Source organism: Nicotiana tabacum, chromosome 6 (genome assembly GCF_000715075.1).
Source record: "Nicotiana tabacum cultivar K326 chromosome 6, ASM71507v2, whole genome shotgun sequence".
NCBI lineage: Eukaryota > Viridiplantae > Streptophyta > Magnoliopsida > Solanales > Solanaceae > Nicotiana > Nicotiana tabacum.
The window spans coordinates 91545196-91617284 of record NC_134085.1 but is presented as its reverse complement, the minus strand read 5'-3'; the positions used below and the strand labels follow the sequence as shown (position 1 = coordinate 91617284).

The 72089-nt window shown below is 38.5% G+C and overlaps 1 protein-coding gene and 1 long non-coding RNA gene across 2 annotated transcripts; both read left to right on the top strand.

The window, feature by feature from the left end:
- Nucleotides 1-10506: 10506 nt before the first annotated feature.
- LOC107770870 (uncharacterized) lies at nucleotides 10507-14089 on the top strand. The gene is made up of 4 exons (XR_001644697.2): nucleotides 10507-10633; nucleotides 10769-10825; nucleotides 11449-11550; nucleotides 13646-14089. It is a non-coding gene; the product is annotated as an uncharacterized LOC107770870 (long non-coding RNA).
- A 30779-nt stretch (nucleotides 14090-44868) lies between these two features.
- LOC142181931 (uncharacterized) lies at nucleotides 44869-47314 on the top strand. The gene is made up of 6 exons (XM_075255622.1): nucleotides 44869-45585; nucleotides 45690-45731; nucleotides 45853-46083; nucleotides 46359-46450; nucleotides 46520-46862; nucleotides 46907-47314. The coding sequence occupies exons 1-6, from the start codon at nucleotides 44869-44871 to the stop codon at nucleotides 47312-47314; spliced, it is 1833 nt and encodes a 610-aa protein (XP_075111723.1).
- The last annotated feature ends 24775 nt before the right edge of the window (nucleotides 47315-72089 follow it).

Below are 72089 nucleotides of genomic sequence, written 5' to 3'. Positions count from 1 at the left end.
TGCTCTAAGTTGGCAATCCTTTTGGTCACGACATCTTTTTCTTTCTTCAACTCACAAATGGTTTCCTTCAGATCTACTACACACACTACGAGATCATCTCTGGTTTGTTCAGCTTCCCCTTCTAATATCAAGGCATCCTTATCCTCCACAATGTTATGATAGGCATCAATCAATACATTAGCTAAAGACATAAGTTTCTTAGGAGAGTAGGATTTCAGATTTCTCTAAACATCCCTGAAATTTACCTCACTATTGTCATCGTCTTCATCATCATCTGATTAGGCCATCAAGGCAAAAGTTGAATCATATTCATTTTACTCGCTTTCAACTGTCATCATGGAACTATCACCATCATCAGTTTCATCTTCAGACTCACTAGAGGAGTCCCCCGATGCTGCAAGAGCCTGTTTCACCATATTGTCAGTAGATCTCTTTCTTTTGAAGTCCTTGTCAGGAACCGGGTTCCTCTTAGCTGCTTTCTCAAGGTTGTATTGGAGAATTCTTGCTTCAAGAGAGGACAGTCTTTGATGAAGTGTCCAGGCTTTCCACACTTATGACAGAGATCATAGTTTTTTGATTTGCTAGAGCTGCCCCTTTTTAGCATTTCTCCATTTCTTCTGACCATCTTCTGAAATCTTTTGGTTAAGTAAGCCATGTCACTGTCTTTCTCACTTGAGTCATTGTTATCAGCTTTGAGTACCAGGTTCTTTTCTTTCTTTGGTTCTTTTCTTTTATTGTCTATCTTCCTCTTCATCTTATAGGTCTTCAGATTTCCAACCAGCTCGTCTATGGTTAGCTCATGTAGGTCCTTTGCTTCAGTAATCGCATTCACCTTGCTTTCCCAAGAACTAGGCAGAATACTGAGGATTTTCCTCACTAGCTTGTTCTTAGGAATGGTTTCACCAAGTGAATGTAACTCATTTATCATGGAAGTGAATCTTGTGTGCATATCTTGAATAGATTCATCGTCCTTCATCTTGAAGCGTTCATACTCGGTAGTGAACATATCGATCTTAGATTGTTTTACTTGGGTGGTTCCCTCATGAGCTATTTGCAAAGCTTCTCATATCTCCTTAGCAGTGTCACAATCAGAGATTTTATTGTATTCATCAGGTCTTATTCCACATACCAAAATCTTCTTGGCACGAAAATTCTTCTCCACAGCTTTTCTGTCTGCATCGGTGTATTCTTTTTTGGTTTTTGGCATTGAGAATGGAAGTTCTTCAAGTACATTTGTTGCCGTAAGGGCCGTCACATATGACATCCCATAACTCAGAATCCTCACCCATGATAAAATCATGCATTTTTGTCTTCCACCACACATAGTATTGCCCATTGAACCTGGTGGTTTGTATGTGGATTTACCTTCTTCAAAATTTGATGGAGTAGCCATAAGGATCCTTCCTAGGTAACGCCTGATAGGAGGAACCCGCTCTTATACCAATTGTTAGTTTATATGAGTCCACCAAATAGTAGAGTACCTGGTCCTCTATGAGTTTTTACTGAGAATGCTAATGAAACAGTAAGTAAATAAGACACGGGATTTTTACGTGGAAAAATCCCAACTCAAGGGGACAAAAATCACGATCTACACTTGTAGGCTTTTAACTTCACTAACTTGTAAACACCTATTACAAGCCACTTTGTAATGACTCCATTACAAAGATTTCAACTCAACTAACTTGTGATACTCTTACCACAAGCCACTTTGTCACTCTCTAGTTACAAAGACTTTAACTTATGACTAACTCTAGTCACAACACAAACTCAGAGAGTTTATGATTTTTACAAGAGGACTCCTAATCAACGCTTCTAGCTAAGCAATTTAGGAGTTACAATAAGAACAATCACAAAGTTACAACTCAACTAAGTACAACAAAATACTAGATTTAGGAACTGGTCTGTAGTAGCGGTTAACTTTGTTCTTCAAGCTCTTGAGAATTAAGTTCACTATTTTGCAGAAGGCTTGAATGAATTCTCAAGTGTTCAAGTGATCTGTTGATATAATCTCCTTATTAATACACCTTGATGACATCACTTGAATGATGTAAGGACTTTAGTTGGTCAAAGGACAAGTGACCACTGGAAATAGTGCAGTGTAGGCAGAAACGGTGCAGGCAGTCACGTCGCTTACAATTGGGTCCAATTGACCTCGTACTGCTATGAGGGAACCACAAGGGTATCAAGTCCTTATTTGGTTATCTATCTCCTAAAACTATAACAATTCACATTTAGATGGAATCCGTTGACTTGCAATGTAGCCCAAATGTGTCAGGTTCCCTATCTGGTCCTTGACAGTAAGTTTGTTAGACCATCAAAACATAAGGCAAAGTTATTGAAAACCCATCACCAGCCTTTGGAAAAACCTCAACAGGTATTTGATTATGTCTACACAAACAAATGACTAATAAGGTTCTGATACGTTGAACCTTCGAAAAACCCAACAGGTACAAAAACACATGCTAAGGCATAACTAAAATTTCACTAAGTCTTTTAGCCGAAATGAAGGAAAAATTATATAGCCATTTTAGAGGCCGAAACGGCCTAATTTAAAGAGCCTAAGGGCCGATTTTAAAAGATCCTAAGGGCCGATATATAAGAGCCTGAGGGCCAGCTTAAAAGAGCCTAAGGGCCAATTTTAAAATAGCCTAAGGGCCGATATATAGGAGCTTAAAGACCGAAAGCTTATAAGACCAAAAGCTTATAAGAGTCCGAGACTTCATTCTCACTCGACTCGGACCCAAAAGACCCATTGTTCTGAGCTCGCATCAAATTGATTTAAAGCTTAGCTCGAGGACCATCTAAAACCTTAAGGGATGCTATCTTGAGCAATAAAAACCTAAGGGTTTATTATGAGTCTGAACCGATATTCGATCTAAGTATTTGAATCATCGAAATTTTCCACAAACGGGGACAAAATAAAATTCAACACAAATCGAGGATATAGAAAAAGACACTTTATATTCATAAGGGAAATTTACAAAACATATTTACAATGCCCACAAGGGGCCAATGCAAAAAAAAAGAAAACCTAATCTAATTTCGGTGTCACACCCCCAGGAGTTTCGTCTTCAGAAGCTACATCTTCAGCGGCTCTATCTTCAGGAGTCTCCTCTCCTTCGGGAGTATCTTCTTCACCTTCCTCGTCCCCGAAGCCACTCGCCACATCCTCGTCATCGGAGGAGATAAGAAACCTAGCATTGATTTCCCGCGCCTTTGCCTTGGCTATCTCCCTGCCGAGGTTGAACCCTCGGGCATGGATTTCTTTGAGAGCCTCCCTCCAGGCTTGACACTTAGCCAATTCATTGCTCCATTTTCCCCGGTCGGAGGCCTCCCTCAACTCAGCTTGAATGGCAATGGCTTCCCTCAAGTATATGGAAATGGATTTGTCAGCCGCAGCCTTCGTATTCTCAGCTTTGGCCTTAGCCTGTACAGCTTCATCCTTAGCCTGTGCAGCTTCGGCCAAGGTTTTAGCTAGCTTGGACTCAAACTCCTTGATTTTCCTGGCTTGCGCTAGACCTTTCGCTTCAATTCCTTGGAGCTGAGCATCAACTGAGGCTAGTTGGGCCGTAACAGCCTCCTTATCGGCAGCAAGTTGATCCATGGTTTCTTCCACTAATGACAATCAGCTCGAACTTGATCTACCTCGCCCCAGAGCTGCCCAATCATATCTAGCTTTTGCTGCAACTGAGATATTGAAGTGTTAGCCTCCGAAGTAGGACCAAGAAAGTCGTACTCTGTTAAAATCACAGTTACCTGCTCATCTATCTTGGACTCGTTTTTTTGAGCTTTGGCCAATACGGTTCGGAGATCCTTAAGTTCCTCTTCCTTCTGGCTACATTGGAGCCTCAGGGCCTTCTCTTCGCCCGAAACTTTCTTGAGCTCGGCCTCACATTGGCTCAGCTCAGCTCCAAACTTTACGATGGCCTGTAAGTGAAATGGAGACACCTCAGTCAAAAGAAAAGAAAGGAAGAAAAAATTACAATAAAAAAGGCAAGTCCTTACCCCGGAAAAGAGATGTTGAGCCTCTTCAAAAATGGTGGATATATCATTAAGGTCGTTGGCATCCTCAATCCCAGCATAGCAACCCTGAAAGGGATCGTCCTCGATGACCTTGTTCGGATCGGGCATACGCAGAGCGTTGGCTTCTTTGATTACCCCCTCAGAATAAGTTGGCAATGAAAGGGAGTGACCTGTTGTCGCAGCCCTGAGCTCTTCACTCGGGGTGTTCTCATTAGCATTGGGGGTCTCAGCATTTACCCCCTCCGGTATAGTTGTTGTAGATGGAGGGACAATCTCAACGTCCAAAGACATAGGGGCCTTGCTCGCTTCTTCCTTCGGGGTCTCCTCACCATGGGATGAGGTTTCTAGTTCAGAAGTCTTGGCGGCCTCGATTGGCTTCCTAGTCCGAGTCACCAGCACTGACTCTTCATCATCATTTTCTTCATCATCCGAGGAATCATGGGCCGAATCTGTGCCCGTTTGAGCAAATCTTTTTCGCAGCCTTCGAGCGAGGGTTTTCTTGTCTTAAGGGTCTTCAGGCTTCGAAACCCTTTTCCTTTTGTTTTCCTTCTCGGACTTCAAATTTGAAGGCTTGGTTTTTTCCCCGGTCGGAGCTGGCCTCATCTCGGATGCATCACCAAGGCCTGCACAGGTAAGCATGAGTAAATTAACGCCGCCAATGTATGAAAAGTGTTTAAAACTGTTGAAAGGCACTTACCGTGGTTCTTGGCCTCCCACTGGCCCTTTGATAATTCACGCCACTTGCGCTCATCGTAGGAATAAGTGGCTGCTAACTTTCGAACCCAATCCTCAAGGTCGAGCACCGCTGGGGGCGCCCAAGTATTGGCTGCCAAAAGAAGGATAAAAGCGTTATAGAATACGGAAGCAAAATATAAATGGATACTGGGAATACGAACTCCACTTACGGTTAAAGTTCCACCTCTCCGGGAACGACATTTTATCCCCGGGAATGACGTCCGAAGTTCTTACTCTAACAAACCGACTCATCCAACCCTGGTCTTTGGGTTCATCAGTACTGTCAAAGAAGGATTTCATTGTTCGGCGTTGCAGCTTGATGAGCCCTCAAAATAACTGGGGCCGATACAATCGAACCAGGTGGATGAGGGTGAATTCCAAACCCTCGGCCTTTTTGGAAAAGTACCGCAACATGATTACGATACGCCAAAAAGAGAGGTGAATCTGGCCAAGGGTGACTTTCGTACGTTTTGCAGAAGTCGATCACCACCGGATCGAGGGACCCAGTGTGAAGAGGTAAGTGTAAACACTCAAAACCCCTCCACGTGGGTAGTAATGCTTTCATCGAGGCTCGGAATCTGAACCTCAACCTCATCTCCCCAGCCACAGTCCTTCTTTACATCCTTGATAAGCTTCTTCGTTATCAAGCTAATATATCGGGAGACGTGCTCACATCGGCTTGGGACGTCGGGAGGATTCTCAATGCTAAAGTCCTTCTTAATAATGCAAGGACCGGGGCGATTTCCTCAAGCATTGGCTGCACCACCGGTTTGGCCAGCTGGGAGGCAGAAGAAGACGATGCTTTATCCTTTTTAGGGACAGTTTTGGAAGTTTTGGCCATGGTTGCAAGCTAAAGAATACGGGTTACACAGGGACGCAATGTTTCTTGCAAAAGCTTGGCGTTTTCCGGCGCTTGAAGAGGCGGTAGAAACGGGTAAGTAGAGAAAGAGATGAAGATGGAAAAAATGTAGAGAAGGAGTAAAGTTCTTTACTCAGGGGAATCGGCTCATATTTATAGAAGGGCAACGGCGGTTCGGCGGCGCTAGTGGCCAACCAATACTGACGTGTATTCAATGTTTTAGGGAAATGAACCGACGGGACGTTTCGGTCACTACGAACGTCTGTATCATGGAAATGATATCATCACTAAGGACTTCGGGAATTCAAATCGTTTCATATCATTTCATTCTAAGAAACGCGGGGACTATCTGTATATGGTCGAAATCAGAGAGCTCGATTTCGAAGACTTAATCATACCCCGAGCTCGAGTTCGGGAAGCTTGAAGTAAGAATCAAGCCTGGACGGGATGTGTGCACCCCGAGAAACAAATCAGAGACCCGTCATGATCTGCCTCGAGGGTAGTACAATTTCGATGACACTCAAGAAAGAGCGGGAATTTCTCAAGGACACGTAGATCAGGGCATAAATTATGGGATAAGATTTGTACGAAATAGTACAAGTCCGTACTAGGTTGTTATACAGTTGTGCCAATAGAATTCCTTACCATAATTAGAAATGTACCATATTAGGGTTTTCCCCTCCTATATAAAGGGGACCCCAATCATTTGTAAAGATCATCTCATTCACTGCAATAGAATACTCTACTCTGCTTTTCTCGTTTACCGTGTTCCACAATTGTTCTTGAGCTTTATTGTTTTTACTTTATTGTTTATACTTTATTGCTCTTAACTCACCTCGGAGCCCCTGAGATAATCGAGCTCGAGGTCCTTATTGCTCTAACAACACTGGTTTGGTTCATCAACTTTTCTTACTTAAACCTAATATTACTTGTATATTCACTAGTATTGGAATAAATCATATATCTTTAAAATCACAAATCATATTTAATTGTTACTTATATTTTTCGAGGTAAACACCTATAACGGATAACTCTCATAGAAAATTTAATATGGTAATTTGAGAAATAAAGTAGTAACTATGTACTTTTTACTAGAGCAAACCGTCATTTGTAGATGAACGAATATTAGTTTAGGTCGAGTTTTCTTGGTGTGGTGATACCATATTGGCATTTGCATAAGTGCATTGCCTCAAAAATAATTGCTGTATTATAGTCCATCATTTTTTAATCAAATTAGCTAACATACACAGGCTGGCTAAGCACAAAGTTGAACGAGAGACATGGTCAGTTAATTCCACCGCATTTACTATGTCACACAGAGTCAGAGATAACTCTCTAACTGCCCTTATGCATATGGACGTGAAAGGTTGACTCACGTTCTGTTGAAATTCATGGCCACACTGCAAGAGGAGGTATTGTTCAACTTTGGTAGAGCTGTTTAGAGGATAGAAGTAACCTTTAATTTTAAGTGACGGTGATAAACCATATATGGAGAGTGAAATTGGATAAATAATTTTATCTGCTTTCATCTTTCAATAGGTATATATATAAAGATAAATCCAAAATCTAGAATTAGTCGATTCAAAACTAATGAGTTGTATTACATGTATACTTTTTGATTATTTTTACATACGTATACAAGTTCGAGCGAAACGCAATCTGCTCTGGATGCGCTTCTCACTAAATTGGGCGAAATTCAAAAATAGTCAGATTTACAAGCGGTAGTTAAAAAATAGCCCAATTTCAAAAGTAATCGAAATTTAGTCATTTTTCATGTAAAGATAAATCTGAACGAAAATACTATTCAAAATCCGGAAAAAATACTCTAGCATAATATACTAGAGTTCCAGTATAATATAATATCCAGCATAATATACTGGAGTTTGGAGCACCGGTGCTCCAGTCTCCAGTATATTATACTGGAGCCAGCAAAGTATACCGGTCCAGCATAATATGCTGGAGTTCATACACAGGTGCACCGAACTCCAGTATATTATGCTGGACCGGTCTCTGTTGCAGCAAAATAGTGGCTATTTTTCATTGACTTGGTAAACACTGGCTATTTTTGAATGACCAGTCCGAAAACTAGCTAGACCGTGCTATTTTTACCACTAAATTAGCATATAAATCTGAGTAGGCACGTTGTTCTTTTGTAGTTTTGGAACTTAGGGTGTGTTTGGTATGAAGGAAAACATTTTCCGAAAAATGTTTTCCAATTTTTCCATGTTTGATTGGCTTAAATGTTCTAGAAAATATTTTCCTTATGAACTCATTTTCCTCCAATTGGAGGAAAATGTTTTCCTTATCAAGAGAAGGGAAAATATTTTCCAAAACTCCTTCTCAACCTTCCCCGCCCTCAACAACCCACCTCACCCCCTCTCAAAAAAAGGTTTTTTTTCTTCAAATTTCAGTTTTTCCGTTACCACCCACCCTACTACCCCTCCACTCCACCCCCTCCCCCACCCCACCCCCTCCCCCGAAAATTTTATTTTTTTACCTTAATTTTTTTGATAAATTTTTATTTTTTCGTTTTTCTACACCACCCAACCCCCTCCCCCCCCCCCCCCCACGCGCACACACCTTTTTTTACCACTTTTTCTTTGTAATTTAAATTTCTATTTTTTCCGTCCACCCCCCCCCCCCCCTCCCGGGAAAAAAATATTTTTTAAATGTATTTTTCAGTTTAAATTTTTTTATTTATCGGTTTAAAGGTTCAAAATTTTACAAGTTTCAAAATTATGAGTTCGGAGGTTTGTGTGTTTGGAAGTTTACGGGTTTAAAAATTATAAAGTTTACGGGTTCGAAACTCTGCGATTTCGAAAGTTTATGAAATTTGTGGGTTCAGAAGGTTATTGGTTTGAAAGTTTATGGCTTCATATTTATTATATCTAAATTATTTATGAATACTCTTGAGAAGTCATTTTCCTTAATTTGCGTACCAAATACTAAAAAATGAACAAGATTACTACTTGTTTTCCAAGAAAACATTTTCTTAGAAAACATTTTCCATGGAAAACATTTTCCGTTATACCAAACACACCCTTAATCTACATATAAATCATACGAGGAAATCCTAAAGCTAGAGATTTTGGGTTTGCTTGATGAGCTTGTTCTTTAGTAAAAATTGTGTGGGGTAGCCACTTTTTTAAGTGGTATTTATTTTTTATCCAGCATTTTTAATGCTTAGCAATAGTAGCCACTAGTCTATTAAAATTAATATGAAAAGAAAGTGTTACCCTTTCTATGTTTTTATGATCGGCGGGATTTTCCTTTCTTTTGGGCTTGCTATCGACTTCATTGTCATGGCTGTGATTCGCGTAAGACAAATTTGGCCTCCAAATGAGATTCCTCCGAAGAAAACGTTGCTACTGTTTTACTTTCTCAAGAAGCTATTATGCTTCTGCCATTTCTCTTGTGGCAGAATCGGTGTGCTGATTATTTTTCTTTCTAGTGAGTTTAATGTAATAGGGTTTATTTGCTCTTAGCTCCTTGAATTTATTTTTAGATCTAAAAGTTGTGAAAATAAGAAAAAAAAAGTGATGAGTAAACAGGAAATGCAATTCCTTCCCAGAAGTTAAGGACTTGTAGTCCTGAAATCCTAAAGTTAAATTCAAAAGTAGTCCTGAACTTAGAGTTTCAAGTTCAAAAGTTAAGGAAATGTAGTCTTGAAGTCCTAAAGTTAAGTTCAATAGTTAAGGACACAAGTTCAAAAGTTAAGGAGAGGCAGTCCTTAACTTACAGTTACAAGTTCTAAAGTTAAGGACAGGCAATCCTTAACTTATAGTTACAAGTTCAAAAGTTAAGGACATACAGTCATTAACATACAGTTACAAGTTCACAAGTTAAGGACAATAGGTCTTTAACTTTGATTTCCAAGTTCAAAAATTAAGGATAGACAGTCCTTAACTTACAGTTACACGTTCAAAAGTTAAGGACAAACAGTCCTTAACTTACAGTTACAAGTTCAAAAGTTAAGGACAATAGGTCCTTAACTTTGACTTACAAGTTCAAAAGTTAAGGACGCTTGGCCTTGAAGTTTGAGTTCCAAGTTCAAAAGTTAAGGACATGTAGCCTTGAAGTTCTGAACTTAGAGTTCCAAGTTCAAAAGTTAAGGACATGTAGTCATGAAGTCCTGAACTTAGAGTTACAGGTTCAAAAGTTAAGGACATGTAGTCCTGAAGTCCTGAACTTAGAGTTCCATGTTCAAAAGTTAAGGGCATGTAGTCCTGAAGTTAAGTACAAAAGTTAAGGATATGAGCAGAAGGGTATTTTCGTCCGGGCAATTAAAGTTTATTAAAGCAGTGGCTAAAGACTAAAGACATTTTAAACGGTCGCTTAAAAATAAATATATGTGTTATTAGTGGCCAACCGTACACTTCCCTGTTCTTTGTGAGGCCCGATATGGACAACACTTTCTTCCCTTGGGCTCCACGTTTTTTTGGTCTTTTGATTTTAAAGGTCTCTTGTATTACTCCATTAGTACAGAAAATGGCAGAAATAAGGCACCACAAGGGTTGGTCTTTAATTTTTGGCCTTTAGTCAAAAGTTAAAAATTTTGTCTATGGAAAAAAACTTGATAAACTTGTAATTTTACTTATTCGCCACGTGACATGCACCAAAGGTCAAAAGTTTAATATCAACTCCTTTCAAGGTCATTGTGAACTTCAACCCTACTAGTAACTAACAGTCGGCCTTGCATGTGTGAACCAATTGAGTCCCTAGTTTTTTTTCTTAAACAGTAATAATTTTATTGGTTGAATGGACTCTTCTATATATTACTATTATTTATAAATGGGATTTGGGTGTACGAACAGGGGCAATTTAGTAAATATTAGTATTTGTCATGGTCATTTTGGAACTTTACTCTTCAACTACAGTCCTTATTATTTCCTTACACGTGCTAGCTTTTTTATTTTAGTGAGACAACTATTTTCCATTTTCACTTCTATTTTGATATCATCCCTGTTTCTTGGTTCTTTAATCTGAAAGTGCGTTTTTGCTCTGTAAATTTCTCAGGTAGGCCACACCTTTTGCAAATAATTAGATTTGCACTCAATAGTCGCTTGTACTGTGCTTTACTCCGGATTTATTTCAGCTTCTCTTCATTCTTACTTCATCCCTCTCACTTTTATCTTTTTGTTTGATTTCTAGATTTTTCATTTGCTCTTTCTTTTCATCTCTTCGGCTCTTCTATGCCTGTGATTTGCGGTGAGTTTTTTCATGTTTCTTTCTTTGTTTTCTTTTTGCACTAATTCCTTTGCGATGGAATTTTGGTAAATATTTTTTAGTTAGTTTTCCTCTTATGTGGAAAATTTTTGGTTTATGTTTTATGTGCATGCCACTATTTTTACCTCTTTTCACATAGATGTTTAGGAATGAAATGCTTGGGGTGCATGATCTATGTTTCTGCATATGTGAAAATCGATGCCTAGGTGCAAGCTTATGTATAATTAATGAATACGGAATCTGATTTTTCGGTAAGCAAACCTAATTCCCTTTGTACACTGATGCATCCATGATGTTTGATGGTATGCCTGAAACAATAAATAATTATTTTTTCTTTCTTCTTCTTCATCTAATTACAGTAAACAAATAGTAATGTTAAGTAAGAGAAACATCTATTTACAGTATAATACTTGAATATATTCTCTCGAGTTCTTCAGATAAAAGCATTTTGATGATCCAATTTTATAAATATATCCATAATCTGGTAGTGCTTCAAATATTACTTTACTTTAGATGCATTATGAACTAAATGCATGATTTAACATGTATTGTCCGCTTGGTGAAATATTTTAATTCACAATGGTAATAAAAGTTTCAATTTGTAGGACACCACTCTAGCCTTTTTGAGATGAGATATTTCATGGAGCAGTGGTGATTGGTGTGAGTTGGAGTTAATTAATTAGCATGAACTTAATTAAGAGTCACAGGTATATATGTTTTCTTCTAATTTTTTATGCAGCTACCAGTGTGTTACTCATGGTTGCTATATTTTTGTCATTCACCATCTTTTATTTGGGATTTACTAGGCATAAGATTGATTGGTTAGTTTTTTCTTTTGGCTAGATATCTATTTTAATTCCTAATTCACCTGAAATGTCAAAAGTTATGGTTCATGATAGTATCTTCTCATTTGTTCAAGTAACATCAAATTTTCAGCTTAGATGTGCTATTCCTGTCATACTGCTCTCTGATGTGTAATTAGATTGCACATGTGCTTTTTCTACAATCTCTTAGGTATAAGGTTACTTATTTATGGCTTACTCATGAACTTGATTAAATGTTGTAGGACATGAATTGATGTTTTACTAAAAGGGAACATTTTAAAGTCAGTTAAATTATTAGGTGTTTAAAAGTTTGATATGAGTCAATGCATCAAATTTCTAGGGAATTTAAAAAATGAGGTATATGAATACAGAAAAAGAGCAAAATGGCTAAGCTCTTCAATGTTCTGTATTTCTGGGTGATGGATTACTTAGAATAGTGGAGTATGGATTGCTCTGTTAGTTGAGAGCGCCCGCTATTTATGTGTCGCACACAATATGTAAAGAATTAAAGGTATATATTGATGCCTGAGATATTGTTACTAGAATATTGGGTATTGTTGAAGCATATTACTTTATTTGAGTAAAATAATGGCAGGTCTTATTTTTAAAATAATTGCTATCTCTTTGGACAAATAAAATAAGTACGTGATGATGAATGCAACAATTGGATAAGCAAAAAAGAAAAGGAAAACAAAACAAATGCATTCCTAAGGCAAGCACATGCACAAGCACACGTTTACTAATTTGTGCAAATCAAAGCAATCTTCTTGATTTATATTAATGTTCATTAAATGTATTTAGTTATTTTATCTTTTAAATTTGATAAATACTATTTGAACGGATGTCCTCAGTAGTTTAACCGAATCAAGTACAAGTTCAAATATTAGCATATTGAATGCTAACTTTTTTCCATCTCAACTCATCTCTGATTTTATTGCAGACCTGGAATTAAAGCAATTTTTGCATATATAATTACCATTTTTCTTCGTTTAGATGATTTATATTTAGTTAGTCGCTCCCCTGTTATTTATTTTTCAGAAATTACAGACTCATGATTCAAGGATAATAAATGATGATTTCTTGTGGAAAGCTTTTGCTAATTGCTTTTTTTCCCCTTTTTAGTGTCTCATGCACCTTATAAGTAGTAGTGACAATGATGTCTGTGCAAGGTGATGCACCTAATTGCCAGATAAATTTATTTCACTCAATATTTTATATTTAATCAAAGTTGCAGAGAACTTATCTTTTTCATTGCATGCATCCTTTCTGGTTATAATAAGAATATATCCAATATTGGATTACTCTTCTCACTTTGTAACTGGTTGAGATAAACTGTTATTTGGGGATTAACATTGTAGTGCATACGACCAAACCATTTAATGGGAGAATTCACATTGAGATGAGGTAATGTGATAGTAATTTTGAACTTACTGCTGATTTAAAGACTAATACCTGGTTAAAAAAGGTCTTAACGGTCTCTAAAAAATAAGGCCTTGACAAATTTTAAGCGAGCTGGTTGATGATCAGGAAGTTATTATCTATTGATTAGCTTATGTAGTACACCATGAAAGAACCATGGCATGCATTAAGAGTTATATATGACATGAAGCATTAGGCTATTCAAGAAAAGATTTATTACTGGCTCGACCCATGGTTGATATTTGATACACATATGTGATGGTTATTCTGACTCTGTGGCTCCGGCTATGACTGTTTAACTCATGCATAATAACATCACAAAGCTCATGGTCTCAAGGTTATTGTCTTCAATCATATGTTTGAAATTTTTTTGCTAGACATGAATCGAATTATTTAAATAAATATTTGTTTTCTTATTTTAATTTGCCTTTTAGAGTGCTGCTGTATTGGCACTTCTTTTAGAGAGTTCCCATAGTCTTATATTTAATCGAAGGCTTGGATATTTATAGTTTTTATCGTATTTGGGATCAATGATAAAGAAAAAATTTATTTTATGCAGGCTTGAATTAATAAGATCTTGGTGGCACTCCTCTTAGTTTTCGTTATACAACTTTCAGGGAAGACCAATTATATGATTTTCCATGTTAATCAAACACATCATATATTTTTATTATCTCTTTGCTCTTTATCCTCTTCTTGGTTACAATGTGGAATTACAAGAAGCAGTGAAGAGCAACACGATCTAAAGAAACTCCGAAGAGAAGCCTACTACAAAACCACTAATGGAAAAGAAGAGATTCCTGAGTTTTTGTCAATAGAGGAAAAGAAGAGGTTTTAAGCATTTTGATGATCAAGGTGTTCTAAACTGATGTCAATTGGTGCTGACATTCTTACTGTAGCTAATAAAGGAAGAGATTTTTTTTCCACTGAGATCTCAAGCCAACTACTTGAATTGAATATTTTGGTAACTTTGTACGGTCATAATATTACTTGTTAGTTTTAGTATTTTTAATTCTTCTTTATAATTTTGTATGTACGAGAGCACAAAGGAATTGAGATTCAAGTGCAACAAAGGAAAATCTGTCGTTGCATTATATAGATAACAAAATCATGTCTGTCACGAATACATTGTTGGACCTGTGCTTAGCACAGGTATCTGTAACTACCTATGATAGACGAGCTTTTTGGGTTGAGCTCTCATGTTCAGTCTATATTAATTAGCATTAGAGTAGGTTGATCAACGTCTAAGACATTGGTTCGAATTGTGGACTGGACCTTTGAAAGATGTCAGCAGTGCCCGTGACTATTCAAGGCTTAGTGGCAAAGGCAGAAAATTTGTTAAGAATATTCAAGGTTTAATACATATGTGTAAATATAATAAGTAACTTTTTTGCGAAGGGTGATTAACTAACTGCCCTTCAACATATGTAGCTGCACCAATAGTTAGGTCGTTAGAAGCAGCGACATTGACCTAGGAGCGTTGTAAGCTATGACCAGCTGAGAAAAAGATGGAAAAATGATATCAGATAGCAACTTTTTGAGCTGACATTTACTCTTCTTTTTTTTTGTATATATGTGTTAGGGATATAGTAGATATGTCTTAGATCCAATATCATATTTGATGATTTGAATATATTTTTGTGAACGTTTTTTGATATAAAATATATATGGCATTTGATATTCTTTTATCAACTATTAATTGCTTGATTAATTTGATAAGTTCCTTGATTAAATTTTGAGACTTGATATTGTGATGGAGATCATGATAATGAGAGTAAAGTTTCTTATAATTATTTGTTCTTGATCGTATGATTATTAATTTGGACATTCGTAATCCGGTTAGATCAATATTTATGTGATCGTCTTTACGAGATAAAGATTGGTTGATCTCATTAACTAAATTACATAGATAGATGATGCATATAGAGATATGATCATTGAACCGACTCATTGGATAATTCCTAATGGTTAGAATTACCATAAACTGTCAATAGGGTATTCTCTTGAAGAATGTGATGTAAAAGTTTCCTTTGATCTGAGATCGTCATAGTAATTGACAAGTTATTTATTGTGCTTTGATACCAGACACCTATAGCCCTAGGGCGATAGTTGAAAGGATATTGGGTACGATTAAATGCTTGTAGAATTAGTGATTGATCAAGATGGAATCTGTCAACTCTTGGTAAAGAGTTTAAGCTCCATGTTGTCATGAATTATAAACGACCAAACTAAGACCTTGGCCAAGCAATTGAATGAAAGAAGAAATGAGTTTCTTAGGTCATTCAATGGTCGATTATATTTGACATGAACACATAGTGGTCGCCTATTAAGATTTGATAGTTGAATCATATCCTAGGGTGATCCAGAGCTACAAGGACAAAAGGAATTACTACATTATTCTTCTACTGGTTCATGAAAGTAAATTGTATACTTCATGTTATCCGATCGTTAAGGAGTGTTGCTAGACGCCACCCTTGATTAGTATATTGATGTGGTTAATTTACTACCGGCTTAGTATTGAACCTATGGGGTCGCATACTAACGAGTGTTCTGATCTTTGCTAAAGGATTAATTACTTTAGTATTTGATAATTAAATTAAAGAATTTAATTAGTCAAATAAATTTAAATTATTAGTCCAAATAAAATATTATTATATTCTTTGCTAGCACAGATGATATAATTAATATTGTGAACAAATTAAAATTTTCTATTTGGAATAGAAAATTAAACTATATCTCTTGGATGAAATATATATATGTGATATATATAGTCGGTACTCATAAATAATATGAAGTATTAATAAAAGAGTTATAAGTTTAATCCAACTTTGAATTGGATCAACTGGAAAGTCCACCTCTGCCACCACAATCCCATTTAAAATGGGATTCATGTCTCTTTATATGAAAGTATTGTACTCCATATGGCATTGGACTTACACGTGAAGTCACTGACTTAATTAACCTATTCCTACCCTATTTGAAAAAGGTTAGTAATTAAGGTATATGTCAGTATATATATACATGAAAGCTTCACGTATAAGGGTAAGAGAAAAAACGAAAGAAAAGGCCACAAAATAAGAGATACGTTGCTGACAAGAAAATTGTCTTCCTGTCTTGCTACTACTACGCCGAAAGTTTTGAGATAATTCTCAGCATAGTATTTTTTATCAATTTGTTTGCGGGTTTCATTGATCAAAGGGTTGATAGCAAGTATCAGTCTCGGTGTGGATACGCATAGAGTCTTCGCACTATCGAAGAATTTTGAAACGAGACTCTCTTCACCAGGTACGTCTCAGATCCGATCTTTGACCTGTAAATAAATTTTAAACACGAAAATATCTGCCTAGGATTGTTATTGTCTTCCGCTGCGTGTTACGAACACCTATATGTAATCCTACAATGGTAACAAAGTCGTGGTTTATTGTGTCTAAAATTTATTTACGAAATATTTTAAGATTATATTTGAAAAGTTCAAACCATAATACATGTGTATTGTGCAATAGTCAAATTGTTTGAAAACATATGGATTGATATAATTTTATTGTGAATAAAATATATGTACATATAAGTTAAACTATTGAGATAGTTCGTAACTTGAATTTAAAATTTATGTATTAGATACGACGGTAATTGTCACCCCCGAACCTGGGCCTGGAAGTAACACGACACTCGGTGCCTGACTATATGTAACCGAGCGAACCAACTGGCTGGCTGAATCAACATGTGGTATCATAACATACTGAATGTGGAAGATAAACACACATGCTGATATACTGAAAGTCTGGATGATATAAATCAAAGTGCGGAAATACTAATACAATTCTGAAACATATTTGTAGCCAAAATATCTTACTATGAAAAGCCTGTGACTCTGTCTAACTGTTACTCTAGTCTATGAAGCCTCTATTGAAGTACTGAAAATACTGACTATCTGTAAATACTGAAAGGCTGTAAAGTAATGATAATGCCCCGAAAGAACTGGGGATCACCGAATAGCTGGTACGAGAATCCTAGCGCTCTGCGTCGTCGACCTGTAAATCATTACCTGCATTGTGAGATGCAGGCCCTGGGCAAAAAGGGACGTCAGTACATTTGAATTGTACTGGTATGTAAGGCAACTGAAAGAAAGAATTGTAAATGCTGAAACTGAAACTAAGCTGATATTTGAGAATTGATAATTCATAACTGAAATGATAACTATTGAAACTAAAACTGAAATGATAACTGATTAATGAAATGTTAACTAATAAATGATAACTGGACTGATAACTGATAACTGATAACTGATATGATAACTGATAACTGAACGGTAACTAATAATTGAACTGAAAGGAAGAAAGGATATGAATACTCCCTCTTCTGAATGATGAACAACCTGTTTATCTGAATATTAAACTGCGGCCTCAGGCCCAATATATATATGTGCACAAACTGCGGCCTTGGGGCCAAGTATACGTATACATAACTGCGACCTCAGGTCCAAAATGCATAAAGCATAAACTACAGCCTCAAGCCCAAAGATGCAAAAAACATAAACTGCGGCCTCAGGCCCAAATACAAGTGTTCAACATTCAGGGATTTAAAATCAGGGACTGAGAATCATACTGCATTATATGATAGTAAAATACTGAATCACATTGAGTTACATAATACTGGAATACTGGATCACACTGAGTTACATAATACTAGAATACTGAATAGGACTAGACTGAGACATGTATTCTTGAACTGATTATGAACACTGAAACTTCAACTATTTATGGCATACTGAGTAATCTATACTAAGACTCGGGGGCATCAAACACAAGTCTATATTGAATATGCACTGAGCTCACAACGTTCATAATGAAAGTCATGAACGAGTTATGAAGCTAGAGAATAGAAGCTCTACAACTATTCAAGGAACTAGGCTTAACTATATTTTTGAGGCAATTGAGACGTCGTAAAAGAAACGTAGTGTAGGGAGAATCATTAATATTCCCAAACATAGAGTGTTGGACTCACATACCTTAACTTCCTGCTCTTGAGCATAATACAACATTCGCCAACCCCTTCAACTTCAATCTATATCAATACAAGTCAAAGGGATTCCATATTAGCAATAATACTCATGTTTTGGTCACTTAGGCATTTTCTCAAACACTTGGTGGCATAAAGTTTCATAGTCCTTATTAATAGTGTTTCTACACCCAATAACCCATTCTCTTGATCCTAAATAAATTCTATAAGTCTTAAATGGTTATAATCAACATTATTCTTTATCACCCATAAGGTAAACAACACCCTTAACTAATAATCAACAATCAACAAGCCAAATCTATAATTGTTCATGCTTTTCTATCAAACCCATCAACTCATATCTCATGAACTTGAGTCAATAATCATTAATCTAATGCTAGAATCAATTAGAGGGTGAAGACATTACCTTTTTAACGTTCAATCTTCTTGAATTCGAGTTCTAGGGTTTCTTCTCTCAACAATGATGCCCCAAACGAATATCTAATGATATGGAGGGTTTACCCATGTTAATAAGATGTTGGGATATTGAAATTAACTTAGAATCACCATTAGAACTTACCTTGGGTGGTGGAAGGAGTTAGGTTTTTGAGAGTTCTCCTTTCTAGAGCAAGTTTTTATGTTTTGGGGCTGTGGGGGATGAAATATAGCTTTAAAATGACCCCCCCCACTAGCGCTCCCACGTATCTGGAGGCCTGACTGCGCTACTGACCGTGCTAAACGGCAGTAACACTGCCTCAAAATTAGCGCGGTCGCGCTACCGGCGCACATATCGCATACTGTTCTGTAAAATGCACATAACCTTTTGCACAGAGATCTGTTCGGGATCCATAATATATTGTTGGAAAGCTATTACAAAGGCCTACAACTTTCATGCTTTGAGTTTTCCCAAATACCTTACTCATTTTCACTAAAACCTGCTGGAATGCGAACCTTCTTCAAACTTAGTCGATTTTGTCAAATCTTATGCACCTCACTTTCCATCTTGATTTTGAAATAATTATTTTCACCCATAATCATCTTGATGGGACTTTACATGCCCAAAATATAACCTTACTTCTCCTTTAACTCATTCATTCCTGAGCCAAATTTACGGGGTATTACATTATCTCCCCCTTAGGATCATTCGTCCTCGAATGATTGTCCTGACTGTAACTTCTGCTAACTCCGAATCTTAAACGGGTCTAGTGGAAACATGAACTTTCATTAACACTTGTATACTAAACTGAATGAATACCTGATTTCTGAACTGTTGCAATACTGAACTGAATGACTACTGCATTGACTGAATATTAGTCTGCCATGGATACGTGAATACTGAACTAACATGGATATATGAATATTGAACTGGCACAAATATTTGAGTAATCTAACTACTAAGCTGGCATGAATGTCTAAGTATTGGACTAACATGAGTAGATGAGTATTGAGCTGACATGAGTATCTGAGTACTGAACTGACATGAATATCTGAGTACTGAACTGACATGAGTATCTGAGTACTGAACTGACATGAGTATCTGAGTACTGGAAACTTGAATGTTATAACATGACACGTGAAATACTGGTTGTACCACCACTAATTATGGTGGCAACTCCAACTCATAAGCTAATTGACCGATCCTTTGAAAGAATCTATATGGCCCAATATAACAGCGACTATGCTTCCCCTTCTTCCCAAATCTCATAATGCTTTTCATAAATGAAACTTTCAGAAACACCCAATCATCAACTTGAAACTCTAGGTCTCTATGTCGCACGCTCGAATAGGAATTTTGGCGGCTCTGAGTTTTCTTCAAATGCTCTTGAATCAACTTAACTTTCTTCATTGCCCGATAGACTAAATTTGGTCCCAACAATACCTCTTCACCAACTTTGAACTAACCAATTGGCTATCTACACCTTCACCCATACAGAGTCTCTCACAATGCTGTCTTGATACTAGAATGGTAGGTGTTATTAATAGCAAGGTCAATGAGAGGTATGTGATTATCCCAGTTACTTTAACATCAAGGACATATCCTCAATTGTTTGAATAATGCGCTCTGCCCGGCCATCTTTCTGAGGATGAAAAACTTGTGCCTAATCCTTTCTGAAAGGACTTCTAAAAGTTCATTTTAAACTGAGCACCACAATCCGAAATGACGGACAACGGAGTCCCATACATCAGACGATTTCCTGAATGTACAACTTAGTATAATCTTCTACTGAATCTGTAGTTTTTACTGCAAAGAAGCGTGCTAACTTGGTAAGTCGATTTACGATCATCCAATCAAATCATGCTTTTAAAATGAGCAAGATAATCCCATTATAAATTCCCATATTTATCATATCCACTCAAAAGTATATGTATCCTGGGATGAAAACACTAGACTTTCTACTGCTCGACTTTCACTTGCTAGCAATTCGGACAATTGGCCACAAAGTCTGCGACGTTCTTTTTCATGTCGTTCAACCAATAAATCTTCTTGGTCATGATGCATATTTGGGGAACCTGGATGGAAAGAATACTTGGGATTATGGTCTTCTAACATGATTTTCCCTCTTTAAGTCCATCTATGTGTGGAACACACAATCTGTCTTGGTACCTCAAAGTACCATCATCTCCCCCTTATTCAAAAGCCATCGTTTTATACTTGTGAATCTACTCTTTCAACTGCAACACGTAGGGATCATCAAACCGTTTCTTCTTTACTTCGGCTACTAAGGAAGAACAAATTTTGTTCTGGACAATAATTCCACCATCTTCAGAATCTGAAAGCCAAACTCTTTGCTTGGCTAAGCGGTGAACTTATTTCACCATAGTTCTCTTGTCTGTCTCAATCATGAGCTACACTTCCCATACTTGATTATCATTCTAAGCACTTCCTGAAAACACTTATAGCATTGTTGCGATCTAAGTCTTTGACTTGTACTCCACAATTAGAGTCTCGTGCAATGGCACTACCCTCATAACACATAAATAGGCATGATTTTATAGCTTTTCTTTGATCACTTTATCATCAATAACTAAGCTCGGTGATCATTCTACTCACTTTGTGTTTCTTACACATGCTATACATAATCCCTGTGGTAATTATACAATTTTCCCTCATTACCGAACTAATTTTTTTTTTCATATCCCATGCTGACTATTTGAGTTTCAAATCACTAACTGGACTTACAAAAAAATTTCACATCACCCCTTAGACCAAAGGTCTTATACTTGCGGATCCTTCCCTTTTTTTCGGGATTCTAACAACTTTCTTTATCTTCTGCAACTCTTTGCACTTTACCTTAATGACGACTCATCTCCCAACTTACCTCTGAGAAATCTTTCTTACTAGGAAAAACTAAATTATTTACATAAACGGAAAGCTTATGTCTTCATAACTATCCTACATAATCGTAATGATTTAACTCTTGCCACACTGTCAATCCTGGAGAAATCACATTTCGATAATTCCTAAAGGCTATTCTTCTATAGTTTTCTCTCTCACTGCTAGCTGATTTTTTTCCACTACCATTGTACTTCGGGTTTAACTTAAACTCTTTGGGCTCTGACACATGCGTTCGGTATTTTCAAACCGACATACACTCACTAGAGATAACCTGGCTAAGTGGATCAAATCTCACCTCTACTAGCTCAACTGGAATTGCTAATTCACTGTATCTACTCAAAACTTACTTAATATCCTTTTACTAACCACCTGCTAGCATCATATTTTCTTCTCCTACTTTGAATAACTAAAATGAAGCATAAGGTTACTCCTAACTTCCCTCATCATCTGACTATATTCTTTTGCCACACACTATCATTTTTTTTGAACTATGTACATGGATCACACTTAGGGAAATTCATCTGCCTTAAACAAAATTAGAATATCTAACCCCAAACTTTCTATATAATACAAAATAATATCATATTATAAACATCTGCGGTAATCACTTAGTTACATAACCTAAGGGGGAACTGCCATATCTTTTATCTTATGTCAATAGCTGCTTCTTATAGTAGCTTACTAGCGTGGTACTTCTAGTTTTGATTTGAATAATTCTAAACAACTTAAAATCATTCCCTGAAATTCAATATTGGCTGCTCTTGGTTCTCGTTTCATACATCATATCTTCTTGTCATTTGCATGAGTTGTACGAAATCACATCTTTGGTAATAATAAACGTTTCTGGCTCCTAGGTATTTTCCCCTTAGTCTCTCCTTTTTTTTTCCAAAACTATAATGACCAATTCTAGGCTATTTGCGGTCAAATTCTTAACCTGCTACACTGTAGGGTCTGACATACAGATACACTACCACATATATCTGATAAATCACTTCATGCACCATCCAGTGAGTCTTGGGTCTTAATCCCTAAAACATGCAAAGATTTCTCTATAATCATTGTTACTTACTTTTTCTTTGAGAACCCATATGCATCACTGTATACTCACAAGTCACCAGAAATTTTGATACACTGAAAATGGATATTTGGTAACCATATAACTGAATACTGGCGTACTGAATAACCATAAACTTGCTAACCGAAAGACCGTATAACTGGAAACTGAGGTAAACTGATAACCATAAGACATGATAACTACTTTTGTACTTTCTGATAAGGTTATGCTCTAATTTGCACTACTATCCATTGCATCCCACTTTTAATATCCTCTCAAGTCTCATATTTACCAACCTGTATTCCATAATTATACCCCAATGGGCAATTATCCTCTTTAGGATCTTAGGTTTCTCCTGCACGTCGCTTGGGCATCCAATACGTTTGGAATTCGATAGAAAGAGAAGGTTAACTATTGCTCTAAGCTTCATGGCACGATCTAGAGTAGAAAGAGATGAGACAATCCTAGATGTCTTGGTAGTTAACAGTTTATATGAGTGGCCGGCACACACATATAAAGGAAACTCCACTGGACACGGCTTCATAGACTCCCTAGGACTCTTGAACCTAGTGCTCTAATACCACGCCCCGAACCTAGGCTTGGACGTAATACGACACTCGGTAATTGACTACATGTGACCGAGCGAACCAACTGGCTAGCTGAATCAACATGTGGTATTATAACATACTGAATGTGGAAGATAAACTAACACATGCTGATATACTGAAAGTCTGGATGATATAAATCAAAGTGCGGAAATACTAATACAATTCTGAAACATATTTGTAGCCAAAATATCTTACTATGAAAAGCCTGTGACTCTGTCTAACTGTTACTCTAGTCTATGAAGCCTCTATTGAAATACTGAAAACACTGACTATCTGTAAATACTGAAAGGCTGTAAAGTAATGATAATGCCCCGAAAGAACTAGGGTTCACCGAATAGCTGGTACGAGAATCCTAGCGCTTTGCGTCGTCGACCTGTAAATCATTACCTGCATTGTGAGATGCAGGCCCCGAGCAAAAAGGGACGTCAGTACATTTGAATTGTACTGGTATGTAAGGCAACTGAAAAAAAAAATTGTAAATGCTGAAACTGAAACTAAGCTGATATTTGAGAATTGATAATTGATAACTGAAATGATAACTATTGAAACTGAAACTGAAATGATAACTGATAACTGATAACTGATTAATGAAATGATAACTAATAAATGATAACTGGACTGATAACTGGTAACTGAACTGATAACTGATAACTGGTAACTGATATGATAACTGATAACTGAACGGTAACTAATAATTGAACTGAAAGGAAGTAAGGATATGAATACTCCCTCTTCTAAATGATGAACAACCTGTTTATCTGAATATTAAACTGCGGCCGCAGGCCCAATATATATATGTGCACAAACTACGGCCTCGGGCCCAAGTATACGTATCCATAACTGCGACCTCAGGTCCAAAATGCATAAAGCATAAACTGCAGCCTCAAGGCCAAAGATGCATAAAGCATAAGCTGCGGCCTCAGGCCCAAATACAAGTGTTCAACATTAAGGGATTTAAAATCAGGAACTGAGAATCATACTGCATTATATGATAGTAAAATACTGAATCACATTGAGTTACATAATACTGGAATACTGGATCACACTGAGTTACATAATACTAGAATACTGAATAGGACTAGACTGAGACATGTATTCTTGAACTGATTATGAACACTGAAACTTCAACTATTTATGGCATACTGAGTAATCTATACTAAGACTCGGTGGCATCAAGCACAAGTCTATATTGAATACGCACTGAGCTCACAACGTTCATAATGAAAGTCATGAACGAGTTATGAAGCTAGAGAATAGAAGCTCTACAACTATTCAAGGAACTAGGCTTATCTATATTTTTGAGGCAATAGAAATGTCGTAAAAGAAACGTAGTGTAGGGAGAATTATTAATATTCCCAAACATAGAGAGTTGGCCTCACATACTTTAACTTCCTGCTCTTGAGCATAATACAACATTCGCCAACCCCTTCAACTTCAATCTATATCAATACAAGTCAAAGGGATTCCATATTAGCAATAATACTCATGTTTTGGTCACTTAGGCATTTTCTCAAACACTTGGTGGCATAAAGCTTCATAGTCCTTATTAATAGTGTTTCTACACCCAATAACCCATTCTCTTGATCCTAAATAAATTCTAAAGTCTTAAATGGCTATAATCAACATTATTCTTTATCACCCATAAGGGAAACAACACCCTTAACTAATAATCAACAATCAACAAGCCAAAACTATAATTGTTCATGCTTTTCTATCAAACCCATCAACTCATATCTCATGAACTTGAGTCAATAATCATTAATCTAATGCTAGAATCAATTAGAGGGTGAAGACATTACCTTTTTAACGTTCAATCTTCTTGAATTCGAGTTCTAGGGTTTCTTCTCTCAACAATGATGCCCCAAACGAATATCTAATGATATGGAGGGTTTACCCATATTAATAAGATGTTGGAATATTGAAATTAACTTAGAATCACCAATAGAACTTACCTTGGGTGGTGGAAGGACCCTTAGGGAGTTAGGTTTTTGAGAGTTCTCTTTTCTAGAGCAAGTTTTTATGTTTTGGGGCTGTGGGGGATTAAATATAGCTTTAAAATGACCCCCCACTAGCGCTCGCACGCATATGGAGGCCTGCCCGTGCTACTGACCGCACTAAATGGCAGTAACACTGCCTCAAAATTAGCGCGGCCGCACTACCGGCGCGCATATCGCATACTGTTCTGTAAAATGCTCATAACATTTTGCAAAGAGATCCGTTAGGGCTTCATAATATATTTTTGAAAAGCTATTTCAAAGTTCTACAACTTTCATGCTTTGAGTTTTCCCAAATACCTTACTCGTTTTCACTAAAACCTGCTGGAATACGAACCTTTTGCAAACTTAGTCGATTTTGTTAAATCTTATGCACCTCACTTTCCATCTTGATTTTGAAATAACTATTTTCACCCATAATCATCCTGATGGGACTTTACATGCCAAAATATAACCTTACTACTCCTTTAACTCATTCATACCTGAGCTGAATTTACGGGGTGTTACAATAATCCATAATAGGTTATTGAATTCTACTGTTATTTTAATTGTTTTTTTAGAAATAGGGATAGATTCATTCATAAAAGGTTAGGGGGGCATTACATCGCTGTTAGTAATATCCAGGATAATACTAAGGTTCCCAAGTACTGCTAATATATTACATATAGAGCTTGATACTAGTCTAGTAGTTAAAACTTCATTTTTGTCATCTTGGATTGACTTCTTTGTTGCATCCGGAGGTGAGTGCAAAATAGTAGTTGTAGAGCTTAGGTGATGCTTGGAACCCCATTTACACAACAAGTGTGACACCTTGTTGCCTTCGCGGAAACTATGCCGGATCACTGAATTCCCTAGTTTCTTCAACAAGTACCTGCATTCTAAGATAGTGTTAGTATAGGCGGGGCATATATTATGTTGAAGTAGTTAAATTATATCCATTGAATCAGTGTCAATATCCAGTGGTGCTAGTCGTTGTTCATATGCCAAATTCAAACCTGCCTGGAGTGCTTGCAATTCTGCATGTGTGGAGTTATGGGCTTTGATCCTGTTGAAGAAGCCTATAATCCAGTCTCCACCACTGTTTCTAATTACACCCCCAATGCCTCCCGTGTTATGTTTATCCATGGAGACATCAATATTTAGTTTGTACTTGTGAGATGGTGGTGGGTACCACTTGATATGTACCGGAGTTTTGTGTGTTGTGTCTTTATAGTTGGATGCTAATAACTTAAATTCAATGGATCGTGTATTAAACATGTGATAGTTTATGGTGTTTGAAGAATTATGAAAGAAGTTATTGTTTCTATTTAGCCAGAGGTGCCATATTGCAAAAGGAAATACATCCTCCTAGGTTATGAAGCTATGGTTAACCGGTATTTGGAGGTTTTTAATAGCTAAAAGCCAGTATTTGTTGCGAGGGATGTTGTTAGTGTTCATGCCTACAGTCTCCCAAAATATCTGGGCTACGGAATATTCTAGGAAGATGTGAGTTATGATTTCTTCTACTCTCTTACAAATTGCGCAAGTATTCTCCATTGTAACGCCGATTTGCTGAAGGTAGGAGTTTGTGGGCAGCCTATTTTTAAAACACTTCCATAGGAAAAATTTGATTTTATTTAGGGCGTGTAGTTTCCAGATCCAATCATAGTCATTTGTTTTTGGGATGTGTTGGTGCAGTAATTTGTAGACTGAGTGGGTGGTAAAGGTACCATTTGTGTTTGGCATCCACAGGGATGTGTCCACTGCATGGGGGTTTTGTGTGAGGGGTTGGGAGTGATGTCTGAGGTAATATTGGTGGGTAGTTTAAATGATATTTTTGACCAGTCCCACTTGTTATTTACTCATACCTGATCAAGAGTCAGGTTGCTCTCATTTTTGGTTAGAGGACCATGAATGATTGAGCGAATGTTCGTTTTGTTTGGGGCTCAGCTGCCGTAGTAGAAGTTTATGGATTTTCCATTTCCAATATCCCAAGCAAGTCCCTTGCTGATGGTTTCCCACCCTTTCATGACATTTTGCCAAATGAAGGAGGTGGCCTTGATATTGGTCCTGTTACAGTTGTTCTGGATTAGAGTATCTGCCCACAGTGTGGATGGGTTGGTGAATAGTCTCCAAGCCAGACCTGCTAGGATGGCTTGGTTTTTATGCCATGCTTTTGGTATCCCTAGGCCACCTAGGTCCTTTGGAAGGGTTACAACATCCCACAAAACGTAATGGATCTTTATTTTAGTAGCGGTTGTCCCCCAAATAAAATCCCGCTGGATTTTGTCAATTTGGTGAAGGGTTTTCTTTGGGAGGGATATGTATTGCATGTTGTGGTTAGGGATAGCATTGAGGGCTGCTTTTGCAAGGGTTGTTCGTCCTGCAAGTGTCAGAAAGTTTGTTTTCCAGCTAGAGAGCTTATTTCTCAAGTTGTCAATTACAAATTGAAAATCCAATAGTTTGGGCCTATTATTGATAATTGGGAAGCCCAAATATTTTCCAAACTGGGTGGTCTGTTTAATGTTGAAAAGGCTGATTGTATAGTCTTTTAGGGTAGTGGAGAAATTGCTGGAGAATAGAATTTTTGATTTATCGTTATTGATTTTGTGGCCTGAGAGGGAGCAAAAGATTGTTAGAGAATGATGAATAGAATTGATTGTTTTCCTATTTGCTTGTGCCATGAATGTTAAGTCATCTGCGTAAAAGATATGTGATACTAGGGGTCCTTTTGGTCCAATTTTGATTGGGTTCCATAGGGAAATATCGACTTGGTAATGTATGTAAACTGATAGCAATTCCATGGTAAGGATGAATGGATAGGGGGATAGTGGATTCCCTTGTCTGATCCCTCTCGATGGTTCAAAGTAATTTGTTTGGCCCCCATTGATAAGACAACTATTTGACTAGTGGTTATGCAGTTCATGATCAGGGATGTGATTTTTGGTGGGCTTTTAAAGAAAATGAGGGCCTTGTACACAAAAGACCATTCTAACCTATCAAAAGCTTTTTCAAGGTCTATTTTAATAATTAATTGACCATTTCTCCCTTCCTTTTTTTTGAATTGGTTGATCACTTCTTGTATAATAATTCCATTATCACAAGCCCTCCTACCTTTTAAGAAACTTGATTGACAAGGACTGATTAGTTCAGGAAGAAAAGGCTTGATCCTGTTGACAATTATTTTGGTGATTATTTTGTAAGTGGTCTTGCAAAGACCTATTGGTCTGAAATTATTGAGATTGTTTGCATGTTTAAATTTGGGAATGAGGCAGAGGAGAGTTTGGTTTATTTCCCTAGGGATTCTGGATAGGGAGAAAGCTTCTTTGCATAGTCGTATGACAGAAGGACCCATAATATTCTAGTGACGTTGATAGAATATTGGGTGCATGCCATCCGGCCCCGGGGCCTTGTATGGCTTGAAGGAGTATATTGCAGAAATGATTTCATGACTGGTTAGAGGTCTATCTAAGGATGAGAGATTTATATTGGAGAAACTTTTGTGGGCACTATTGATAGTATTCCATTCCGACAGTGTATGGTTGGTGGTGAATATATCTTTGAAGTAGAGGTGTGTGTGTTCAATGATTTTTTGGCAATTCGTAATTCAGTTATCTGAATTATCTTTGAAAAAGGAGATACTGTTACGCATTCGCCTGTTAAAGACAAATATGTGAAAAAATTTTGTATTTGCGTCCCCCTCATTGAGCCAGTTTATTCGAGATCTAATTTTCCAATGATCTTCCTCTAGTCGGAGGATATTGTTATACTCAATAATAAGAGTATGTTCTAAGTTTCTAAGGTAGGTGCTAAAGGTGTAGCTAGGTGAGTTTTGGATACCCTTAATTCTAGCAAGTAACCTCTTCTTATTAGCAAAGATATTACCAAAATTTTGGGCACTCCATTCACTAACATTATCTTTGAAGCAAGCTTGGGCATCATTAAAGTTTCTATTATTCCAGCTTTTCTCAACAATTTTACTAAACTCCGGGTGGCTTAGCCAATATTTTTCTAATCTAAAAGGTTTTTTGGTAAATGTCCTGATGTTTGTAAGTAAAGGGTTATGATCTGAGTATGTTTTTGGGAGATGAGTAACTAGCACTGAAGGGTATTTTTCTATCCAGGACTCATTTGCAAGGCATCGATCTAGTCTTTCTAGTATGAGACCTTGCCTCCTATGGTTGGACCATATGTATCTAGTGCCTTTAAAACCTCAATCAATTAAGTTACAGTGGTTGACACAAGACCTAAAATTTGAAGATCTAATTCTGTTAACACTTCTGCCTCCCCATTTCTCATTTTGATTTAATACATCGTTGAAATCACCACCCATCAGCCAGGGTCCTTTATAATTTGCAAAAATATTTTTAAGGTTATTCCATAAGTATAATCTATTTACCAAGGAGTTGCTAGCATAAATAGAACTAAAAAGCCAAGGATTATGATTTGGCAATACATGCACTAGTGCATGAAGCTCCTGGTCAGTTTGCCTAACTCTCTTCACAGCTACCAACGTGTCAACCCACATGATCACCATTCCTCCAGCTCGGCCTACAGTTGGATTTTCTATATAGTCAGAGAAGTTGAAATCTGCCCTAAGGCTTGCATGGTTGTCCATTTTTGTCTCCAATAGTGCCATCATGCATGGATTGTGGTTGTTGACAAGTTCCCTAAAGTTGCGTCTGAAGTCTGCATTGTTTGCACCCCTTACATTCTAAATGATTATGCTAATAGGTGTATTCATGAGAGGAGAGTGATTTTGGAGGGTAGGGACATAATTATTTCCCTTCGTGAGGGGGCTGCCCCTCAGTGTTGGATTCAGTAGCACTGCATATTTTGCTGTCATGGTGTTGATTGATGGAGTTATCTCTATTGAGCACTTTTGGAGTGCCACTGGACAGCGTAGTATGTATTTCCTGTCGTCCCTCTCCGGAAAGATCATAAGGGCTATATCTCTTATTGTTGATTTTTCTGTGAAAGAGCTTCTTCCTAGAGGGGGAGATATCACTATTTTTTCTGCCTCTGGAATTTCCTGGTCCATGTTTGGACCTTGTTCCATTGGAGGGGCCATATGAGTGGGAGTTTGTGTTTGTTGTGGTGTCCAAGGGAAGAATAGAGGGTTCATCTATGTCACCTCCTGTGATGGGAAAAAAGGGAGGTCGAACATTTGGTTCATGTTCAGGAGGGAATTGAAGTGTTGTGGGAGATTCCAATAGTTGTGCATTGTGTGATAAAGGGCAGGGGCTACTGTTGGGGCTAGAGGGTCAAGAATGTTTGCCATCCACATATGATTCATGTAATTGTCCATGGCCACCATTACTTGTGCTAAGAAGTTTGGGTTTTGTATGATTCTCATGATTTCCTGCCCCTCTATCATCATTGAGAAGAAAAAGGCTTGACCTTTGAGTCCCTGCTCGATCCATGAGGTAGGTTAATGATCCGGGTGTTATGGTTGAGTTGCATAAACTAGATTCGGGTTATGCATGGGATTGTTTGGATTGTTGGAATGTGGAAGGAGTGTCTGGGCACTTTGTGAGTTAATAGTGCCAGTCGAGACCTTTTGTTCAGTGGTAGTAGAAGATTTGGCATTTGATTGTTGGGAGTTAATTATTAAAAGGTTTTTGGAGGGCTGCTGAAAAGGTGAGGGGAATGATTGTGTATCTTTTGTATTAGATTCAAGATGGGTTTGATTGGGTGGGGTTGGCGTGTGTGAGTATATAGCATCCGTTTGGTTAGTTGTGTCCATAGGTTTTCTCATTTGGACAGTGTCCATTGACAAGTGTGTGCATGTGTAATTCATGGTGTCCGATTTGTCACTTGGATATTAAGGGTTGAGTGAATGCATGGAGTGATTAGTGTCTAGGTTATAGTTGTCAATAGCTTCTAGACATAATGGCAACTTGTCATGCAAGTGTACTGTATGGTTATTGGTTGAGGCCACCTAATAGACACGTGGCATTTCAGGTGTGGCTTGGTTTCTTGGATGTATCAAAGAGTCCTTGTGTGAAGGAGAGGAAGGGTTTTGTTGTTTCAGAGGAATATTTGACGAAATTGCCATCTCTTCGTCTTCCTCAAGTTCTTGAAGAGATTCGAATTTGTTATTGAGAGGTTGGGATTGGCTGGGGATGTGATGGTCTGTTATTCTAGTTGAGTTCCCTGTTGAGTGCATAATTTTTCGATTTTTGACAGAGTGTGTTGGGGTGTTTCTTAAAGATTTGGATTCATCAGTTTCTTTCGATCTAAAGGAAAGTTTTTGAGTGTGGAGATACTTACCTGTGGCTGCTTCAAAGATTTTGACCTTAATACCTGTGTGTCCATTTTAAATGCCTTGGTGAAGAGGTCCCTATGGTGCTATGCTGCTCCTTGTTGCTGCTGGGCGTGGTGTGTTTGCATGTGTTTTATTCTTCTTATGGAACGTAACTGTTTGCCACTGGTTAGTTGGGGTGTTGGGGGTAACCGACGTGTGTTGTAGGTTTGGAGATGCTGGTGTAAGTTTGGTGTGAGGGCAGTGGTAGATAGTATGTCCTAGTCTTCCACAGGCTTTGCAGAGGATGTGCTCTCCTTCATATATGATTTCTTGTTTGTAATTCTCTATGAGTATACAAGATTGGACTGGCTCTTCAAGTTGCATTTCACTGCATAGTCGTGCGTATCTTCCTCTTAGTGTTGCACTTGTACAGGTATCAATCTTCAGTAGGTTTCCTATTGTTTTGCCTATTTTCTTAAGTATAATTGCATCATAGAACTCGGTGGGCAACTGAGGCAGACGTATCCAAATGGCCGACCTCTCTTGGGTAGCATGGCTTGCTACAAAATTTGTTTCCCATTTTTTGAGGGATAGGAAGAAACCATTGATAAACCAGGGTCCATTTTGGAGTGCACTGGCCATATTTTCTTCTTTGTTGAACTTGACTATGAAATAGTCGGATCCCAGATCTATTAGTGGAAAGTTCTCGGATGGTTTCCACATTTCCTGCAATTTCTTCTTTAGGTATTGATGTTGTATTCGTTTTCTTAGTAGCTTAATGATCAGAGAGTATCTCCATGGTAGATACATTCTATTTTTGTCTTCTTCTATTAGATGGATTGTTCTTATACCTTCCTGCAAGTCATTTGATGTTTGTGGTATTTGGTCCTCTGTTAATTGTTGCTCTTCCATTGTTTGTTCATCTTCTGGCATGTCAATATGCATCATGAATTCTGGTGCCAGTAGTTTTTCCTTGAAGGTTGTTTGAAGGCCTGCACTTGTGCCATTAGTAGTTTTGGGTGTGATAGTGGTAGATGTGGTAGATATGGTAGTAATATCTGGTGGCTTTGGTGGTATGTGCTGGGTTGTTGTTTCAGTTTCTTCTTTTTCCATACCAGATTTTTTTCCGTCCATCACTCGATAACTTTTAACTCTTCTACAATAAAGTCACAAGACTGTTATTTTAATTTTTATTAGTTCATGAGATGTTAATTAATAATAGTTTTCTGGCATGAAATATTTTTATGTGATATATAAGATAAACATGTTAGAAGATGTTGAATTTCTTTTTTATGTCACATGCTTGTTCATTACATAATTTTGAATTATTTATTACATGTGATGTAAATCAATTTAGGACTAAGCATGTAGACAATGTGAACTAAATTCATATGCTATAAAAGATTTGATCTTCATGTTATTAAAAACTGTTTTAGTAACAATTCCCTCTTACTAAAATTTGAGTTCTTAAATAATAAAATATAAGATATTTTATTATAGAGCTATCCATCAAGGTAAATATACTTATTTCTTGTTTATAAGGGACGGCCTGACTACCAGGAGACTTATAGTTCGAGAATATGTTAAAATTATTTATTGCATTAGATGTATGGATTGAAAGAATTATTCAATTTTACACTAGACGCCTGGACCATCTGGGGGAGTATAAAATTTAATAAGTTATTTGCTATCATGATGGTTAAACTCAACTATGCCAATAGGATAGACCTGACTATCAGGGGACTATTTGACATAGAGCTATTTAAGAAAATTGTATAGGGATACAATTGGTAAGAGTACCTACCTTTAAAATATATGTGAGAAACGACTTGACTTCCAAGGGGCTCATACATATTGTTAAAGGATTCCTTTACTCCACTAATAGAAATAAAGATTTCGTAAACTATAATGAGGGTAAATAGTTTAAAATAATTAGTGGAAATATCATTTAGATAAAAGTCCATGTCTTTTTGATATATGCAAATATGTTCTTATATCATTGCCTTTTCTTTTCTATATTTTAGATTTCTCAATATGTCTGTTATATCACTGCATGGAATACTTGAGACCAACAAGTTGGTAGGACCAAACTTTAATGACTGGTATAGAAATTTGAGAATTGTTCTCATGCATGAAAAGCTCATTGATGTGATCGATAAGCCTGCAAAGATAGTCCCACTAGAGAATGATGTTCAAGGCACCAAGGTTTATCAGAAATACTTGGAAGAATGCCTTGCTATTAAATACATCATTCTCGCTTCTATGAGTTCTAAACTCCAGAGGAAACATCAGAATATGGATCCAACTGCAATCATTGAATATCTTAAGAAGATGGTTGATATACAGTGGGACATTGAAAACTCTCCAGTTGGACCCCTTGTCAATCATATGATTGTTCTTACCGAAGAACATGAGAAGTTGGGGTACAAGCTTGGTAAAGAGCTTTCTGAAGATTTGATCTTGCAGTCAGGATATGATGTTGAATGTTTTTACTGTAAGAAGAAAGGGCATTGATTGAGAAACTGCAAGGAGTATCTTGCAATTCTAAAGGACAAGAAACAAGGTGAGACATTAATGAAAAATGTTTTTAAAGTTTCTTTAGCTACTACTAATTCTACACTGTGGGTATTAGATACTGGCAGTGGTTATAACATCTGTAATATGTTGCAAGTGTTCAAGATAAGTAGGAGGCTAAAGAAAGAAGAAGTTAATCTACAAGTTGGAAATGGTGCAAAAGTTGCGGCTGTAGCTGTAGGATCAATTTATTTAATAATGCCTACGGGCAAAGTACTTATGTTGGATCATTCTTATTACGTTCCTAAATTTGTTTCGAACATAATTTCAGTTTCTATGTTAGACAAACGTGGTTTTCACATTAATATAGGCAATGGTATTTGCTCTATTTATTATAGTGATAATTTATATGTGAATGGCTATCTCCAACATGATGTTTATGTCTTACCTAATGTGAATGCTAATTCGATTATGCATATTTTAAGTCTTAAGAGGAAAAGAGATGATCAAGTAAATCATACATACCTTTGGCATTATCGGCTTGGTCATATTGGAGAGAAAAGAATTAACAAGTTTTACAAGGAAGGGTACCTTGACAAGTATGATTTTGAGTCATATCCAACTTGTGAATCTTGTCTCAAAGGAAAAATGACCAAATCTCCATTTACTGGAAGTTGAGAAAGAGCTTCTGAATTATTGGGACTAATTCATACAGATGTTTGTGGGCCCATGAAAATTCAAGCTAGAGGTGGATATTTTTACTTCATAACCTTCACTGATGATATGTCAAGATATGGATTTGTGTATCTTATGAAACACAAGTCTGAATCTTTTGAAATGTTCAAAAGGTTCCGTAGTGAAGTTGAGAAGCAGACTGGTAAAAGTATCAAAGTACTAAGGTCTGATAGAGGTGGAGAATATCTTAGTGAAGATTTTACCAGATATCTCAAAGAGAATGGGATTCTCTCACAGTGGACACTTCCAGGAACACCACAATACAATGGTGTGTCTGAAAGGAGAAATCGAACCTTATTAGATATGGTGAGATCTATGATGCGGTTCACTGATCTTCCAATAAATTTATGGGGATATGCTTTGGAAGCAACAACATACTTACTTTATAAAGTTCTCACTAAGTCAGTATCTACAACACTATATGAGATATGGAAAGAGTGTAAGCCTAACCTTAAACACATTAAAGTTTGGGGTTGTCCAGCTTATGTTAAGAGACTACAATCTGATAAACTTGACTTAAGATCTGATAAGTGTAGATTCATTGGGTACCCCAAGGAAACAATGGGATATTATTTCTATCACCCTTCTGACCATAAAGTGTTTGTGGCCAGAAGAGCAACCTTTTGGAAAGGGAATTCCTTTTAGAAGGAAATTATAATGGAGAAATAGAACTTGATGAAGTTCAAGAAACTAATGAATGAACACAATGTAAAGATCATGAGACCCAAGTTGAAGAACCTTTATTAGATGTTTTGAAGTTGACAAGGAAGTTTCTATCTTCAACGGTTAAAGTTCAAGAACTAAATGAAGTTCAAGAACAGGTTAATGAACCAGTTCCAAACCAAATTGAACAACAACCAAATCCAGCACAAAGTGAACAGGTTGTACAAGTACCTCTTAAAAGGTCTACACGAGAACGTCATGTATCAACTAGATTAAATTTAATGGTACAAGATGATGTATCAAATGAGGTTGATCATAATGATGATAACCCTACGACCTATGAAGAGGCTATACAAAGTTCTGATTATGAGAAGTGGCAAAAGGCCATGGAATCCGAAATGGAATCTATGAAGGAAAATAAAGTATGGACTTTAGTTGAACCTTCAAAGGATATAAAACCTATAGGATGTAAATGGGTTTTTAAGAAAAAGATTGGAGCAGACGGAAAGGTGGAGACCTACAAAGCCCGTCTTGTTTCCAAGGGATATCGTCAGAAAGAAGGAGTCGAATATGACGAGACTTTCTCTCCCGTGGCAATGCTCAAATCAACTCGGATTTTGCTTGCTATAGCAGCATACTATGATTATGAAATATGACAAATGGATGTGAAAACAACTTTCCTTAATGGTGAGCTAGAAGAGGATTTGTACATGACACAACTTGAAGGTTTCACATCTTCGTCTGATCATAATAAAATTTGTAAGCTACAAAGATCCATTTATGGACTAAAGCAAACTTCTTGAAGTTGGAATATTCTCTTTAACAAGACAATTGAAAAGTTCAATTTTGTTAGATACAAAGAAGAACCTTGTGTGTATAAAAAGGTTAGTGGGAGCACAATTATATTCTTAGTGTTGTGTGTTGATGATATAATGCTCATAGGGAATGACATACTGGCATTGCAAAGTACCAGGATTTGGCTATCTGAACAATTCTCCATGAAAGACTTGGGAGAAGCAACTTATATATTAGGAATAAAGATATATAGAGATAGATCTAGGAAGCTTCTTGGACTTTCCTAGTCTTTGTACATTGATACCATCTTAAAGAGGTATAACATGGATAATTCCAAAAGAGGCTATCTATCGATAGGTACTGGAATTACTCTCAATAGGGAGGATTGTCCTAAAACACCTGAAGAGAGAGAACGCATGAGTAGGATCCCATACGCTAGTACGGTGGGAGCTATCATGTATACCATGACATGTACACATCCTGATGTGGCTTATGCACTTGGAGTGACTAGCCGATATCAGGAAAATCCTAGTAAGGAATATTGGAAGGTGGTGAAGACCATTCTTAAGTACTTAAGAAGGACTAAAGACCAATTCCTCATCTATGGAGATTTTGAGTTGAAACTTGAAGGTTATACTGATGCAAGTTTCTCTTCAGATAGAGATGATAGCAAATCTATTTTTGGTTATGTATTCACCTTAAATGGTGGTGCGGTGAGTTGGAAAAGTTCCAAACAAGCTACAGTAGCTTATTCAGTGACTGAAGCAGAATATATAGCAGCTAGTGAAGCTGCTAAGAAAGCTGTATGGATGAAAAAGTTCTTAACTGAACTTGGTGTGGTTCCTTCAATAGAAGGTGCGGTTCCACTGTTATGTGACAATACTAGAGCCATTGCTCAAGCAAAAGAACCAAGATCACACCAAAAGTCCAAACATATTCTGCGAAGGTATCACTTGCTAAGAGAGATCATTGAACGTGGAGACGTCGAGATTCAAAAGGTTGATGGAAAGGAAAATGCTACATACCCATTCACTAAAGCTCTTGGCGCAAAGGAGTTTGACAAGCACAAGTAGAAATTGGGGATGAAGTACAAGAGTGATTGACTCTAGTGCAAGTGGGAGATTGTTAGGGATATAGTAGATATTCTCTATATCCAATATCATATTTGATGATTTGAACATATTTTTGTGAATGTTTTTTGATATAAAATATATATGGCATTTGATATTATTTTATCATTGTTATTAATTGCTTGATTAATTTTATAAGGTCCTTGTTTAAATATTGAGACTTGATATTGTGATGGAGATCATGATAATGAGAGTAAAGTTTCTTATAATTTAATCTAAATTTGTTCTTGATCGTAGGATTATTAATTTGGACATTCGTAATCCGGTTAGATCAATATTTATGTGATCGTCTTTACGAGATAAAGATTAGTTGATCTCATAAACTAAATTACATAGATAGATAATGCATATAGAGATATGATCATTGAACCTACTCATTGGATAATTCCTAATGGTTAGAATTACCATAAACTGGCAATAGGGTATTCTCTTGAAGAATGTGATGTAAAAGTTTCCTTTGACCTGAGATCGTCATAGTAATTGACAAGTTATTTATTGTGCTTTGATACCAGACACATATGGCCCTAGGGCAATAATTGAAAGGATATTGGGTACGATTAAATGCTTGTAGAATTAGTGATTGATCAAGATGGAATCTGTCAACTCTTGGTAATGAGTTTAAGCTCCATGTTGTCATGAATTATAAACGACCAAACTAAGACCTTGGCTAGGGCAATTGAATGAAAGAAGAAATGAGTTTCTTAGGTCATTAAATGGTCGATTATATTTGACATGAATACATAGTTGGTCGCCTATTAAGATTGACAGTTAAACCATATCCTAGGGTGATCCAGAGCTACAAGGAGAAAAGGAATTACTACATTATTCTTCTACTGGTTTTTGAGAGTAAATTGTATACTTCATGCTATCCGGTCGTTAAGGAGTGTTTCTAGACGCCACCCTTGATTAGTATATTGATGTGCTCAATTTACTACCGACTTAGTATTGAACCTATGGGGTCGCATACTATGAGTGTTCTGATCTTTGCTAAAAGATTAATTACTTTAGTATTTGATAATTAAATTAAAGAATTTAATATTATTAGCCCAAATAAAATATTATTATATTCTTTGCTAACACTGAGGATATAATTAATATTGTGAACAAAGTGACATTTTCTATTTGGAATAGAAAATTAAACTATATCTCTTGGATGTAATATATATGTGTGATATATATAGTTGGTACTCATAAATAATATGAAATATTAATAAAAGAGTTATAAGTTTAATCCAACTTTGAATTGGATCAACTAGAAAGTCCACGTCTGCCACCACAATCCCATTTAAAAAGGGATTCATGATTCTCTTTATATGGAAGTATTGTACTCCATATGGCATTGGACTTACACGTGAAGTCACTGACTTAATTAACCTATTCCTACCCTATTTGGAAAAGTTTAGTAATTAAGGTATATGTCAGTATATATATACATGAAAGCTTCACGTAGGAGGGTAAGAGAAAAAATGAAAGAAAAGGCCACAAAATAAGAGATACATTACTGACAAGAAAATTGTCTTCCTGTCTTGCTACTATTACGCCGAAAGTTTTGAGAAAATTCTTAGCATAGTATTTTTAATCAATTTATTCGTGGGTTTCATTGATCAAAGGGTTGATAGCAAGGGTCGTTCTCGGTGTGGATAAACATAGAATCTTCGCACTATCGAAGAATTTTGAAATGAGACTATCTTTACCAGGTACGTCTCAGATCCGATCTTTGACATGTAAATAAATTTTAAATACGAAAATATCTGCCTAGGATTGTTATTGTCTTCCGCTGCGTGTTGCAAATACCTATATGCAATCCTACAATATATATATATATATATATATATATATATATATATATATAAGCCAAAATACTAAGAATTACATTGCATAGTACTATCTATGCTGGGGTACCTTAGTTCCCCTAATACTGTGTATCAATATTACATGCTCAAAATATTTCTAACAACTTCAGTTCCTTGGATGTCTTTCCAAAATACATTATTTGTAAACATCGGAGGAACTGCTAGTATAATGGTTCTTCCCAAAAAGCTAGACTTTGCTGCCTCTTTTGCTAGTGCATCAACCACCCTATTCTGCTCCTTGTAGGTGTGTCTCACCATCACCTTGTCCATCATTTGCATTAATAAACCGCATGAACAAATAATAGGATCATAAGTTGTGTTGCCTGTGAGTAGCATTTGAATTACTTCAGCTGAATCAGTATTGATTTCAAGCGGGATCCAGTTATTTTGTTCTGCTAGTTGTAGCCCTTTCAGTAGAGATTTCGTTTTAGTCATGGTATTGGTGGTATGTGGTATATTTTTCATATATCAAATAATCTAACCCCCATTATGATTTCTGAATACTCCACCAATTCCCCCAATGCCTGGATTATCCTTGGCAGCCCCATATGTGTTGAGTTTATAGTGCTCTCTCCTAGGGGGATCCCATTTAAAACTGGTATGGAAAGGCTTCTTGATAGTTCAATTTTTTGCCAGCATATAATATTCTGTTGCTTTGGAGATGGTGTTACTTGTACTGATGTTATCTTTCTTGTAATTGAAGAGGTTGTGATTTCTAGTTAGCCGAATGTGCCACAAACAAAAAAGAATGATGTTCTCCCAAGGGATGATATTGTTGAAGGGGGGATTCTTTAGCTTGTTCCATATTGATGGTCATAGTTGGGCAGAGAAGGTGGGATTTAGCCGCTGATTTGCAGTAGAACCCTTGGATAACAATTCTTGCTAGAAGTGGCTTGCATTTGGGCATTCAAAGAATATGTGGTCACTTGTTTCAGGAGTTGCTAGACCCAATTCTGTGCACGAAGGACCCGATAGGCAGCCTATTTTGGGCAAGCATCCAGGTAAAGTTTTTGATTTTGTTAGGAGCTTTTAGTTTCCATATCCAAGTGAAGGTGCCTTCCTCCCCATTCCATAAGGACTCTTTATTACTGCTAAGGAAGATATAGGCTGATTTGGTTGTAAAGGACCCACCTGGAGTCAACCCGCATATTAGCCTATCCTCTTTAATAGTGTTGGAAAGAATGAAAGTTGATTTGATCAGGTTAGAGATTTTTTCAGGGATGTCGATAGAGATGGAAGAGAAGTCTAGTTCCCAGAGTTGTAGACAGAGTCTACTTTGATAGTTATGTCATTTGGGATTAGGGGGCCTTCAATAATTTCTCTAATGGCTGTCTGGTTGGGGATCCAAGCATCATTCAGGAAGCTCACCTGATACCTTTGTTGACAACCCATCTACTAGCCTTGTTGCATGTATCCCAGCCCTTGAGGATACATTGCTAGATAGAAGATTTAGGCCTCCTAGGGGTATGGTTCCAGTTACAGTGCTTAGAGATCAAAACTCCATCCCATAAGCTGGAGGTATTATGGTAGATCCTCCAAGCCAGACTGGCATGAGAAGCTTTATTTTTAAGCTCAGATTTTTGCAAACCCAGCCCACCATGGGCCTTTTGCTTAGTGACTTTATCCTAGCTAACCAAGTGTATTTTTTTCTTGTTAGAGGTTATGCCCCAGATAAAGTTTTTCTGAATTCTATCAATTTTCTTGATGGTTTTGGTGGGCAATTTGATGTATTGCATGATATGGATAGGGATATTACTGAGAGAGGCCTTAGAAAAAATCGTCCTTCTAGTCATGTTAAGACAATTATTTTCCAGCCAACCAGCTTGGTTTACATATTGTCAATTATGAACCGGAAATCAGTACTAGTGGGTCTCTTATGGAATATTGGGAAACCAAGGTATTTCCCAAAGGAAGCTATAGCTTGGATAGATAAAGCATTAGTGAGACATTCCATGGTATCCTGCCTTGTGTTAGAGGAGAAAAGGACCCTCAACTTAATGATATTAATTTTTTGGCCAGAATTCTCATTGAAAGCCTACAGGATAGAGCATATTATAGTGCAGTTCCTAGTGTTGGCCTTTGCAAAAAGGGTAAGGTCATCAGTAAAGAAGAGATGGGAGAATTTTGGGCCAGACCTACTGATACTGATAGGGTGCCATTGCTTGTCTAGAACAGATTTGTCAATTGACCTGGAGGATCTCTCCATACACAGAATGAATAAGTAAGGGGAGATTGGGTCCTCTTGTCTGATGCCCCTAGAGGTCTTGAAGAAATCATTTTTGCCCCTATTCACTAGGATAGAGATGTTGGATGAGCTAATACATGATAAGATTAACTTAGTCAGCTCAAGGTGGAAATTGAAGGCATACAGTGTGTCTCTAATGAAAGACCACTTTAGCCTGTCAAAAGCCTTTTCTAAGTCAATTTTGAGAATCATATGAGCCTGTCTCCCCTTCATTTTCCCAAAATGAGTAATGTACTCTTGGACAATAATTGCATTATTAGAAGCCCTCCTATTGGAAATAAAACTATCCTGGCTAGGTACAATTATATCAGGTAGTATAGGCTTAATCCTGTTGACAATAATCTAAGTGATGGCCTTGTAGATTGTGTTACAAAGCCGTATTGGTCTGAAGTTTTTGAGCATGGATGCTTGGGGGAACTTAGGGATGAGACTGAGTAGAGTTTGATTCATGGTATCATCCATGGAGTGAGATTTAAAGCATTGCTTGCAGAAATCTATTACTGAGTTTCCTACAATGCTCCAATACTTTTGGTAGAAAAAAGAGTGAAGCCCATCTGGCCCAGGAGCCTTAAAAGGCTTAAAGGAAAAAATGGCCATTTTGATTTCACTGATCTCAAGAGAACTATCCAATCTACTTCTTTGACAATCTGATAGAATATGAGTCATGTTCAGATGGTTGGTAGCGGAGATGGAGGCTTGGGTATGTGAGGAGGTGTAAAGGCTCTTGAAGAAAGACATAATGGAAGCCTTAATGTTCCCTTGGTTATAGAGCTAGTTTTCACTCTCCTCTTTGAGGGACAAGATCATGTTTTTTCTTTTCCAATTGAGAGCGGAGGTGTGGAAGAATCTAGTATTGACATCCCCTTCAGTTAGCAAAATTAATCCTAGATTTGAATTTCCAGAAATCTTCCTCATTTTTGAGGATGGAGTCAAGTTCTCTGGTCAGGTTGCTTTCTAGGTTTAACAGGTAATTACTGAACTGGTAATTTGGGAATTTTTGGATTCCAGCAATTCTGGATAGAATTCTTCTTTTTTTGTGGAATAAGTGTAGTTTTTGGAGGTAGTAACTAGACTATCCCATAGCAACTTCCTATCAGCTAAAATGTTGCTAGCATAAATTGCTGAAAATAACCAAGGGGTGTGGGATGAGAGTTTACCATGGCATGGATGCCCTAAGGGGTGGTGGAAACCTCTTCAATAATGACACTGTCCTCTTTCTATATTATCACAATCCCACAAGATAAGCCAACATTCGGAGATTAGATAAGCATGTCAAAATGCAGCTCCTTTGTCAGCCTTTTGTGGTTAGCCATCTTAGTTTCTAGCAAGACCAGCAGTGCTGCCTTGTGGAGCTGAATCATATCCATGCAGTGCCTTTTGAACTCAGCACTGTTGTCACCCCTAACATTCCATATGATGTAGTTTATCAGGAGTGGTTGGTGGTGTGCGGACTGGTTTCTGTGAGGCTTCTCCGTTCCCTGAGGATTCCTTGTTTGTTTCCTTTGGTTCTTTCTCTTAATGTTGATAACTGGTGTCAAGTTGAGGAGTGGTTTGGTCACACCCTGGTTGTTGTGGGAGACTAGACCCAGTCTGCATTTGGTCATAGTTTTGGGACACAGCAGCATAAGCATTTCGTTGGTCTCTACACTGAACTCGATAGCACTAACTGAGTCCAGTAGGAGAGAGATTGTAGCCTGTATTTGCAAATTAGTTGAAAAACAATCACAACTTAAGAATATGACACATTAATTAAAAAATAACGTAGCTTTAGGAAATATTTTTAAAATTTGAACTGCCACATGGTCTTCAAAAACTTTTCTAAAGTTTGAACTGCCATATGAACTTCAAGAAATTTCCTAAAGTTTGAACTGCCACAATTCAAACTTCCGGTTCTTGAACTTCATGGAAAATTGCCTGAACTTAAGGAAAATTCCATAAACTCTCTTATATATTTTATGAGTCTTATCTATTTTATTTTGTTGTTTCAAGCTAATTGAATGCGGACTGAAAGTTCATGTGGCATATACTTATGCACGAAAAGGTTCTCATTGACATTAATACACTAAACCAAGCAGAGCAACCAAATACATATTGCTTGGAATTAGTTCATTCCTCTTGTACCTATTACCCCAGGTTTCATCCTCTTCACTACAATTTTAGTCCCAACATGTAATTCGTCCTTATAAATACTCCAAACCCATTCTCTTTTTTTCCTGTGCAAAGTACAAGAAGGAAAAAAAAAAAAGCGGAGTGGGGGAGGGAGAAGGAAAACGAGGGTGTTTATCACTTTGTTAAGTTGTAGTTATATTCAATTATTTCCTAAAAGCTAGTTATATTCCAATTAGCAACACTAAAAGTGAATATTTGTGAAAATCATCTGAAAAATTAAACATCAATCGTGACAATTTGAGTTAGCTAGAGAGGTATTTTGAAGTCTAGAGTAGAGGACACTCCTGTGGACTGTTAATAGCTTAGGTAATTAAAATCAGTTAGTTAGGTAAGTTTGTTAGTAGGTGACAGCTGTCACTATCTAAGTTAATAAAGGAGGTAGTGGAGGCTGGTGAGATGTAGATACTCGTGTGTATATATTATATATACTGATACTGTACACATTTAATAGACACAATTCATCTTTCAATGAAGTAAACATGAGTTATTCTCTGCGGAAGTCCATCTTCCTCTTCTCCTTCTCATGTCTATCTTCTTAGTCAACTGAAGGTTCTAGACTTCAACATGGTATCAGAACGTATGGAGACAACTGATTCAAGTAGATCACTCTAAGTGATTTCTGGTTCTAGTTCTTCTTTTCGTACATGCAATTTCTTCGATTCACCTCAATTTGTGATTGAATCGTCGTTGAGAAATTAGTGTGAGCTCTAGTTTCTGGTCATCAATGGCGGTCAAAGCTGATGGTACTAGTACAGGCACAAGAGTTGAGGATATCTCTGCTAATGCGAGTCAATTTTGATGCGGTACTTCAATCCCAGTAACAGATCCAACTCATGTTGGTACTACAGTCATAGATCAGCATCATCCATTATTTCTTCAACCTTCTAATACTTCAAGTGGCTCTTTCATCTCAATTAAGCGAATTATACATGAAAACTATGCTTTATGGAGTAGTTCTATGCGTGTTAGTTTGCTAGGGAAAAGTAAACTAGGTTTTGTAGATGGAAGGTATTTTAAGGAAAAATTTGATGTCTCCCTTTATGAATTGTGGAGAAGTGTAATGCCATAATACTTTCATGGATAATGAACTCTGTAAGAACTGAATTATTGCGTGGAATGGTATATGCCACAAGTGCTCACAAAGTGTGGAGTGATCTCAGATAAAGCTTTGAGAAGGTGAATGGCTCGAGAGTCCTGTACTTGAACAAGCAGATTGCCACCCTATTGCAGGTTATTTCGTAAGTATCTTAAAATTTTGCAAAATTGAAGGAATTGTGGGCTGAGTTTGATGCACTTATGCCCTCCCCTGAGTGTGAATGTGAAGAATCTAAAAGATATGTGGAACACTTTGAATATTAGAGAATGTTGCAGTTCTTAATGGGACTGAACGAGTCATATGCATAGTCTAGTAATCAAATTCTGACTAAGTCTCCTATCCTTCCATAAACAAAAGCCTACTCTATGATAATCTCAAAAGAAAGTAGAAGATCTCTGGCTAATCATACCATCAATGTATCTGAAGTTCATGAAAGAACTGCTCTATTCACCAACAAAGGTCATCCCAATCAAACTCAATTCACTAACAAAACTGGTTCCTATCCTCCTAGTTCTTTGAATTTTAATCCAGCTTTATTCAGTAACAAGGGAATCTCATACTATAACAATAACTTTAAACCGAGAAAAAACCAGCTATATTATGACTACTGTAACTTCAAAGGTCACACTACGGAGACATGCTATAAGCTTCATGGATATCCCTTAGATTTCAAGCCTAAGAAGAAATTCTCCTCAGCAAATTCAGCTCCATATGCTAGAGAAAATCAGTTCTCTAACAATCCTACTGGAGGAACATATGGGACTCCAATCAACCTTGCAACAGCTTCTGGAAATCCATCAGTTTCCTTACAAGTGTCCAACTCTCCTAACAATCAGTCTGCTCAAGCTGCAATAGGAGGAATTCCTCAATTTACACAGGAGCAATACAATCAAATCATGCAAATGTTAAGAAAAGGGAATGAGAATAGTGGTTCTGCCATGGCAGCAGGTATGACACATAGTATAACTGTTCTTACAGATAAACCTAAGTGGATAATTGACACTGGAGCTTCAAATCACATGTTACATAGACTTGACATGATGTTTGTCTTAAAACACTTGGGAAACTCTAAAGAAGGAAAAGTATGTCTACCCACATGAGATGTAGCTACAGTGATATACATAGGTTCCACATATATATTTCCTGGTCACAAGATAACTAATATGATGCACATTCCTGAGTTCAGATACAATCTTTTATCTGTCTCAAAAATTACAAAGGAGTTAAGGTGTGTAGCTATGTTATATATTGACTATTGCATCTTCCAGGATCTCTTTAATGGACAGGTGAAGGAGATTGGTAGATAAGACAGTGGATTGTATGTACTCACCTCTGAAAGTGCAATAAAGAAAATTAGTGTTGCACTTGCTACAAGAAGTGCAAGCTCAAATCCAAGGTCTCTCACTGTAAATACCACAGAGAATAATAAAATAAATGTAGCCTTGTGGAATAGGAGATTAGGTCATGTACCTTTGGATGTACTGAAGAGAGTAAGTGTTTTTCAATCTATGCATTTTGAGGATATTGAGAAGCATTGTACTGTTTGTCCTTTGGCCAAGCAAACAAGGCTACCATTTCCTGTAAGTACCTCAATTGCTCATTCCAATTTTAATATTATTCATGATGATGTGTGGGGTCCTTACCTATGATGGGAAAAGGCACTTCTTAATATTAGTTGATGATCATTCCAGAATCACCTAGATCTTTTTATTACCTTCAAAAGCTGAGACAGTTGTTGTTCTCACGAATTTCTTCTTAATGGTACAAAACATTTATTCTTCAACTATTAAGGTTCTAAGGACAAATAATGGTTGTGAGTTTTTCAATCAGATGACAGATCTACTTCAATCACTAGGCATCATTCATCAAAGCTCATGTGCCTCTACAGCAAAATGGATTAGCTAAAAGAAGGCATAGACATATACTCTATGTAGCCAGAGCGCTCAGGTTTCAGGCCTCAATTCCTCTTAGGTTTTGGGGAGAGTGTGTTTCTACTGCAGTGTAACTTATAAACAGGTTGCTTGCTTCCACTCTCAAAGGCAGGACTCTTTATGAAACTCTGCATGGTTTCCCTGCCTCTCTTGCTCACTTGAGAATATTTGGGTGCCTAGGTTATTTGTCAGAGGTGATGAAAACAGATAAATTTTCCCCTAGAGCTATTCCAACAGTCTTCCTTGGTTATTCAATAGTTCAAAAGGGGTACAAGATGTATACATTGGCTTCCAAGGAATTTATTATGAGTAGAGATGTGGTGTTTAAAGAGGATGTCTATTCCTTTAAACATATTGACCTGCCTATATCCTCTCTATTTCCTATCCTAGAATTATCACCTCATAGTGTCTCTGACAACAGAGTGACAGTACCTCTTTAGGATGATCTGCTCTTGCTACCATCTCTACTGAGCATTCTACTGATACCTTAACCTCAACTGAGAATCCAGATCTGGCTACTGATGCACACATCAATACTCTACCTGCAAAACTGCCTGTTGATACCTCACCATTTATATTATCTCCTAAAGCATTTGAGCCTAACAGAAAATCTCAAAGGGTATCTAAACCACCACTGTGGATGAAGGACTATGTGATTCAGTCTCAAGGAAAATCTAACTGTTGCTATCCTCTTTCCAACTATGTGAGCTATGCTAATATCTCTTCTGTCTACAGCTCTATTCTCTCTGCCCACTCAGCTATTATTGAGCCAAAGACTTACATAGAGGTAGTTAAGAATCTCAAGTGGATTGAAGCTATGAAGTCTGAAATCACTGCCTTAGAAGAGAACAACACTTGGAGTATAATTGATCTTTCCTAACGGCAAGGTTCCAATTGCGGACAAATGGGTGTTCAAGGTTAAATATACAGCTTCAAGTGTAGTAATACAAAGCCAGACTAGTGGCTAAAGGTTATAGTCAGCAAGAAGGTTTGGACTATACAGAGACCTTCTCTCCTTTGGCCAAGATGGTCACATTTAGGTCTGTAATAGTAGTAGCTGCAGCTAGGCATTGGCAAATCTTTCAAATGGATGTGCACAATGTCTTCCTTTAAGGGGATTTAGTTGAAGAAGTATTGTTAGCGGAAACGTAAAAGAAAGAACACAAGATTTAACGTGGTTCGGATCAAAATAATCCTACGTCCACGAGAGAACAATTGCCCTTTTAATATTAACAAAGGAAGGGGAGATTTCCCAATTACACTTAAGAGAATTTCTCTCTTAACTCTCTACTCACTACAATGTATTGTATTATTTTGGGATAATTTCTACAAGTGAAGGAGTGCATCTATTTATAGAGGTAAAGACCTCCTCTTGATGTCATTGCTGACATCAAACTACCTCCTCTTGATGTCATGGGTGACATCAAAGGAGGAAGCTTCCTCCTAGCATCCACACCAACTCTTTCCACCAACTCTTCCAATTGGCATGCCATTGTTGACTAAACATAAACCAACATTTTCAGCATGCCATTGTTAACTAAACATAAACCAACATTTTCAATCTCCACCTTGGTTTGCGTTTCGAGCGTGTGAACAACTCTGGCCAAAACTTCTAAGCTTACTGGGCAACCCCGTTGTAAGAAACAAGAAGAATCAAACCATTGTTGAACATACCACCTCCACCTAGCAACTGTTCTCTTCGGAGTTGCATCAGTTGATGCACACCCCCGCCAAGTCCTTGCAGTGTGCAAACTTAGCGAGCGGGACTATCTTGGTCAACATGTCTGCAGCATTATCGTCTGTGATAACCTTCACGACCTTGATAGTTCCCTCATCAATAACATCTCGAATAAAATGAAATCTGACATCAATGTGTTTAGTGCGCTCATGAAATCTCTGATTTTTCATTAGATGAATAGCACTCTGACTATCACATCTAAGAGTTGATTCCAGCTGAACCAAACTCAATTCCGCTACTAAACTTTTCAACCAGATAGCTTCCTTTACCGCCTCCGCTGCTGCCATGTATTCTGCTTCTGTCGTAGACAAAGCGACAATCGACTGCAAAGTCGACTTCCAACTGACGGCACTGCCAACTAGGGTAAAGATGTATCCAGTTGTGGACCTTCTTCTGTAAAGATCTCCTGCATAGTCAGAATCCACATAACCGAGAATTGAAATACCTGTATCACTTTTTCGAAAGGTAAGACCAACACCAGAAGCTCCTTTGAGATATCTCAATATCCACTTGACAGCTTCCCAATGCCTCTTTCCTGGGTTGGACATGTATCTACTTACCACACTTACAGATTGAGCAATATCTGGACGTGTGCATACCATAGCATACATAATACTACCAACTGCACTGGCATAAGGAATCTTTGACATATGCTCCACCTCATCCTCAGACTGAGGCATTTGTGACTCTGAAAGTTTAAAATGAGGAGCTAATGGTGTACTTACAGGCTTGCACGTTTGCATATTGAATCTCTCGAGAACCCTTTCAATATACCTCTTCTGAGAAAGATGTACAACATCGTCTTCTCTTGAAATCTCCATACCAAGGATTTTCTTTGCAGCTCCTAAATCCTTCATGTCAAATTCCTTACTCAATAGTTTCTTCAAAGCATTTATCTCTGTAATGTTGTTAGCAGCAATAAGCATATCATCAACATACAACAGTAAATAAATCATTGAGTTACCAGACATCTTCTTGTGATACACACAACTATCAAATGCACTCCTTGAGAATTCATGTGTAGTCATGAATGCATCAAACCTCTTGTACCACTGTCTAGGGGATTGCTTCAAACCATACAAAGACTTCTTTAGTTGGCATACATGATCTTCTTTTCCCTCAGCTAGGAAACCTTCAGGTTGATCCGTATAGATTGTCTCTTCTAGATCACCGTGTAAGAAAGCAGTTTTGACATCAAGCTGTTGAAGCTCCAAGTCAAATTGTGCAACCAATGCTAGTAGCACGCGAATTGAGCTATGTTTCACGACCGGAGAGAAAATCTCATTGTAGTCAATTCCCTCCTTTTGGCTGAAACCTTTTGCAACCAATCTCGCCTTGAACCTAGCATCTTCCACTTCAGGAATTCCCTCTTTCTTTCGGTAGATCCACTTGCATCCAACTGTCCTCTTCCCCTTTTGTCTTTTCACTAAGACCCATGTCTGATTCTTGTGAAGAGACTCCATCTCTTCAGTCATGGCTAACCGCCATTGTGCGGCATCCTTGCAAGAAGTTGCTTCAATATACGAGGAGGGCTCCAAATCTTTAATCTCTTCTTGTGCAGCTACGAACGCATATGCAATCAAGTTTGCTTGATTTATAAGGCGTTCCGGTTCTCGTGTCTGCCTCTTCTCCCTCCCCTTCGCAATTGTGTATGGTTCATTGACAGCAAGTTCTTCAACACCTACATCTTCTGACTCATCTTTAACCTAAGTCTCTTGATCCTTTTCCTTGGCAAGCTCCACCGAAAGCTCCACCTGCTCGTTGTTCTTGTTTCCTGAAAACTCCACGGAAACTTTACGGGGATCAAGTATAGAGGATTCATCGAAGGTGACATCTCTACTAACTATAAATTTGAGTAAAGACAAACACCAAAGTTTGTACCCTTTTACTCCATCCACATACCCTACGAATATGGCCTTCTTAGCCCTTGGTTCAAGCTTTCCTTCATTAACGTGATAATAAGCTGGACACCCAAATACTCGTAAGTATGAATAGTTAGAGGGTTCACCTGACCATACCTCATTCGGAGTCTTAAAATCAATTGCCGATGCTGGAGATCGATTGACAATATGAGCAGCAGTGTGAACTGCTTCAGCCCAAAATACTTTGGACATTTTGGCTTGTAAGAGCATACAACGAGCCTTTTCAAGAAGAGTTCTGTTCATTCTCTCGGCAACTCCATTCTGCTGTGGGGTATGCCTGACAGTCCTATGTCTTGAGATCCCATGAACCTTGCAGAATTCATTAAACTCTTCATTGCAAAACTCCAAGCCATTGTCTGTGCGAAGATACTTGATTTTCCGCTCCATTTGATTTTCAACCAAAATCTTCCACTCTTTAAATGCTTCAAAAGCATCACTTTTTGCCTTCAAAAAATGCACCCAAACCTTTCGTGAGAAATCATCAATAAAAGTGAGAAGATACCTCTTTTTGCCCTTCGATGGAAGTTTAGAGGGACCCCATAAATCTGAATGGATATAGTCTAGCACACCTCTTGTCTTGTGTTTGCCAGTGCTAAAGCTGACCTTCTTTTGCTTCCCTAGAACGCAGTGCTCACAGAAGTCAAGTGTGTTGATCTTCTCACCTTCCAAAAGGTTACGATTGCTCAACATCTCCAGTCCACGTGTGCTCATATGACCCAGTCTCATGTGCCATAGTCTTGCCTTGTCATCATTAGATAACTGCACTGTAGATGCATTTGCAGAGCCAACAATGGTGCTTCCGGCCAATGTGTAAAGGCCGTTCTCCAACTTGCCTTTCAGCATGACTAAAGAACCTTTAGTCACCTTTATAGTTCCTGTTTCGCTCATGTACCTGTAGCCTTGTTCATCCAGAGTACTCAGGGAGATCAAATTCTTCTTCAGATCAGGAACATGACGGACTTGTGTAATAGTCCTCACGACTCCATCGTGGCAGCGAACCCGAACTGAGCCAATGCCAACTATTGCACAAGTTGCATTATTGCCCATTACTACGGTTCCTCCACTTTTCTCATAGCTGCTAAACCAGTCTTTTCGGAACGTCATATGCAGAGTACAAGCAGAGTCTAACACCCATTTGTTTTCATAACTACTATTATTATTACACGATGTTGTTAGTACATAATCATTATCAAAATTATGTACCTGTTCAACTGTAGATGCACTCGCCTTTTCCTTGGACTTTGACATTGGGCAATCTCGTTCAAAGTGCCCCTTCTTGCCACAACCCCAACACTCTGTATTCTTCTTGTTCACACGAGACTTTGATCTGTGCTTTGATTTGGTCTTTCCCTGTTGGCTAGTCCGGCCTCTAACAAAGAGGCCACTTGCCTGGTCATCTCTATCTCCTTCAATGTGCCTCCGCACATCACTAGAGTTAAGTGCCTGCCGCACTTGCTCAAGCTTGATAGGCTCCTTTCTATACATCATTGAATTCTCAATATCACGATATCCTGAAGTCAATGAAAATAGTAAAGCACATGCAAGCGTCTCCTCCTCCCTTTTAATTCCTGCAATCTGTAAGTCCATGACAAGTTTATTAAACGCATCTAAATGATCTTGTAACGAAGTACCTGACCCCATCTTAAATGTGTGAAGATGCCGTTGTAACAACATTCTTGTTGTCACTGATCGGTCTTGGTATAGCCCTTCTAGCTTTTCCCACAACTGTTTGGCCGTCTCTTCGGTACCCGTAATCACTTCACAAAGCACGTTAGGTGCAAGGGATAGTTGGATTGCACTCAATGCATCCCCTTCAATCTTCTCCTTGTCGGGAGCTGATATATCCGTAGGATACTTTCCGTCAATAGCATGGATTGAACCTTCCCTCCGCAGTAACGCCATCATCTGGATCTTCCAGATATTGAAGTTGTTGCGTCCACTGAATCTATCAATTTCAAACTTCTTGGAACTCATATTTGCTTGTTCTTTCTCCTTGGATCGTTAAAGAATCCTGTCGCTCTGATACCAATTGTTAGCGGAAACGTAAAAGAAAGAACACAAGATTTAACGTGGTTCGGATCAAAATAATTCTACGTCCATGAGAGAACAATTGCCCTTTTAATATTAACAAAGGAAGGGGAGATTTCCCAATTACACTTAAGAGAATTTCTCTCTTAACTCTCTACTCACTACAATGTATTGTATTATTTTGGGATAATTTCTACAAGTGAAGGAGTGCATCTATTTATAGAGGTAAAGACCTCCTCTTGATGTCATTGCTGACATCAAACTACCTCCTCTTGATGTCATGGGTGACATCAAAGGAGGAAGCTTCCTCCTAGCATCCACACCAACTCTTTCCACCAACTCTTCCAATTGGCATGCCATTGTTGACTAAACATAAACCAACATTTTCAGCATGCCATTGTTAACTAAACATAAACCAACATTTTCAAGTATAAATGGAAATTCCACAGGGGTTCTCTAGTCAGGGAGGGTCTGGTAAAGTCGGCGGACTCCACAAATCTTTGTATGGCCTCAAACAGGCACCGAGGCAGTGGAATAAGAAGCTGACTGATGCTTTACTACAGTTTGGGTTCACCTAGAGTCATTTTGACTACTCTCTTCTCTAAGAAGGTGCAGACTAAGATGGTTCTTGTGTTAGTGTATATAGATGATCTATTGGTTTTAGGCAACTGTTCTCAATTGATCTTGCAAACAAGAAGTGATCTGCAACTCAAAGTCAAGATGAAGGACCTTGGTGAGCTCAAATTCTTCTGGGGCATTGAGTTTGCTAGATCAAAGGAGGGAATTGTCATGAATCAAATGAAGTATGCTTTGGAATTGATTACTGAGATGGGGCTAGGAGGAGCTAAACCTGCTGGTTCTCCATTGGAGCCTAATCAGAAACTTACATCTGCTGATTATGATGCCTTCATCAACAATCAATCCATAACAGAAACTCAGCACACAGATGTAGAAAATGATAACCTGCTGACTGATGCTAGCCAATATCAAAGCTGAATAGGAAGACTTCTATATCTAACTATGACAAGGGTGGACATTGCTTTTGTTGTTCAAGTACTTACTCAGTTTATGCATAAACCCAAGCAATTTCATTTGGAAGCTGCACTAAGAGTGTTAAGGTACATAAAAATGCATCTGGTATGGGCTTGCTAAAGCCCGCTGAAGGATCTGGGAAACTTGAAGCCTTTTGTGACTCAGATTGGGAAGGCTGCTTGCAGTGGGGGAAATCTGTTACAGGTTACTTAGTAAAGTTTGGAAGTGCCTTAGTCTCGTGGAAGTCAAAGAAGCAGGACACTGTAGCAAGAAGCTCTGCATAAGCAAAGTTCAGAAGCATGGCTTCAGCAGTGGCTGAATTAACCTAGCTGGCAGGCCTATACAAGGAGCTAGGAGTCGAAATTCAACTGCCCATTGATCTACATTGTGACAGTAAAGCTGCTATTCAGATTGCAGCCAATCCCATCTTTCATGAACGCACCAAACATATTGATATAGATTGTCATTTTGTTAGGAAAAAAATTGTTCAAGGAGCAGTGAAGACACAACACATCTTTACAAAAGAGCAGCAGGCTGACCTTCTCTCTAAAAGCCTGGGAAAGCCACAACATGACTATCTATTATCCAAGATGGGGTTGAAGGATGTATTTCAACCATCAGCTTGAGGGAGGATGTTGAAGTATAGAGTAGAGGACACTGTTGTGGACTGTTAATAGCTTAGGTAGTTAAAATCAGTTAGTTAGGTAAGTTTGTTAGTAGGTGACTACCGTCACCAGCTTAGTTAATAAAGGAGACAGTGGAGGCTAGTGTGATGTAGATACTCGTGTATATATATACATCTGATATTGTACACATTTAACATACACAATTCATCTTTCAATGAATGTAAACATGAGTTGATTCTCTGCAGAAGTTCATCTTCCTCTTCTCCTTCTCATTTCTATCTTTTTACTCAACTGAAGGTTCTAGAATTCAACTAGGTGTCACGAGCGATTTTTTGGATTCAAGAAATGGTGCCAAACATGACCAACATTGGTCGTCAAATCCGAGCGACTGTTGCGAATACAGATAAGGGAAACTATAAGTGGATCCTCCTACTTCATAGGCTAATTTTTTGATTTGGTTCTAATATTCAGTCATTAAATACCAAAACTGACAGTGAGAACGTATACAACTTACTTTAACTAAGTTCAATGAATATGATGTGAAGAAAAGAGAAAAAGTAGCAAAACAGTGATGCACAAGAAATCAAGCTACAGTACTTGACATAACACTTCATTAGAAAGGCAATGCTAAAAGATCAACTCAATATGGTACTGCGACTTAGATTTGATATCAAATGTGGGCCTTTAATGTGGTGGGCTGGGCCACATTCTAAAGAAAACATTTACCCCATAAGCCATCTCAACGTGGTAACAACACACGCACAAATTTTCTTTTTATATACTATGTCAGTTGGGATTAGATATGTAAAAGGGTTGGTGGTGGGAGCTTACGAGGAGTTTGAGATGACTTATTGGGGGCCTTTACTCTTTGTTTGGTTGCAAAACGACAATTATATTATTTCAACACTTTTGGACTTTGGCTTTGTCTCTCCCTTTTCTATTCCTTTTCTCTTATTCTTGAAGTGACAATTTGTTGCTTTCTTGATTTTATTCTTTTCAAGTTTACTCTCTCTTTCTTTCTATTTGGTTATTCTTTTAGGTCAATAATATCTTTTAGGATTCGACCATCCACTTTACATGATGTAAATTTCTGTTTCCCCCTTGTTATTGGCCATTACTTGAGACATCCATATGCCAATTGCAAAAATGCTACTTATTTGCTTTCCTTCTTTTTCTTTTTCCTTTTTTTAATTTGGTAAGATTTGAACTTTACACTTAAATGTAGTAGGGGATAGAGTCATATATTAGAGGCAGTAGAGATGAATTGGGAAATTTATATCCTTGACAAAGCAAGGCATGCAAATATCGGCGCTCAATTCTTTAAGGGGTCATTTGGTACGAGGTATAAGAAGGTATAAGGGTGGTATAAAAATTTAATACCACCTTAATACTTTGTTTGGTTAGCAAATCAGGTATAAGTTATCTATATAGGGTGGGGTAATTAGCACCGGTATAACTTATACCTTCTTCTTAGAAATTATACAATTGTCATTTTTAATACAACATACCAAACATTGAATAAACAACAATCGCGACATAATTAATCCCAGCATAACTTATACCGGCATAACTTATACGGGCATAAGCCCTATTCCAACCAAACGATCCCTAAGTTGGTTTAATTCGCAGTGTGCAAATTAAAACGAAATGAAAGTGGTGTCTTTTTCTTTTAACCATCTGATATTTGAAGTATACTGACTCAATTAACTAACATTGATTCGCGCCGAGTAGATTTACTATAGAGGGTAAATAACTCCCTATTAAGAAGTTCTCCAACTCTCAGGACTTGATCCAATACCTCTGATTATTCATCCACCAAAACCCTTGGTGATCCAGTATTGCCTTTTTGAGGCGGGATAGCATTGAGTTTCTTATTGAGTTACGTTATTATATGGAAATAACCAAAATGAAATCCAAAGGATCCTCAGTGAAGGAGAGCTTTGGTCACGCTTAATTCGCGGAGTCACTGTCTCTACATAAGGATATGATGATTGACGATAAGAGTCTTTTAACTTTGTCTATATTCAGATCTCTTGTCCAGCATTTACATTTTACTAATTAATGCCACAGTGTTGACTCTATACTCGACAATAATTCAGACTCTCGTTATTGTTTGGCTATCATTTATTAATAAGCACTAGTGAATATGTTGCGCGATTGTGAAATAACTTATCAAAATTACGATGTAATCTTTTTCTAACACCTTATAATATTAAAAAAATAATTTATTTATTTTTTTGAAAATCAAAGATAATTTTTTTTCCAAAAGATGATCTAAACATGCAGGCGTGCAACTAATCAAAGGTATTTTGCATAATTATATTTCAATATTCAACCAAAAGTCAAATCGAAACATCACATATATTTTTGTTTTAAACAAAGAAATGAAAATAAAAAGTAGTCGTCATGGCTACACAACAACAAAAAATCTATAATGAAGTTTGGTCTCTACAACTCTTGTGTTCGAAAGAGGGTTTACACTCATCGCATATATATATTTTGATCATTACACTGAATATTCAGAGTCTATTAGTAGAACTAAAAATAAATTACTACTATTTTTGCATAAAGAAGAGAGTTACAGGTTTATTTGTATTACAGAAAAATAAAAATTTGCATTATATATGTTTTTCTATCATACTTTGTGCCCTCGTCAGAAAGCTAAGAAAAAGGAATGTTTATGGCTTTTATGGCCCTTTTCCTTATTCATATTAATATATCATTTCATTCACATCGATTAGTCGGTTCCAAAATATATAAAATAGAATATCTTAGTCATGGTAAAAAATAAAAGGAAAAAAAATTGTTTTCTTAAAGTTTTAAAATTAATGTTAACATAATTATTTAATAACTTAAGTACTCCTATCCAAATATTGCGAGTAGGTATGTTGTTATTCTAAATTGTATTCAAATGAATATTGAATTTTACTGACTAAAAAATGATAATAAAACACCCAATAGTACATTTAGTACTTTTAACAATAGTAAAATGGATTAGACAAATAGGTAACTGAAAAGGCCGACTATAAATGAGAAACGTACGTTACAATTCCAATTAATAATTTTTTATAAGAAAGAAATACAAAAGAAAAAATATTTCTTCGCGTAAGGTTGAATTTATTAAATGTTTCTATATTTCTGTGATAAGAAAAATGTAAAATAAATAAATAATGAAAGTAAAACATTACATGAAACACCAGAAACCTTCTTCCACCATTCTAATACAGATTCATCATCTTCCTCACAAACGTTATCTATTTACTCAAAGCATCTTTCAATAAATCATTTCTTTTTTCTAATAATTTCTTTTCAAAATTTTAAGTTACGGAATATAAATTGCAAACTAATAAAAATACTATTTAAGTTTCTAGCCTTATCGAAGCGCAATAACTTAAACGACTGGAAAACAAATACATTAATTCCGAAAGATATAAGGCAATAATAGTAAAAGCACGCGCAATGGTTCAATTGGTGAAGCAAAATACATGTGATACTGAATTACTGATTACTGATATATTGTAAAAGAAAAAGGAAAATATACAATGTAATGTCACCCAGATGATGACTTATTTTTCGTTCATAGAATTGAATCTTACCAAAAGCCTACCTCTCAAAGCACTACATAATAGCTTATAGTAAAATTAAACTCTCAATGCACATCACCTCCAACCAAATGTCGTCAAACATTTGAACCCTATATATTCTTGGAGCTTGTCTTCACTATAAACTTTCTTCAACGTCACGTTCCTGAGATGTTATCTGAGACCTGTAAGAAAATGTTCAAAAATCATAACTGAAAATTAAGGCGTGAGAAAGAGGGAATAGATTGATGCTAACAAAGTAGATTGTTTTAATATATAAATGACTGCTAACAAAGGATATAGCAACGTCCATGTGGGAGGGGAAAAGTTTGAAAGAATACATAAATACATACTAACATATCTAATAATGAAGACAATTATAGTGAAGTAATTAATTGCATTTAAAGACTTTTTGGACAATATTAAAAATAAGATAAATGGAGAAATAAAGGGGGAAAAGTCAAAAAAAGGAGAAAAAAGATAATTAAGTTTCTTAGCCAATTTATATACTATATATACATCTTAATATATATATATATATATATATATATATATATATATATATATATATATATATATATATATATATATATATATATATATATATATATATATATATATATATTGGAGTATTCCATTTTGGTAGATGTTGAACTATATTATATAAAGAGTTTTTTTGAACTTACATACAATCAACTATATATATATATATATATATATATATATATATATATATATATATATATATTGGAGTATTCCATTTTGGTAGATGTTGAACTATATTATATAAAGAGTTTTTTTGAACTTACATACAATCAATTATATATAAGCTAAGATAATTAATTGCAAATAAATTTCTTTGATAAGGACAAATTAAATAAATGGCCTAACAAAAATAATAATTAATCTGTAACAAATTTGTAAATGCTAATCTATTAACGATCCCATATAGGGCACTAACGTATAGCAAATGAAATGAATAATAAAAAATTAAGTATCAACTGTAAAAAGTCAGAGAAATAAGAGAGAAAGTGCAACTTATAAAATGCTCATACGATCATAAGTGGCAGTCCAGTACTTCTTTGTCACGATCCGGATTTTTCATCCTCGGGGGTCATGATAGCGCCTACTCATGAAAGCTAGGCAAGCCGCATATTATAGATTCATTAACCTTTTTACTTAACCCTTTTAACAGTTCAATATAACAGGTGATCAACATCGAAATAATTATAATAAACAGAAATGGGAAGACAAAAACTAATAGTTTAACTATATACTAGTGCAGAATCCAACATACAACTCTAACTAGAATTTGGTATCACAATGTCACAGACTATCTACGATTACTACAACAGTGGTCTGAAAGATAAATACAATGTTGTCTCTGAAACAAATAAAAGAAACAGAATGGAAAGATAGTAAGAGACACCAAGGTACGCCTGCAGGACTACCTCGGGTCTCCGCCACTGGACTGAAGGCAGCAACCTCACTGTGGTCCAAAAACTGCAGCACCAGAACTTCATACAGGCGGAGTGTAGTATCAGCACAACCGACCCCATGTGCTGGTAAGTGCCTAGCCTAACCTCGGTGAAGTAGTGACGAGGCTAGGACAAGACTACCAAATAAACCTGTGCAGTTATATCATATACAACAAGTAATAATGATAGAAACTAGCAGTTAAAGATGGGAAAGGGTAACATGCTCGGAGAAATATCATGTACAAACAGAAATTCAGTAAAGAAACATACAAAACACCAAAAATCAACTATAAGCAAGAATAAGGAAATCAATGATAAGTGCACGACATCACCCTTCGTGCTTTTACTCTCGTCCCCATCATAAGAATCAATAATATAATTGGCACGACATCACCGTTCGTGCTTTTACCTCACATAATCATGGCACGACATTTTCCTTCGTACATTATCGATCATGGCACGACATCACCCTTCGTGCTTTTATATTTACAATATCGGTACGACATCACCTTTTATGCATTAACACTCACTCACAAATATCATGCACGACATCACCCTTCGTGTTTTTACACTCTTCCTTACCCAAGCAACAATCACAAAGCAATGCAGGCAAGGAAATCAATAAAATCACAATAGAATTCCGGCAAGGGAACAATAGTATATTAATAATATCCCAGCAAGGGAAACGATATCATGAGTATAACATCCCGACAAGGGAGATAATATCAAAAGCAATAACATCCCGGCAAGGGAACAATATCATAAACCACTTCTCTTTTTCACAATTACTTCACAACTCAATTCTCAACCTGAGCCAATGCTCTACAATGTTCAATCACCAAGAATACTTCTATAAGCCTTGTTCAACCTTAGTAATCATCATATTAAGCATGAACAATACAAAACGGAGTCACATCACTCATAATATAAGACTCACGGTATCACGACCCGGAATTTTCACCCTCAGGAGTCGTGATGGCGCCTACTCGTGGAAGCTAAGCAAGCCGCGCAACAAAGAATCACTAACTCTTTCAACTTTTAGTCCTATTTAACAATTTAGATTAACAGGTAATCAACATTGAATATTAAAGATAAATAGAACAAGCGTAAGACTTAAACAGATAAAAATAACCAAAGCCAATAATACAATACCAATATACACCTCTACCCGGAATCTGGAGTCACAATATCACGGGCTATCTATGAGTACTACATACAAGAGTCTGAAAAAGAAATACAATCTGTCTCGAATACAAGTGAAAACAGAACACATAATAAAATAGAAGAGAACGCCGGACCTGCAGACGCCTGCAGGACTACCTAGAGATCTCTAGCTGGACTGAAGGCAGCCACCCGTATGCTAGGGTCCAAGAGCTACTCCAGGATCTGCACATAGTGCAGAGTATAGCATCAACACAACTGACCCCATATGCTGGTAAGTGCATGGCCTAACCCCGGCCATGTAGTGACGAGGCTAGGACCAAACCCCAGATAAACCTGTGCAGTTATGTAATATACATCAGAAAATAAAACAGGAATAACAATTAAAGATGGGAGGGGGGTGCATGCTGCGGGGGAAGTATCAAATCCAGCAGAAAATTTAGAGAAATATAAGAGAAAAATTCAAGATCTACAACAAAACAATAACAATAGTATTGCAGTGCGCAACCCGATCCTTATCATTTAACACTGTTGCGGGGTGCAACCCGATCCAATATAACATTGTTGCGGCGTGCAATCCGATCCATTTATATCATTGTTGCGGCATGCAACCCGATCCAATATAACATTGTTGCGGCATGCAACCCGATCCATTTATATCGTTATTGTGGCGTGCAACCCGATCCAATATAACATTGTTGCGGCGTACAACCCGATCCAATATAACATTGTTGCGGCGTGCAACACGATCCATTTATATCATTGTTGCGGCATGAAACCCGATCCAATATAACATTGTTGATGCGTGCAACCCGACCCATATCTATACATTTAACAACAATCATACCAAGAGTCCCGACAAGGGATCAACAAAGAACTATACTATCCCGGCAAGGGATTCGACCGTAAAAATAAATACGTCCCTGCAAGGGAGAAACAACTATAACCAATCTTATTCCAACATCTAACCATCTCAGCTAACACCAATACTCAATCATGAGTAATTTCCACGAGAACAATCTTAATCCTTGCTTAATAACGAGAATCATCAATTAAAGTATCCGTAGTATTATTTAAGAACACATTAAATTGCAATTCAAGACTCACGGTCATGCTCGACACCAACGTATAGATACTCGTCACCATGCCTATATGTCATACTCAACAAGAAACAAGTAGCAAATAGGACACAACTCCTAATCCCTCAAGCTAAGGTTAGACTAAACACTTACCTCGAACTTCCACGGCCAACTCAAACCTCAAACACCGCTTTTCCTTTTGAATTTGGCTCCAAATAAATTATATCTAGATATAATCAACTTAATAACATCAATAAATGCTAAACAATCCAATTTCAATACTTAATTATATCTTTCTAATTATTCTTCCCAAAAAGTCAAAAATCGACCCCGGGCCCGCTTGGTCAAAATATGAGGTTCGGACCAAAACCCGATCACCCATTCACCCACGAGCCCGAATATATACTTTATTTTGAAATCTGATCCCAAAACGAGGTCAAATTCCCAAATAATCCAAAAGCCCTAACTCTACCCAAATTCCTAATTTTCTACCCTTAATCTCATCTTTTAGGCCTAGAAATCTAGCGGGTGTTGATAAAAATAAAAGAAAACGAGCTTAGGATTATATACCTATGAAGCTATGGTGAAGTTCCTCTTCAAAAATCGTCCAAGAGGTATGGAGAAGATGAAGTTTATGAAAAATGGTGAAATTCCCATAATATATTCTATTTTTGAACTTAAAAATAATTGGGCGAATTTGGTCTATGCGTTTGCGACAGGCTCATCGCGTTCGCGATGAGATAGGCCTGAGAGACCTTCGCAATCGTGTAAATGGGCTCGCGTTCGCGGAGCACTAACTCCTCGAGACTTCGCGTTCGCGTCCAGGTGGTCACGTTCGCGTAGGTATAATACCCCTCCCCCTACCCAGGCTCATAAGCCTTCCCGTTCGCGATACCAGGCCCGCGTTCGCGAAAGGAAGACCCCCCAAGCTTCGCGTTCGCGACCTTGGTCTTGCGTTCTCGTAGAAGGAAATTTCCTTCAGCATGAACTCATCGCGTTCGCGAGGGTCCTCCCGCGAACGCGAAGAAGAAAATACCAGAACACCAGAACTGAAAAACCTACAACTTTTTATGAGTTCAAAACCTTCCGAAACACATCCGAAACTCACCCGAGCCCTCGGGGCTCCAAACCAAACATACATATTAACTCAATAACACCATATGAACTAATCCGGACGATCAAATCGCAAAATAACATCATGAACATCGAATTAAACCTCAAAATCAATGAAATTTCTCACAACTTTTTTGAACATCAAATTTTGCATTTATGGCCCGAATCACATCAAATGGATCTCGTTTCTTACCAAACATTACCGACAACACATATAAATCATATTGAACCTGTACCAGACTCCGGAACCATAATACGGGACCGATACCACATATATCACATAGCATTTCACTTTCAAAAACCTTTATATTTTTCAGAAAACAATTTCTTTTAAAAATTCATTTCTCAGACTCGGGACCTCGAAATTCGATTCAGGGCATACGCCCAAGTCCCATATTTTTGCACGGACCCTCCGAGACCGTCAAATCACGGGTCCGGGTCCATTTACCCAAAATGTTGACCGAAGTCAACTTAAATGCATTTTAAGTCAAAATTTTAACATTTTTCATAGATTTTCACATAATAGCTTTTCCGGATATGCGCCTTAACTGCGCACGCAAATCGAGGTGATTCTGAATGAGGTTTTAAGGCCTCAAAACGCAGAATTTATTTTGAAAACAAGTGATGACCTTTTGGGTCATCACATTCTCTACCTCTAAAACAATCGTTCGTCCTCGAATAGACATAAGAAGGAAGTACCTGAGTCGGGGAAAAGATGGGGATAATGGATCCGCATATCGGACTCAGACTCCCAGGTCGATGCCTCAACAGGCTGAACTCTCTACTGAACACGAACAAAAGGAAAACTTTTCGATCTCAACTAACGAACCTACCGGTCTAGAATAGCTACCGGCTCCTCCTCGAAAGACTAGTCCTTGTCCAAATGGACAGTGCTGAATCTAACACGTGGGATGGATCGCCGTGATATTTCCGAAGCATGGACATATGAAACACTGGATGCTCGGCTGATAAACTCAGTAGCAATGCAAGTCTATAAGCCACCTTCCCCACTCGATCAAGAATCTCAAACGGGCCAATGAATCTAGGGCTAAGCTTTCCCTTCTTCCCAAATCTCATCACGCCCTTCATAGGCGACACTCGAAGCAATACCCACTCACCAACCATGAAAGCCAAATCTCGAACCTTGCGGTCGGCATAGCTCTTTAGCCTGGACTGAGCTGTACGAAGCCTATCCTGAATAATCTTGACCTTGTCCAAGGCATCCTAAACCACATCCGTACCCAACAACCAAGTCTCTCCTGGCTCAAACCATCCAATCGGAGACCGACACCGTCTACCATATAAAGCCTCATAAGGAGCCATCTGAATACTCAACTGGTAGTTGTTGTTGTAGGAAAACTCTGCTAAAGGCAAAAACTGATCCCACGAGCCTCCAAAGTCAATAAAGCAAGCTCGGAGCATATCCTCCAAAATCTAAATAGTCCGCTCGGACTGCCCGTCTGTCTAAGGATGAAACTCTGTGCACAACTCAACCCGTATTCCCAACTCTCGCTGAACTGCTCTCTAGAAATGTGAGGTAAACTGCGTACCTCGGTCCGAAATAATAGACTCGGACACACCATGAAGACGAACAATCTCCTGGATATAGATCTCAACTAACCTCTCGGAAGAATAAGAGACTGCCACAGGGATGAAATGCACTGACTTGGTCAGCCTATCAATAATGACCCACACTACATCGAACTTCCTCTGAGTCCGTGGGAGTCAAACAACGAAGTCCATAGTGATCCGCTCCCACTTTCACTAAGGAATCTCAATCTTCTAGAACAAACCACCAGGCCTTTGATGCTCATACTTAACCTGCTGACAATTCAAACACCGAGTCACATATGCAACAATATCCTTCTTCATTCTCTGCCACCAATAATGATGCCTCAAATTCTGATACATCTTCACGTTGCCCGGATGAATAGAGTACCGGGAGCTATGGGCCTCCTCTAAAATCAACTCTCGGAGTCCATCCACATTAGGCACACAAACTCGACCCTGCAATCTCAAAACTCCATCATCACCTAAGGTAACCTGTTTGGCACCTCCGTGTTGCACCGTGTCTCTAAGGACACACAAATGGGGATCATCATACTGTCGATCACGGATATGCTCCAATAAAGAAGAACGAACGATCGTGCAAGCTAACACTCGACTGGGCTTAGAAACATCTAACCTGTTACGCGGCGCCTTCCTGAGATTTCTTGGAAGGGCGACGTAAGGCTAAGCAACTGATATCAGTGCAGTTGTTGTCCGCCAACTAAGGTCCCCTCCGTACGCTAGACTAGATTGTCAGTGCCGTACGGGAAAACCAATGCCAAGAGCAGTTGAGAGAACAGGAATGAGAATTGAGAATGAAAGAAAGCTTGATTTCATTAATGAAAGCTATTATAGAAAGGCAGCGCGGTGTCGAGGGGGAGAGACACCAGTACAGAGAATCGTTTGCTTGCTAGAAAGTTTGATTGCTTGATCCCCCCTAATAATGCTTAAAAAAAATAATCCAAAGCTACAAGACTAGACTTGATTAATCTAGAGAAACATAATGTAAGTACATGGAATAAAACTACTCTATATTTACAATGAAAAGACTTAGTTTGTTATAAGGCAGAAACAGGTCCGTTGTCAGCAGCATAGTCTTTGGCATCCGGGTCTGCGCGCGCGCCGCTGTTGGCATCTGCCAGTGGTTGGGCACTGGCAAGGGATATCGATGGGGCGACAGAGGCACATGCGCGCTTGTCACTTGGCGTGGCCAAGACCATGGGGCCGTCCGTGGCTCGCTCAAGGGGTCATGGGGCACGACTGAAAAGCCGCCCATGACATTCTCCCCCACCTGAGTTGGCACGTCCTTGGTGCCTTACTTGCAAGATAATCTTCAATTAGGCTCTTGTAGGCTTTGAGGTTTGTTCCCCTCTCCCAAGTGTTCTCCTCTGCATCACAGCCCTGCCATTTCACTAAGAACTCTTGGTGATCTTTCCTTGAGGCGTGAATCACTCTATCATCAAGGATAGCTTCAACACGCCTTTTCCCGGTTGAATTGGGCCCTCGAATACTGGGTATTGTGAGCTGGCTCCTTGAAAGATCCTCCGTGTCTTCCCGAAAAGGTTTCAGGAGGCTGACATGGAAGACAGGATGAATTTTCCACCAAGCTGGGGTATCCACCCGGTATGCAACTTTCCCAATGCGCCTTTCAATGGACAAGGGTCTAATGTATTTTTGCAATAGGCGAGGGTCATGGACCCCCGCAAATAAGTAACGCTTTGGAATTTTGACCATCACTTTGTCTCCTACTTGGTATTCAACAAAGCGACGATTCTGATCAGCATGCCTCTTCATCCGCTTTTGAGCCTTGACAAGATAGCTCCGCACTATCTCCAAATTTTGCTTCCACTCTTTAGAGAAGCTAGAAGCTCGAGGAGATTTATATATATTTGGTGCATTGACTGTGTGTGGGAGTAGCAGTTGCTGTCCGGTAACAATTTCAAAAGCGCTTTTGTTCGTACTAGAGCTCTTTTGTGAATTGAAACACAGTTGAGCAGCATCCAGAAGCTTCACCCAATTCTTCTGCGATCCGATTACAAAATGACGGAGATATTCCTCCAACATACCATTGAACCGCTTCGTCTGGCCATCAGATTGCGGATGAAAACTTGAGCTGTGACTTAGCTTCGACCCAAGGCACTTAAAGAGTTGGATCCAAAAGTTACTAGTGAAGCGTGAGTCACGATCACTAACAATGTCTTTAGGCAGGCCCCAATATTTGACGATATGAGAGAAGAAGAGTCGAGCTGTATCTTCTGCTGATATATATTGTGGGGCAGCAATAAAGGTAGCATATTTGGAAAACCGATCTACCATAACCAAGATAGTTGTTAGATCTCCGACCTTGGGCAATCCGGTGATGAAATCCAGGGAAACACTTTCCCAAGGTCTCTTTGAGACAGCTAGTGGTTCCAAGAGTCCCGCTTGTGTTAAGTGGTCTGACTTGTCCCTCTGGAATACTAGACAAGTCTTCACATACTGAGCAACGTCATCGGCCATTTGAGGCCAATAATATGCATGGCGAAGTAACGCCATGGTACGTTCTTCACCGGGATGGCCGACCCACAGAGTATCATGACATTCCGACAGAAGAGTCCTTCACAGATCTCCTCCATTAGGAACATAAAGTCGGTTCCCTTTCACTTTCAGAAAACCATCTTCCATGTAGAACTGGCGAGTCTTGCCCTGTTCTACCAAATCAACCAAATACTGTGCAGCAGGATCTTTGATGAGTAAATCCTGTATCTGGTCCTTGATAGAGGTGGCTACTTCGCTCCCCCTTAGGGTGGTGAGTAGGCACACCGATGCTAGATCAGCTCTCCGACTGAGCGCATCAGCAACCTGATTGGTCTTCCCACTTCGGTACTCCAGGTTGAAGTGGAATTCATCTAGGAGTTCCTACCACCTGGCCTGTTGACCATTCAAATTTGGCTGGGTCATGAAATGGCTAACAGCTGTGTTGTCTGTCTTGACCACGAACGGCGTCCCCAGCAGATAGTGCCTCCAGAGGCGCAAGCAGTGGACCACAACCAATAATTCTTTCTCATGGGCGGTATAGCCCTGCTCATCATCTTTCAGCTTTCGACTCTCGTACGCTACAGGATGCCCTTCTTATAGAAGGACTCCACCGAGGGCGTAGTCAGATGCATCTGTTTGTACTTCGAATGGCTTGGCCAGATCAGGAAGGGCCAAGACGTTGGCATCTACCTGCGGTTGGGCGCTGGCAAGGGATATCGGTAGGGTGACAGAGGCACATGCGCGCTTGTCACTTGGCGCGGCCAAGACCACGGGGCCGTCCGTGGCGCTAGGCATTGGAAGGCTTGCTAGGATGCCACGGGGCGCGCCCAAGGGGTCACGGGGCACGGCTAAAAAGCTGCCCATGACATTAGGCACACAAACTCGACCCTGCAATCTCAAAACTCCATCATTATCTAAGGTAACCTGCTTGGCACCTCCGTGCTGCACCGTGTCTGTAAGGATACACAAATGGGGATCATCATACTGTCGATCACAGATACGCTCCAATAAAGAAGAATGAACGATCATGCAAGCTAACACCTGACTGGGCTCAGAAACAACCAACCTCACGAACTGATTGGCCAAAGCCTGAACATCCAAAGCAAGCGGCCTCTCACCGACTGGAATATAAGCAAGACTGCCCATACTGGCTGACTTCCTACTCAAGGCATCAGCTACCACATTGGCCTTTTCCGGATGATATAAGATGGTGATATCATAGACCTTTAATAGCTCCAACCACCTTCTCTGCCTCAAATTCAACTCCTTCTGCTTGAACAAATACTGCAGACTCTTGTGATCCGTGATCACCTCACATGCCACGCCATACAGATAATGCCTCCAAATATTCAATGCGTGAACAATGGCTGCCAACTCCAAATCATGAACTAGATAGTTCTTCTCATGAATCTTCAACTACCGCAAAGCATAGGCAATGACCTTGCCATCCTGCATCAACACAACACCAAGTCTAATATGAGATGCATTACAATAAACTGTATATGGCCCTGAACCTATAGGCAAAACTAACACCGATATCGTAGTTAGAGCTGTCTTGAGCGTCTGAAAGCTCATCTCACACTCGTCCGACCATCTGAACTGGGCACCCTTCTAGGTCAACCTGGTCATCGGGGCTGCGATAGATGAAAACCCCTCCACGAACCGACGATCGTATCCTGCCAATCCCAAGAAACTCTGAATCTCTGTAGCAGATGCTGGTCTAGGCTAGTTTTGACTGCCTCAATCATTTTCAGATCAACCTAAATACCCTCCGCTGATACAACATGACTTAGGAATGCAACTGAACTCAACCAGAACTCACACTTCGAAAAATTATCATACAACTAACTATCCCTCAAAGTTTGAAGAACCACCCTAAGGTGCTGCTCGTGCTCCTCCCGGCTGCGGGAGTATATCAAGATATCATCAATGAAGACTATCATGAATGAATCCAAGTAAGGCCTGAACACTCGGTTCATCAAATCCATATGCTGGGGCATTTTTCAACCCAAATAACATCACCAAGAACTCATAATGCCTGTACCGAGTGCGAAAAGCTATCTTAGGGACATCGAATGCCCAAATCCTCAACTAATGGTAGCCAGATCTCAAGTCAATCTTCGAAAATACCTTGGCACCCTGAAGCTGATCAAACAAATCATCAATCCTAGGCAACAGATACTTATTCTTGATTGTAACCTTGTTCAACTGTCGGTAATCAATACACATTCTCATTGATCCATCCTTCTTCTTAACAAACAACACCAGCACACCCCAAGGCGAAACATTGGGCCTAATGAAACCCTTCTCAAGCAAGTTTTGCAACCGCTCCTTCAACTCTTTCAACTCAGGCGGGGCCATATGATACAGCGAGATAGAAATGGGCTGAGTGCCCGGAGTATCAATGCAGAAGTCAATATCCCTGTCGGGTGGCATAACCGGCAGGTCTGAAGGGAATACCTCAGGAAACTCATGAACAACGGGCATAGAATCAGTAGATGGAACCTCAACACTAGAATCACGAACATATGCCAAATAGGCCAGACACCCGTTCTCGACCATACGCCGAGCCTTCATATAAGAGATAACACTATGAGTAGAATAACCAGGAGTCCCCCTCCACTCTAAACGAGGCAAACCCGGTAAGGCTAAGGTCACAGTCTTAGCATGACAGTCCAAGATAGCGTGGTAAGGTGATAACTAGTCCATTCCCAATATAACATCGAAATCAACCATGTCCAAAAACAACAAATCTAGGCGGGTCTCAAGACCCCCAGTCATAACTATACAAGAGCGATGGACTCGATTTACCACAATAGAATCGCCCACCGGTGTAGACACATATACGGGGCCACTCAAGGAATCACTAGGCATGACCAGATGCAGTGCAAAATAAGATGACACATACGAGTATGTAGACCCTGGATCAAATAAAACGGAAACATCTCTGCCATAAACCAAAACAGTACCTGTGATGACTACATCAAAAGCCTCAGCCTCAGGCCTGGCTGGAAGAGCATAACATCGGGGCTGGGCCCCACCACCCTAGACTACATCTCTGGGATGGCCTGCAACTGGCTGGCCTCCACCTTTAGCGGTCTGAGCTCTACCTCTAGCACCTCTACCTCCACCTCTAGCACCTCTACCCCTACCTCTAGCGGACTGGGCGCGCTGTGGAACACTTGGTGCCTGAACCATAGCACGGAAACCCTGCTGCTGTGACTGAGTACCCACCAATCTCGGACAAGCCCTCCGGATATGACCATACTCACCACACTCAAAGCATCCACCTGAGTGTTGCGGCTGAGGAAACTGATACGAACTTGGCGACCTGAATGACTACCCCAAAAACTCTGGAGCAGCGGTACACTGATAGGAGCTGGTGGTGCACTGTAGGGATGCTGATCAGAATACTGCATGTGAGAACCACGACCACCTGAAGCACCGTGAGAAACCTGAAGTGCTGACTGAAAGGGCCTAGGAGGATGGCCTCTACCATACGAATCTCTGCCTCCAGATGAGGCATCACTGAACCTGCCTGAATGATGAGGCCTCTTGTCCGACCCATGACCACCTCTCTGCGACAGAACCGTCTCCACTCTCCTGGCCACATTGGCCGCCTCCTAGAAAGTAATCTCACTCCCTGTCTCCCTAGCCATCTGAAGACGAATCGGCTGAATAAGTCCATCAATGAACCTCCTCACCCTCTCTCTCTCGGTGGGAAGTATGACAAGAGCATGACGAGCCAAGTCGATGAATCTAGTCTCATACTGGGTAACAGTCATAGAACCCTGTTGGAGATGCTCAAACTACCTCCGATAAGCCTGTCTCTGAGTGATGGGGAGAAACTTCTCCAGAAATAGCTGAGTAAACTACTCCCAAGTCAAAGCTGGCGATCCGGCTGGTGTAGCCAAGCAATAATCTCTCCACCAAGTCTTGGCAGATCCAGACAAGCGAAAGCAGCAAAATCGACCCCATCGGTCTCAACTATCCCCATGTTCCTGAGAACCTCATGATAACTATCTAGATAATCCTGGGGATCCTCAGAAGAAGCACCGCTAAATGTAGTAGTGAAGAGCTTGGTGAACCTGTCCAATCTTCACAAAGCATCGACAAACATGGCTGCTCCATTACCGGTCTGAGCTACCCCACCCGGCTGAACTGCTCCAACTGGCTGAGCTGCTGGAATCTGAAACTGGGGAGCCATCTACTCCGGAGTGCGAGTAGCAAGAGTCTGGGCTCCTCCTCCAGCCTGAGAGACGGCTGGTGCTACAGGAAGTAAGCCTGCCCGGGTGACACTCTCCATAAGCCCCACTAGACGAACCTGAGCATCCTAGAGTATTGGTAGTAATAAACACCTCTAGGACCTGAGCTGGGCCCATCAAAAATATCTGAGCTAGAACCTCATCATCAAAGTCAACCTGAGGCTCCGCCGCTGGTGCTGCTGCTTTGGGCTGAGCTCTACCCCTGCCTCGACCTCTAGCACGGCCTCGGCCTCGCCCTCTGCCCCTCCTGGGAGCTACTACTGGGGGCTCGGTTTGTTGATCGGTGGATGAGGAAGCACGTGTTCTCACCATCTGCGAAAGAACAAAGTAGAAATTTAATTAGTATTGAGAAACCAAACCGCACGACAAGAAAGAACAAATGTGAAGTTTTTTCCAACTCTGTAGCCTCTGAGGGATAAATACAGACGTCTTTGTATCGATCCCTCAGACTCTAATAAGCTTGTACGTGAATTGTGAGACCTATGTAACCTAGAGCTCTGATACCAACTTGTCACGACCCGGAATTCCCACCATCGAGAGTCATGATGGAGCCTACTCGTGGAAGCTAGGCAAGCCGCGCAATAAAGAATCACTAACTCTTTCAACTTTTAGTCCTTTTTAATGATTTACATTAACAGGTAATCAACATTGAATATAAACGATAAATAGAACAAGCGGAAGACTTAAACAGATAAAAATAACCAAAGCCAGTACTACAATGCCAATATACGCCTCTACCCAGAATCTGGAGTTACAATATCACGGATTGTCTATGAGTACTACATACAAGAGTCTGAAAGGAAATACAATCTATCTCGAATACAAGTGAAAACAGAACACATCATGAAATAGAAGAGAGCGTCGGGCCTGCGGACGCCTGCAGAACTACCTCGGGATTTCTAGCTGGACTGAAGGCAGCCACCTGTATGCTATGGTCCAAGAGCTGCTCCGGGATCTGCACATACTATCCCGACAAGGGATTCGACCGACTCATATCTATACATTTATTGTTAGGGCATGCAACCCGACCCATATCTATATATTTAACAACAATCATACCAAGAGTCCCGGTAAGGGATCAACAAAGAACTATACTATCCCGACAAGGGATTCGACCGTTAAAATAAATACGTCCCAGCAAGGGAGAAACAACTATAACCAATCTTATTCCAACATCTAACCATCTCAGCTAACACCAATACTCAATCATGAGTAATTTCCACGAGAACAATCTTAAAGCTCAATACTGAGAATCATTAATTAAAGCATCCGCAGTATTATTTAAGAACACATTAAATTATAATTCAAGACTCACGGTTATGCTCGACACCAAATTATAGATACTCGTCACCATGTCTATACGTCGTGCTCAACAAGAAACAAGTAGCTAACACTTACCTCGAACTTCCACGGCCAACTCAAACCTCAAACACTGCTTTTCCTTTTGAATTTGGCTCCAAATCAATTGTATCTAGACATAATCGACTTAACAACATCAATAAACGCTAAACAATCCAATTTCAATGCTTAATTATAGCTTTCTAATCATACTTCCCAAAAAGTCAAA

What these genes read in the sequence shown, in the direction of transcription:
- LOC142181931 (XM_075255622.1), top strand. Translation starts at nt 44,869, where the DNA reads ATGATAATCTCAAAAGAAAGTAGAAGATCTCTGGCTAATCATACCATC. An exon ending in AAACAAGGCTACCATTTCCT is followed by an intron (nt 46,084 to 46,358) that starts GTAAGTACCTCA and finishes TTCAATCACTAG; the next exon opens with GCATCATTCATCAAAGCTCA. An exon ending in TCTCTGACAACAGAGTGACA is followed by an intron (nt 46,863 to 46,906) that starts GTACCTCTTTAG and finishes ATCTCTACTGAG; the next exon opens with CATTCTACTGATACCTTAAC.